The 69456-nt window shown below is 51.7% G+C and overlaps 3 protein-coding genes and 1 long non-coding RNA gene across 12 annotated transcripts; 3 read left to right on the top strand and 1 right to left on the bottom strand.

Moving 5' to 3' along the window:
* Window positions 1-21731: 21731 nt before the first annotated feature.
* Window positions 21732-23000, bottom strand: LOC130681665 (uncharacterized). Its single transcript, XR_008994870.1, has 2 exons — window positions 22863-23000; window positions 21732-21925 (listed from the first exon to the last, which is right to left on the bottom strand). It is a non-coding gene; the product is annotated as an uncharacterized LOC130681665 (long non-coding RNA).
* Window positions 22539-24309, top strand: DUSP23 (dual specificity phosphatase 23). Its single transcript, XM_036922674.2, has 2 exons — window positions 22539-23039; window positions 23893-24309. Exons 1-2 carry the CDS (start codon window positions 22773-22775, stop codon window positions 24115-24117), a joined length of 492 nt encoding a protein of 163 aa, XP_036778569.1. The 5' UTR covers window positions 22539-22772; the 3' UTR covers window positions 24118-24309.
* A 12756-nt stretch (window positions 24310-37065) lies between these two features.
* Window positions 37066-52604, top strand: FCRL6 (Fc receptor like 6). 7 transcript variants are annotated; one of them, XM_057494905.1, is made up of 11 exons: window positions 37066-37379; window positions 38802-38938; window positions 43378-43398; window positions 44826-45092; window positions 45598-45747; window positions 45885-46172; window positions 46580-46705; window positions 48802-48936; window positions 49574-49645; window positions 51391-51422; window positions 52060-52604. In XM_057494905.1, exons 2-11 carry the CDS (start codon window positions 38908-38910, stop codon window positions 52105-52107), a joined length of 1170 nt encoding a protein of 389 aa, XP_057350888.1. In that variant the 5' UTR covers window positions 37066-37379; window positions 38802-38907; the 3' UTR covers window positions 52108-52604. The 7 variants fall into 7 exon arrangements, with proteins under 7 accessions (XP_057350888.1, XP_057350887.1, XP_057350885.1 ...); XM_057494902.1 differs by having other exon boundaries at window positions 37087-37379; window positions 45463-45747; window positions 45891-46172; XM_036922676.2 differs by having other exon boundaries at window positions 37088-37379; window positions 45463-45747.
* A 5821-nt stretch (window positions 52605-58425) lies between these two features.
* Window positions 58426-66044, top strand: SLAMF8 (SLAM family member 8). Of its 3 annotated transcripts, XM_036922688.2 has the most exons (6): window positions 58426-58639; window positions 60045-60119; window positions 60251-60577; window positions 63292-63597; window positions 63683-63784; window positions 65508-66044. In XM_036922688.2, exons 1-6 carry the CDS (start codon window positions 58606-58608, stop codon window positions 65570-65572), a joined length of 909 nt encoding a protein of 302 aa, XP_036778583.2. In that variant the 5' UTR covers window positions 58426-58605; the 3' UTR covers window positions 65573-66044. The 3 variants fall into 3 exon arrangements, with proteins under 3 accessions (XP_036778583.2, XP_057351056.1, XP_036778586.2); XM_057495073.1 differs by lacking the exon at window positions 60045-60119 and having other exon boundaries at window positions 58428-58639; window positions 60380-60577; XM_036922691.2 differs by lacking the exon at window positions 60045-60119 and having other exon boundaries at window positions 58431-58639.
* Window positions 66045-69456: the final 3412 nt, after the last annotated feature.

Raw genomic sequence — 69456 nt, 5'->3', positions numbered from 1 at the left:
TCCAAATACACTTGACCCTTGAACAACATGGGGGTTAGGGGCACCAATCCCATGCACCAAGCCAAAAATCCACTATAACTTTTGACTCCCCAAAAACTTATCTGCTAAAAGCCTGGGGTTGACCAGAAGCTGTATGGATAACATAAACAGTCAATTAACACATATTTTGTATGTTACATGTATTATATATTATATTCTTATCAGAAAGTAAGCTAGAGAAAAGAAAATATTTTTCCAAATTGATACAAGTCTTCCAATATATTTATTGAAAAAGATCCACATATGAGAGGAACGCATTCAGTTCAAACCCATCTTGTTCAAGGGCCAGGTGTACAGCTCTTTGGGAAGTAGAGTGAGTGTGACTCAGTTTTTACTAGAAAATCATGAAATTCGCTCCTGAGGACCCCACCCCCGCCTTCTAAATGCAGATGTAACACTATGGCAGGATTTGGTTCTGACCGAGAGAAGGAAGAACCACTGATCTCAAATGCCTCTGTCCCCCTAACTATTTGTATCAACTGTGTTGTACTAACTACATTAACATTTATAGAATGTACCTCAGAGAGTCTGGTACATTCTGTTTTATGCTACTGGATAAATCAAAAGGAAAGTACAGAGACCCAGAATAAAAACAAGACAGTTTTTCCATTTATACAATGTCATGGTCAGATTATAACATACACAGTACATACTGGCCAAGGGGATAGTAAGTGTACTCACAGTCAGTGTGAGCTCAGGAGGTGAGGATTGTGCCGGTAAGAATCACATTCAGCCACAGTAACAGAGACCCAAATACAGAGGCTTAAGCAAAACTAAGGGTTCATTATGTCACATAAAAGAAATCAAAAGACAGAAGGCCCAGGGGGTGGTACTGGAGTTCCATAAATTCATCAAAAACTCAAGAACTTACGAACCAACGATTCTTTAAGTCACAAGATGACTGATGAGAACTGGCCATCATATCTATTTTCTGGGGGAAAACTATAAAGATTAAGGGCAAAAGATCACACCCCAGCATTCTGTCCCCTTTCAAGGAACCGTCCCAGAAGTCCCACCTGACTACTTTTGTTTATATCTTATTGGCCAAACTTAGTTGTATCACCAAATTTAATTGCAATGGAAGCTGGGAAACATAGTCTCTAAACCATGCATTGCACCACCTTTGCTATTGCTAGGAAGAGTGGGGAAACATACTGAGTGAGCAAAAGGCAAGTGCTTTCAGAGCAGTGTATAAGCTGTGTGGAGCCAGTGAGCTGGGCTGTGTGATCTCAGCTGGACTTAATGCAAAGTGGAAGGAGAAACGTTGAAATGGTAAAGAGCTTGTGTCACTGGTGTGAGCTTAGTAGGACAGAGAAATGTACAGAGTCAGCTGTGAGATTAACAAGGTGATGAGGGGCATATAATCTGGGTGGGCTCAGTGGTGTAACCAGTGAGATGGTGAGGGATGTGCACAGTTGCCGTAGTTCAGGGAGTTAGTGTCCACTGGGCCTCTACTGATAAACATTCCCTAAAGCCTTTATACCCATTTTGCAGCTTTCTGAGGGTGTCAGTGTGTAAGAACTACTCAGCAAGGTCAGGGAAAGGCAGGAAACGCCCTGCTCTCCTGCGCGGAGGTCATGCCTGCCCATCTGCCTCTGTCAATGGGTTGCGATCAGGGTCTGCCTTCCCTGGGACCAGGTACAGGTGGCCCAACTTGTCAGTTCCCAGCAGGCTCCACTTTGCTGTTCTTCATCTATGGCCAAGCTTCCTCAGGTGAGCAGGCTTCATACATCACACCAGGCAGGTTTATACACCTCGAACCAAAGCCAGAACTGCTAACAAATCACCTTGACATGTTGACTGCTTCTCTTATCTCACCCTGGAGATCTCCTGAGTCTTCCTTCACATCACCAGAAACACTTCCAATTACTGTACTGGTTTATCAGGGACCGTTGTCTGGGTGTTCCTATTCTGCTCCCTAGGACCCTCACTGCCTGAGTGATAGATCCTGTGAACTGTTGCTGCGTCCCTCGTAGACGTGCCCCTGCTCATCTCCACCTCTGTTCCTCTAGGACTTGGCCTGTGGCCTCTATTGCATCACCCAGCACTGTCACTCAAGCACTCCAGAACACCAACAACAGGCAGCTTCAGCAAGAGAGGTTTCCAGAAACAGAATGCCAAACACGATTCCTTATCAAACATCTTGAGTTACACAATGAGAGGAAATCTTTACTCAGGATTTCGAAGGACAACATAGAATTTCAACATAAACCGGGAATAGTGCTCTGTTGTGGATCTAGTCTATGCCAGGTTGATGACGGGAAAGACCTGACGTGTCATGGGATTGCCAAGCCAGGTCCCAAATCCTTCCTGAGGTCATCATTCCCAACCCCACCAAGCTGCGCAGCCCAAGGCAGCTAGAAGTGCAGCATAAATTGTGACATTGTGGAAATCAGCTACTTGAGATGCCACACCAGAAACTCCTTGGTTTGGGTTAGAATTGTGGTTGATAACATTCCCTCTATTAAATCATCATGAACTCTAAGAGATGACATTGACTCAACTTATCTCCCTTAACAATTTCAGTGTGGATTCTTAAGAACAATGGTCTGAAAAAACTGGTATGTGAGAACACACCCTATTTTAATTTGCAGACTGTTCAATATATTCCCAGAAAATGGTGAGAAATTAATCTTGGGTGGGTTCACCCAAGAAATTGCTCATGGTTATACACTCTCAATAAACCTGCAAGACAACGTCCCAGAGCTTTCCTGAGATCAGATACTGCATTTTGTTTTCCCAACCAAGGATCTCGATTTAGGTTAGTCATCTCAGATGGGAAATTCTTCTTCCTTTAATAATATCCTATTGAGATAAGTTGGGATTTCACACAGTTAAAGTTACTTCAAAAATCTAGGCTCTGTGGGGAAACTGACTTTTGTTTGCTTTTAGAAAGAGGAGGAAGCAGTAGAAATTATCACCCACGAACCTTCTATCAAATGTCCTGCATCCCAGGAACATGTGTGGTTTACTTTGGGGAAGTGGACTGACCCCAATTTCAGGACACCTCAGGAACTCAATATAAATTTGGAACTCTGTGTTACAATTTATAGAGGCCTAGCTAACTCAACAACTGGAAGGAACAATTATAGCTCCTTGATTACAAAACATTTCTTCTGTTCAAGAAACTCATTCCTTGATCTCTTATTCTATCTAAAAGCACCTCCATGATCAAAAAGACCATAAGAATCATGCCAGATACTAGATGATGGTGTGTGATTGTCAACTCCTTCCATAGTCCTCTTTTTCACTGGCTGTTCAGTGAGACTCCATCTCCCTATTGGGTCAGGACTCAGAGCCAGTATGGGAAGTCAGGCAGAAAAATAAAGCAAATTTAGGAATTACAGGTAGCGGCTGGGAATGGGAAAAGCCCCGGTGGGGCTCAGAAGTTAAATGAACAGTCAGGAATCAGATGCATCTAGTCAAGATTAAATATATAGATTATAAACCAAGCCAGCAAGTAGAAACCAGGAAACGCACAGGTTCTAGAGTCAGGCGATTACAAGTCAAAGGGCCAGAAATCAAGTAAAACGTCAAGACAACAGATTAAGAGGCTTCATCACGATGGCCTTGAAGCTGAGGTACCCGCTGTTTCAGGAGAAAAAGCTCTTACCCCAGTTCTGGGGGAGCAATCTGGGATGTGACCATTCTGCATGGCTTCTACAGGTAGCAGCGGAGGAAAAGGGATGGAGTCAAATGACAGAGTCACACTGTTTGGAATCCTACTGAAAGACACTCATGACGCCCCTAGGCAGGGCCTGATGAAGGTCAGAATTTTAAGCCAGTCATAAGCTGCCTATGTCATATCAGGATTTGGGGCACACTGACCAGGAATTGCCATTAGGGGCCAGGGAAAAAATGGAAATTGAGAACTCTCGCTCTGACAGTTGCCCAACTCCCCATCAGTTCCATTTTCACACCTTCTGGCATCCTTCCTTGTTCGTTCTTGAGTGCCAAGCAATTCCATGCTGTCCATCTGTGGTCCAAATCCTTCCTCGGAGGCATGGCACTCAAACGTCCCCATTCCTCAGTTTTTCAATTTTAAAAATAATGCTCTCTCTTTTAAATTTTGAAGGCAAGGCATATCACAGATGCTAACAGGGCAGCAGAGATGTCAAAGTAACTCTGAGATATAAATGATGAACATGCTTAGCTGTCCTACAGGTATTAGAATTTGAAGAACCAATTAATACAGAAGGATCCCTGGAGCTCTACCCCAGCACTCTAGATGAATAGGGGTTTTAAAAAAAAAAGCCCTGTCTCTCTTCTAAAAATTACTTAAGCATATGACTTGAATTTCAGTTTTTGAAAAAATTGTTGGTTTTCCTTCACAGTAAAAAAATACTTACTAATCAAGACTTCTAAGGACTCTGTTTAAAAGCAGTAACTGATTCATCTCCCTTACCTTCCTTTTCAATCAGATATAGTTTTCGGAATAAACATGGACAATTTGAATTTTAATGATTTCCCCCAAATGATACTTGACCATAGGAAAAAATTCAGACATTTCCATTTTCTAGGACAAGAGATTAATTATTACAGAGGCCACACTGCACAGTGGAAAAAGATGAATTCAGTATTGTCTTGGCAAATCCCTCCTCACCCCTGGCCCCAGCCTCCTCGCAGAGATAATAACGTGTACTTTGCACAGGTCGTGCAAACATTAAAATTAATGCATGTGAAGCATCGAGCACAGCACCTGGCATGTTGCAGGTGTTCAATGAATAGCAAGAATTGTTAATATTAGCTTTCTATCTAAGGAATGTTCAATCATCTTTCATTGTAAACACATTTTCTACCTATTCAAAAGGAGAGACAGTATAGCAGGAAGAGCATTCAGGCGTAACAGTAGAAATTCCTGGGTAAGATCCAGAAAACCGGGTAACAATCCCAGTTTTGTCACCAGTGAGCCATGCAAGTCTTTATGACATTTAACCTCATCTGAAAAACGAGGGATCTGAACTACATGATCACTTCCGTCACTTCTAGGGAAGACTTCTGGGGAGTTTCTGCCACCAATTTCCTTCCTCCAGGCAGAGAGAAGGCTGGTGGGAAGCTGTCCCTGCCTGGGGATGGCATATCCCCGGATGATCCGATGTCAGCCCGGTGTCCTCTGCCTTCACCTCTCCACATTTCCCCACCTTGCCCCTCATCTTTGGCCTTTGCTCCAAAGTCCAAAAACAGATTTTTCTCCAATCCAAAGATGGATTTAGACCCCTCAAGACCAAACGGAAACCCCTCCATTGATACGCAGTGGCCCTGAGATTTTGGATAATTTGTGTAAATGACTTGGGTCTGTTTTCTCCTCTGCATACGTAGAAGAGTAATATTCACTTCATTGAGTTTTTATTAGGATTGGATGAGATTCTGTATATGGAAATGATCTGTAGGCTGTAGGGCATTCTGCGAAGTAGACCTAGCAACTGAGAGTGCTGCTGGTTTAACGCCTTTAGGAGCATTCTGTGGAAAGCACCCCAGGAAATTTTGTGAGTCAAGACATTTGAGGATGTGGGTCATCCCCCCGGGCTGCTGCCCTTTTTGGATTCTGTGCCCAGAAGAATCCAGCAGAATGACAATGAATTTTGCGGTAATCCGGTATTGACTTTGGTTGTCCTAACCAAAAGAGGAGGTTTGTTTAAACTTTCACTTAAAAGCAAGTGGAAAGATCTTGTTTTAATTGCCCGGAAAAGTTTTCACACCGTTAGCAATTTCCTATCCATGGGACCTGGGGTTTTCCTATTTCAAAAGACAATGGTGGAATTTCAGGAGAGCCACTGACTAACTGTGACAAACAAGCCCTGGAAAGAACTCCGGGTCTGTCCCTACGAGCCCCTCTCTTAAGCTTTGCTGGGCTTCCTGCCCACTGAACACCAGGCTCCTACAGACACAAGAGGCCTGAAAGAAATGTAGGAGAGCAAGGAGCCGCGAACATGGCTGGGTTCCACAAAAGGATCCTCAAATGCCCCATTTGCAGAGCTGCCCAAAGCCTTAGAATCTCTTCCAGCATTTCCTCCATACAGAAGTCTAAAAGCTATTTGTCGATGCAAGATTTTAGTTACCTCAGAATGCAGTCCCAGGTGTTGGGTTTTCTGAGCAGTCAGCTCTGTGGAAGCTTTAATCAGCATCTGTCTCTCTCCGGGAGTCCACCCCACCCACATGTGAGGGTGACATGCCCTTGGACAGGGCTGGTCCCCCAAAGAGAAGAGTAAGCACGCGCTCACCTGATAAGACCTGAGATGCATCACAATCTCCACTTCCCAAAATATCGTCCCTACCAAACGCCACAGCGCCCAGAAGTCCCAGAATGAAACTGACTGACCTTCTCCATCCTTCACCCCGCCCTCTCCACGTGTGAATCACAGCCCTCCTTCCAGGCCGACCTCTTTTGTGAAGCTTCCATGACCCTCCTCTCGGAAGTGGTGTCTCCTTCCTCTGAACGAAGCTTGATTTGTACCTTTTTTACGATACATATCACTTTATGCTTGAACGCTTGTACTACCCTCCACCAGGCATAATCTTGAGAGCCAGTCCCTCAGCAAGGTCCTGTTTGTCTTTGGACCGCCCTCCCGTCCCAAGCTGGCCCTTTTTGTGAGAACCAGTATCTAACCGATGGGCGCCGCGCAGGTGGATGGATGGGGAGACGCAGCTTCACCGTGCCGGCGTTTTGCCACACACTGGCTCTGTGCCCCTCAGCAGTCACTTGACTTCTCAGCATCTATTTTCTTCCTGTAAAATAAGGCCATTTGAGAATTATAAAATGCCAGGACTCTCCCAGCCATCATTACTAATCCACTGGATGAGCTCACAGCCCACGTTGGTTCAGCGAAGGCCCAGCATTGCTTGCGTTCATTTTCTGTACACACTGCAATGAGGGTCTTAAAAAGAAAAAAGGCAAAGGGAATAGTAAGATAAGGGCAAAGGAAAAGTAAACACACAGAAATAAATTCTCCGTAGTCCTATTTAGTTACAAAGGTGGGGCCGTTGAATTCAGCTTTGAGCTTTCTAACAACCAAAGCAAAAAGATATTAAAATATATTAGTTGCTCAAAATATATTCATAGCTCTTCCTGACATTAAGGCCTAAGAGAAATTTATGTAGTATACTTTGTCCTCAAAACAACCCCAAAATACACCAGGGAATTTAATAGAACTGTTTTCTGCTTCATCCTTTCATGCAAGAATGTTCCAGTTACCTACTGCTGTGGGACAAGCCCCAAACACTGGCTTAAAATGATAGCAATCATTTATTATCTCACTGGGGACGGACTGGGCTCAGCTAAGCCGTTCTCAGCGTCTCCTCCAGGGCTGCAGTCAGACTGCAGCTGGGCCTGAGCTGGGGAGATACCAGCTGGTCTTCAGACGTCTCTGGGAGGTCTCTCCGCGTGACTCGTCAGCATGGTCGCATCAGAGCAGCCAGAATTCTTACACGGAGGCTGAGGCAGAGAGGCAGAGAGCCAGGCAGGCTTGACCACCTCCCATGAGTTAGCCTACAAGTCACATGACATCACTTCTTCCCCATTCTATCTGCCAGAAGCAAGTCACTAAGGCCAACCCACGTTCAAGGGAAGCGTAAGTCGTCTCCATATTTTGATGTAAGAGTGCCCAAGAATATGACATGTTTTAAAACCACCATAAGTGACAAAATAGAAATTTGCAAGTCAATGAATGCTATTCCTTTGAAAGCCAAAGAAGGGGTAGTCTGACTTGATCCACAATATCTAGATATGATTGCCACTGGCATAAGTAGCTATTTAAATGTAAGTTAATTAAAATCAAATAAAGAAATGAAATGGCATTCTTCAGTCTTAATAGCCACGTTTTAAAGGCTTAACAGCCACATGGGGCTAGTGGCTATCACATTGTGCAACACAATTATAGAACATTTCCATCACTGTGGAAAGTTTGACTGGACGGCACTGAGGGAGAAAAAAATGAAAGAACTTTAGCTGTCAATCAGAATTGCTCACCCTTCTAATTAAGCTCCTGGTAGGCACCAGGCAGCAGAAATGTCCAGACTTTAACATTTGACAAGAGTAGAACTGTATGAAACCTGTATTGCTAATGAGGGAGAGTCCCATACGCCTTAAAAATCAATGGGCAGGAGATAGTTTCACTTCCTTTGAAGTAAATGTAGGCTCCTGACCAAGACCCGAATAGCTGGTCACCCCGCCCCCATGTGGGGTTTTGTGGTGGAGGACCTGCCAGCAAGACCAAAATTTTCCTCCAGATGGTTTCCAAAAACTATCTCCTAAAAATAGTTGGGGGAAAGAAAGAGAAAAATCAAGGCTACAAAGTTAATCCCCTCATTCTTTTATTCAACCAGCATTTACTGAGCAGGCACAGATGCTACACTTTGTACCTAGAACATTTTCAAAAGAGATTCACCAATCTCCCGGCCCTGGAAGCAAACCAATGTCCACAATGCACCCAAGAAATACCTACTTTAAAGAAGTATAATTTTTGAGTGAAACCACCAGAGAAAAATGGCTGCAAAATGTACCCCTAAATAGCTGAGAGGCTTGGCACATATAATCATTAGATAGAAATCAATTACATTAAAAATACTATCTGCCAAAAATGATGATTTTGGATTTAGAAAAGTTGAATTCAACCCTCTCTTTTCCAGTAACATAGTGAGATTAGTGGTTAGTGGCAATAACATTTTATCACCAGCATTAAGAAGAGGTATTTTTTACTTTTCCTAACAAGGGTACCTGCAGCTAAATCACGCACAAATTCCTTCAAATCACTGAGAAACAAATTAGAAAGAAGGGGTGGCGGAAGCAGAGGCAGAACATAGTCCCACTTTCTAAAGGCTGAAATTACTGTCTAATCTGTTAGGAGGCCCTTCTCACGAAGGCTGGCATGGTCTAAGGTTCAGGTTGGACATAAGCATTAGTCGCCAGATCCTGCATCCCAGATGTGCTGCATGTGTTCTCGTTCTGCTTGGCCTTCCCCATCCCCTCCTCATATTTCTCCCCACTGCCCTGGACCCAGGAGGCCGACCTGTGTGCGCTGGAACACCGGGCATCGCGCCCTCCCACTTCCGGAGGAGTGCAGCTACTGAGAGGCACTGGCAGGAGATGAGAAGATGGGAAGAGAGAAAGGTTAGACCACCTGTCCCCACAGCTCCCTGCCTACCAGGCCACTGTGGGTTGGCCACATTCCTGAATCAGAGGCGACAGTTCATGGAGGCAGCCCTCTTCGCATATACGCACTCTTCAAATTCTAGGGCCTTCCCTCCTGTGAGCGTGTGAGCCTATGGTTTGTATTGGCTCCCAACCTACCACACCTACCCTTGTAGGTTTTCCTCAGCCTTGCTTATATCTTTGTATATAGTTCCTTTTATTAACCTCTCTTCGGTTATTCAGTTTGTGTGGGCCGTTTCCTGACAAGCCCTGACCAAAACACTAGGCCATTATGAGTTGCATGCACAAAGACCACAGCAAGATCAACTGCATTATACTTATTTGTATATTAAATTGCAATTTAAGATTGCAAGATCAATTGCAATCCTAAAAATGTTTCTGACAGATTTTTCCAGCACATAATAGTGTGATTAATAATGAAATATTATACCTAAATCCAACCTGTTCCTCAGATAAAATATTAGGAAAAAAAACAGAATTATAATTTCCAAAAGAGAAAACCAGCACAATATTTAAATGAAAAGTTCACCAAAATATGGCTCTAAGATTTGATACTGTCCTTAAAAATTTTTTTTAAAAAAGGTCATCAAGAGAACAAGGTTGACCCGAGAGCAGAACCGCGGCAATCAGAATCCTCATTATGTCCGACACCCGTCCCTTCACCACCTCCCCGTCTTTGGGATGTGGGTTCCACCTGCTCTTCCTGCACCCAGAGGCTGCCCCAAGGACATAGCCCTGAGCCGGCGATGTGGCGTTGAGACCATCCGGATGGTATACATGCCTGAACCCCACTGAGGCCTCCACATAAATTTTTATGTTAAGGCCTATATAAAACGTGTAAGATTTGACAGGCAGGTGTGGAGGTCTACCTGCCTGCAGCTGCACATGACGAGCCTCCCAAGCCCCTTGCTATTCAACCCGCCACCAGCCAGTCTGGAGGGGTCTGCCTCCTTCTCCGGTGTCCCCCTCCCCTCTTTGTACAGAGCCCACATTTCAGATTAGCCCTGCCATGGGCCAGGCGTAGCACACCATGTTTTTATACGTGTTATCTGGTTACTCCTGAGAGTAATCTCATAAAACAGACAATGTCATCCCTATTTCACATGTACAGAAACAAAGGCTCTGGGAAGTTAGGTAACTTGCCCAAAGTTGAGCTGCAGAATCACAGTTGCACCAGGTCTCCCTGTGTCACAGCCTGTTCCCATTCCTGCCGCACACTTATCAAGGACTTCACCCATCTTTACAGGCAGGCAGGAGACCCCGCCACACGCACTTCACCCCATCATCAGGTCTTCCTCTTGAACACTGAGCTGTCGAGGGAGCAGCAACGACTTTCAGTCCAAATAACCCAAGTGTGCAGCTCCTCCCATTCTACAGTTTACTATGCGTAACTGGATGCCTAACAACGGACACAGCCCTCTATTGCTGCATAATAAACCATCCCAAAATTAGTGGATTAAAACAACAATTTATTATATCTTATGATTCTGTGAGTCATTTGGGCCATTCTCCATTGGTTTCACCTGGCCCATTCATGCAAGCTACAGTCAGCCGCTGGGGTAGCTGGGTGCAGGGTTAGACTGAGACATTTTGAGGGGACGGGGCCTCTCCCTCCACGTGGTCTGTCATCAGACTTCTTCCCAGCATGCAGCTCTCAGGGAAGCTTCTAAGAGGACAAGGCCCAGTGTGAGAGCACTTTCCAAGCCTCTGCTTGCATCACATGTACTGACCACCTATTGACCAAAGAAATCATAGACAAGCCCCGGGTCATTGTGGGGGGCCATCCAGGAGCCTGGAGACTGCAGGCATAATTCACTGAGGGTATGACTACAGTAATGCACCACAAGTCTTTCCTCTGGCCCCAGTGATTCACACTCCTCCCATTTGAAATATGTACTATCCCTTCCCAAACCACCAAAGATCTCAACCTTGTAAGTCCAGGATCTCTCTGATTGTCTCAGGTCCACATACCACTGAGGCCCCTCAGGTACAACTCCTCCTGCAGCAACTCAGGAGTGGCTTCTCATGATCCAGGAACCCATGGACTAAAAAACAAGTGAGCTGCTCCACGCATACAAAGAACACAACTGTGAGAATGGAACACCCAACAGGCAATCCCGTTGAAAGCAGGGAGGAATGAGGAGCCGCAGAGCAGCCACTGGTCCAAAGCACTTCTGAAATCCAGCCAGGCAGATGCAGCAGGGCCATCTACTCTGAGAATAGGAAAGAGCTCTTGAGTAGAACCCAGTTCTGCTCCATAGAAGTGGTTGGTGCTGCCCTCTGAAATGGTCTTCCTTTTCAATAAGAAGTAGCCTGTGTTTGCAGCTAAGTAATTTTCTCAGCTTTCTTCCTGCCTTATTTGGTCTAAACTGGCCCAGTTCCCTTATAAACATTGAGCATTTTATATATACCAGGCTATAGTCCATTTTGTTAGACAAAAGCTATACCAACAGTTATTTTTGAGACAGGCCTCTACATTGGTCAGCAAGTACAGGCGCTGTGGAAAAAAATGCCCTTAAAATTCTTAGAAGCCCTTTTGTCTAGCTAAAAGAGTCCAGTAGACACCATTTTAAACTCTCTGCCTTCACAAAGTCTTATAGCCACACTCTTGATTTGATCTGTATCCTGAAGTCATTTCTTACCTTGAGACTCTTTTGCCAATTGAAGAGACTGGAAATGTGAAATGGTTGTATTTCCCAGCCCAGCATATCCCAGACCCTCCATATTTAGTTTAAATTCTGCTTACGAATGGAGCTGTTCTTTCTTTAGTTCATCTCTCTCTTCTCATACCCTATTATATATAACTTTAAAAAAGTTAATAGACCCCTTTCAGCATTGTAAATGGAAATCTTAAGCCAAATCCATATCTTCATTAAGTACATTTTCCATCTCCCAAGTTCCTGGAGGTGCCAGGGCTGCCCCCTGCCCCTGGTGTCACGCCTACCCTGTAACAGCCTCCATGAGCAGTTTCCTCTCAGGTTTCTGGGCACCACTCTCTCCTTGCTGCCCCTACAGCCTCTGCCAACCACTCAGCCCCAAAACCAATGCCACAGAGTTTAGGTTGTTATTACGGCAGCACACCACGTCTGGGTTTGAATAGTACATCAGTGTTCCATCTCTGTGTAGCAAGCCACCCCAAAACTGAGTGAGCTGGTGATTTATTACGTGCCACAGTCCTGTGCGTTAGCTGGGTCCTTATTCCGCTGGTCCTGACTCAGGACATTCACGCGGCTGCATTCAGCCAGGGGGCCCTCAGGGACTGGACGCAGGGCTGGCCCCTCCTGCCGCATGGTATTTCACTCTGGGCTTCTGCATAGCATGGTGGTTCTAGGAAGACAAGCCTCAATGTGCAAGTGCTTATCAAACCTCTGCTTCCATCACATTTGTTTATAACCTGTGGCCACGGCTAGTCACACGGCTGAACTTGGTATCAACGGGGTAGGAGAATACACATAAGGGTATGGTTACCGGTAGTTGTGATTCACTGGGGCTGGGGCTGTGACAATCTTCCACAGCACTAAAATGTAAGTTTTCTGATTTTCTCTGTATCGTCATTCACCAATATTGTCCAATAGCTTGTTCATTTTGGCATACTTAGTCTATATTTGTTTAACTGAATTAAAGAGGCACAGTTTTGGAAACACCAGGACCAGAAAGGCTAAGCATACTATACCCTTGGAGATCCAAAAATACTGTAAAACAAAGCCAACCGTTAAAAAAAAAAAACCTTTTTTCCCACCATCTTTCCACATTGTTGAGAATCAAATCTCTTTTCTGGCCAGAGATCTCTAGGGTATCATGAATTTCAAATAACTCATCAACCTTGTTTCTGTTATGGTCATAAGTAAGCCTAGAAATAAATTCTATATCAATTTAAATTTTTTCTGATCCTGAATAACAATTTGACCATCTAAATGATCATGCAATGTATATTCCTCAGTATTTGCACAAGAGAAAGGGAACTGAACAGAATTACTGGCATTTCAAACCCAGTATTTGAATTTTGCTAAGATCAGGCATGAGACTTGATTTGTCTTTCTCATCTGAGGATATAGATATATTTAGTTTTTCACTGAAATGAAGAGGATCATGAGCGTGTTTTAATGGCCTCAAAGGTTCTCATCCCATCCATCATTTTCTCAGAAGAGGTTGGAGTTTTCCATCAACAGGAGTGGGTAATGACGAACACATTTTGAAACTGTCTCTGATTAATGATGTCTTGCCTTCAAGGATTGATAAGCCATAAAACTCTGTGCTAAAGACACATTCTTCCCTTGTTGTCAATTGTGATTCTAAGAATCCAGGTATGTTTGCACTCTTTGTCCCCAGGAAGCAGAATATCCCTTCAAAGTGTGACAAAGGGATTCACTGAAAACTCAATTTGCATGTTAGTGGTTTTCAGTTCTGTTTTGTTTGTTTGCCTGCTTGTTATACAATTAACTCTGTGCCTAAATTTCCAATCCTAGCACTGAAAGTGATGTTTCTATCCCAATCTAGGAAGGGTTCTTGAATCTATCCTTTGGGACCAGACAGGGTCACTAGAGCACTGCAAGCTGAGGGCGGAGGCGAGGGGATATCGCTGGTACTCTCTAATTGAAACACCTACTGCTCATTAGTCCTGATAAGTGTAGAGCCTACTGTGACTATGATGATAACAACAGCCAGTATTCATTGATCTCTCACTGAGGCAAGAATTGTTCAAAGCACTTTATGTGGATTAACTCATTTAATCGTCACATCACACCTCTGTGAGGTAGGTGTTATGATTATTTCCACTTTCTAGAGAGCGTTGAGACGTAAAGTAATTTATTCAAGGTTCTATAGCTTTAATGGCAGAGCCAGGATTTGAACCCATCATTGACTCTTTCGCTTCAAAGATACTGGTCTTATGCAGAATTCCTAATTCGTTCCTGCACCTATGACCTTTGGACTGTGCCTTCAGAAGCAAGCCCCTGAATTTGTACACTGACACTCGTGCATATGATGTTAGCTGGCCTATATAATATTCAAATGATATGCACAAATCATTAACAGAATGGCAATTACAGAAGTCTCTAGCCAGTCACATAAGGCCAGAGAATCTCAGAATAGGTCCTTTTCTCTTTAACCATGTGGTCATCTACATTCTCCTGGAACTTAAATGGGCTTATCACCCAGACCATTTTCTCTGCAGATTTCTCATGGCCTCCAATCCCACAGAGCTGGAACTCCCATGTGCTGTGCCCCTCCTTGGCCACCATCACTATGCCCCCACCAAGAGGCAGTCAATCAAAATATGTTTCCTAAGCACCTACTATATGCCAGGCCCCTGATAGGCATGGAAGATAGACCTGCATACTGGGAATGTTTAGCCCCCACAACCCTGACTCCCAATTTGAGAAACATGACTCTTTTGGAGAAATACCAACATGGAAGTAGTTAGAGGGGATGTTTTAGAAAGATTCCAACTAAACCAACTTTATGGCCCCTTCCACCCCCACCCCCATCCTCATGATTTCTCTCTAAGGCAAGCATTATTAGTTTGATTTCAACACACACACTTGTACCTGTAATTGCTATATAATGTCTGTTTACTTTTTAAATAAAATGAATTTAAATTAATCTTGTGAATTGCAAGGCACCCCCCTGAGATAAATGAAGACACTCCAGGGTGTCATCAAACCAGTGCTAGGAATCCTTGTTCTAAAAAGTAGGGAAGCAAGCTCATTAAACCTTCAAGGAGCCAGAGGGGGAGACATGTATACTGATATACAGATAGAGCACAGGAAATAGAGAGTTTATAGGTATATTATTCACTTATATACACACACACACACAAATACCTAGGCAACATGGTGTACCAAAATGTGGTTATCTGTAGGGGAACTGTCTGCTGTAACCTCAGGACCAACGCTCCTCATTATCAAGGCCTCTGTACCACAGGGGAGATGCTGGAAACCACATTTCCAAAAGAGAGAGGAGGCTGTTATTTTCCAGAGCTGGGCAAATGTACAGGCAGATAAGAGGTTTGAAACAGCGTCCCAGTGAATCTCTTGAGACACCCCACATAGTGCAGCAGAGATCATTGGTGGGAATTTTCCAGAAGTTCTTGCACTTTATAGTGGAGTGGCTTCCAGGCAAGGTCTTTGCAAGCCTCTCGCTTAGATGTCACAGGCTAAGATCATCTGGGACCTTTGCTACCAGAGCCCACCCAGGAGGTATATAAACCTCTAATTCCTTGTATTGCCTCCTTTCATATTTGGAAAACAAAGAGTGGCTTCTCTTTGAATACCAACTCATATAAATAGGTAATAGAAAATCATTGTTTTCTTTTTTGTGTGTATATATATATATATTTTTTTTAATGCTTTAACAATAAAAATATGTTGTTTGTATAATAAAGCCAAAAGTGCTTTAAAGTGTTTTAAATATATGATGTAATAAATATTTTGACAGAGATGCTATAGTAGTTCAGCAGAAGATGACAGAACATGGATTGTAAGGGCACAGGGACGCTTCCTAAAGAGAATCCTGAACTCCAACCTGAAGCCTGAGGGAGGTGAGGAGTTGCTGCAGGCTACGGGGAAGAACTGGACAGGTAAAGGGACAGTGTGGGCAAGGCATCTGCAAGCTCTGCTCCTCTGCCCACCGATACACTCTTCAGCATTTCATGACCTGCATGGTTGCAAAGGAATGAGGTAAGTTGAGGCTGCAGAGAGAAGCAAGAGGGCCCAGCTGGCGGGCTTTCTCTGCCAGGCAATAAATGTTGGAGTTTGCTCTTGAAGGCAAGAAGGAGTTACTGAAGAAGAACCAGGAAAGTAAGATCTATGTTCTGTGAAAGCCACCATAGCTGCAGAAGGGGGAAATGTATAGAGGCTGGAATCGGGGGGCCAGTCAGAGAGCCATGGAGGTGAGGGGTCCTAGGGCGGTCCCTCTTCCTTTTTCCCCAACCGCAGGGAGGTTGGGGACACTTAGATGGAAAGATGATCAGTAGGCAATTTCTGCCATGCCTGGAATGTGCTTTAGAGGTGGGGAGAATAGAAAGTGATGTTTCAAGAATTCCTCCAGAAAGGAAGTCTGGGAGCCAAGCCCTTCCTTGGAACAAAACAGGAAAAAAGCCACAATGTGCATCTAAGCATGCTGTTCTTGGACATCTTCCTGACCTGTAGACAAGGTTATAGACTGTTCCAGTCAGGGGCTGTTAGCTGCTTCTAACTGACCTTGGGCTTTGCCCAAGGCTGGTCAGGCCTCTCTGAGACCCTTCCCTGCACTGACCAGCTCCTAAGTCCACAGCCCTGCCTTGCCAAAGCCCCTTAGCTCCCGAGAGGAGACACCTGGAGATGTCCAGGGCGCCACCTCCTATGACCAGGCCATGCATTAGGTGCTACTGAGGTCTGTCAAGCAGAAGGGGAAGCAGAGCAGCAGGACAACCTGGTCTTAGAGCAGAGCTTCTGGGGTACAGGTGTGCAGGTGAACCACCCAGGGATCCTGCAGGTCTGGAGTGGGGCCTGGGGTTCTGCATGTCCCACAAGCTCCCAAGTGACGTCAGTGCTGCTCAACTGTGGCTCCCACTTAGATGGGCACTAAAGGTGTCTGGAGGGATGGCCGGGAGGATGAGAAGGTGCCCAGAGGGAATCCGGAATTCCTGAGCTCCACTGATTCATTGCATTCGTTGCATCTGCACTCAAAATGGACCTATGTGGTCTATAGTTTTGGAGATTCAAGACTTAAAGGGGAAAGAGACAAGAAATAAGACAGCAGCTTAGAAGCTCAAAAGTCTAGTATTCCAACAAGTATATTAAAGGTAAGAAACTAAAGTAAGTAAATAGTGCATCTTTATTAGTTTTCTATTGCTATATGACACACTGACACAAATTTAGGGGCTAAAAAAACACCCATTTATTATCTCACAGTTCTGTAGGTCAGAAGTCCCATTATGGATTAGCTGGATTCTCTGCTCAGGGTCTCATCAGGCTGAAACTAAGATGCCAGCCAGGCGGCAACTCTCACCTGAGGCTTGGGGTCCTCTCCCAGGCTCATCTAGAACAGCAGAATTCGCTTCCTTGCAGTGTAAACAGTTAAGATTTCAAGTCCCTGCTTTCTTAGTAGCTGTTCATGAGCTGGGACCGTTCTCTGTTTCTGGAGGCCACCTTGCCATGTGACCCCATTTTGCTGTGTAATACAGTCATGGCAGTGATACCCTCCCATCAAAGTTTGTGGGTCATTAGGAACCACCTTAGAATTCCACCAACCGCAGTATCCTGCGATAGCACACTTCCCATCAGAGAGACTTTAATTTAGGTGTCATTTCTTCATGTAATCTATCACTGGGCTCTAAATCACGCAGCGATCATAGTGGCTATAGCAGCGGATTCCAACTTTTGAGCACCAATTATGAGCCAGCACTTTGCAAGGCACTTCACATACTCCACTTATTTAATCCTATCAAGAATGCTCAATCATCTATATCATCATAGACATCTTTATTTTGCAGATGAGGAAACTGAGCCTTAGAAATTTTAAGTAACTTGATTTAGGTTGGACAGTTTAGTGACCCAGTGACATTTGATAGAACGGATTGAGTTCTAGTCTGCACCACTTGAGTGCCCATTAGCTTCCTCACCTAGAAATGGAGAGGTAAAACCAGGAGACTCTGGGTTCCTTCCAGTTTTGACATTTATGCTGTGAAAACTGCAATGCAAAGATTTTCAGAATTCCTTCCTTTCAGATCCAAAGCAGCCCAAAAGTGGTAGCGGCATGAAGAGCAGACGTGAACGTGTCCACCAAAGCACTTTTCATCACCGAGGTTTCCACCTCACCTGACTGAGCGCTCCCTCTTCTCTGATGTTGGATAGCTTTGCAAAGACCAAAGCCTGGCCCCCAACTCCTTCCACCTCTCCCCCTCCCCTAATCTTAGCTTCAGGTATAAGGCACCACCCCGAACATCCCAACATGAAGACTCCATGTGCTCCAGGAATGGTCAAAAGGAAAAGCATCATTTGAAGTACCATGAAGCTGATAGAATTGTCAGAAGCACAAGAAACCAACTAGTAAACTGTGAGATTTCAGTCAGGGCGTGTTCTGTAACAGTACACAAATCACCAATTTCCCAACAAGGCAAAAAAAAGAGAGAAGGAAAGCTATCAGTGCCATCTTGTGGAAAGACTGGCATTAAAATGCCCAAGGTAATGTGGCCACACCCCAGAGCCTGTCAAAGCCTCTGCTCAACACTCATGTGCATCCAACAGACAGCAGGACAGCTTCACTGTTTATTTGTAGGCAATGGTGCTGATTGGCAGAGGGTCAATTCTGACTGCTTGCTTCCTGGGCCATGGCCAGTGACTAAATAATTTGTGTATCACCCCTAGTTCTGTGAATACCACTAAAACCCCATACCTCCAACACTGTGCACACAAAACCCACACCCAAGCCTCTCATAGCCTGGTTCTCCAAATGTCGAAAATTTGCACTGATCTGTCACAACATCCCATCCCCAGCAAGTACTCACTTAGACCACAAGAGCTTGTTGTGTAATTTTTTCTTTTAAAAATAAACTTGATTTGATTATCCCGCAGTTGGTGTGGGTAAGGAATTCCAGAATGGCTTAGCTGGGTGGGAAGATGCATGAGGTTAGGGTCAAGATGTTGGGCAGGCCATCGAAGTCTTGATGCGGCTGGGAAACCCCTCCCAAAATAGCTGGCTCCACGATGCTGGTTTGAAGCCTCAGTTCCTCCCCACATGTATTCCTCCATAAGCCTCCTTGAGTGTCCTCACAACATGGAGCTGGCTTCTCCCAAGAAACAGCAAGGCAGACACCACATAGGTCTTTTATGACTTAACCTAAGAAGTCACATACCATCATTCCCACAATATCCTGCTAGTTACAAAAACTGGCCCGATCCGTGTGGAAAGGACTACACAAGGCATGAGATGGTTCACGGGGGTCATCTTGGAGGTTGACTAACCACACCATCCTTTCTTAAATCCAGTTTCTAGATCATTGGGGTGTAGGTGTGAAATGTGTTCACACAAAGGGAAATCAGAACATTTAAGACACTGAGAATTCTGCCTGCAGAACAAGGGTCTCAGGAACCCAAACCCAAGGAGTCCTCTGCCTTGGTGGGATACAAGGATAGAGGAAGGAGTTCTCTGACTCGAGTTTCACATCTAACTGCCACTGGCATCGCCAGTCAGGGAACTGGGGCCTCAACATGAACGAGAGCTAGGTCAGAACATCCTTGTCGGCTTTAGGAGGGAGAGGCGGGAGCCCTAAAACTGTTCTGTTGAGCTTTTCAGTGAAAGTTACTTCCGTTAGGTCCCAATGAACAGAGAACAAAATGGAAGGGAGATCCCTTTTCTGGTGGTTCTAACCCCAGCATATCTTTCCCCCACTGACTTCTTTTGCACTTATTTTTCCTGCACACTTCACTTTTTAATATATGTTATCTGATTATCTTTGATAAGTAATTTAGCACTTTATTATGTGTTAGGGGAACAATGACATTTGAGTCTAAATCTGCTCAAGTGTGCTGTAAACTCCTTCACGTCAGGGAAATTAAGCTTATTACTCATCCCACCATCATGTCACCAGATTGTTTTCCAGGACTATGTTCCCCTCAACACAGCCACGTACATGCACAATCATACACGCGATCACACATGTACCCCAACAGGAGCAGAGCTCTATAAAGATCAAGGCTGCTTTGTCCCTTTTTTACAGAGACAGTAATCAGACTTGGCCAGAAGCACACTGACACAATCATTCTTTCCTAGAAAGCACAGACACAGAAAAAGTACACCTCGAGAAGGTGCTACACCACACCCAAACGGTCCTTGAATTCATGCTGTTAAAAAGAGACACAAACACACATTGTCCCTTAGTCCTGGAGACTCACATGCACCCCCAGAAATGTACACTCCAGTCTTGCCTACGCATTCCACTTCTTTTTTTTTCACTTGGTGGTTCATTTAATATATTTGAGCATAGCGTATCAGACTCCATATCAGATTTGTGGGACTCAACGATGGAGCGATCCGCTCTTGGCTCCTACGCAAACAGGTAACCCTACCCAATAAAGCAAATGCCATGTGGGAGTATATATTGATACAAGGTGAGATGTGAGCACAGAAAGAGCCTAAATCTTCCTGATGGTCAGAGAAGAAAGGACAAGATCAGTACAGTATACAGAGAAGTGGGGGGCTGGTAGCATGGGCAGGTCACTGGCACTGTTAAGTTGCAGGAGTCCTAGCCAGGAAACCATCATTGAGTCTGAGATTCCCTGGGTCCAAGACAGAAAATTAAATAGCACCTTGACACTGGGACACAGCCCCAGGCAGGGGCCCTGGGCTCTTTCTGCCCGGGGTCTGTCGGAAGGGAGGAGCAGTGCCCTGGGGAAGGATGGAATTCCTGCAAAGCGAGCCAACAGGCCTTTTCCTAAAGACTCTGGAGGGCACTTCTACACCTGCAGATCCGCCCAACAGGGAGAATTGCTATTAGGGGCTCAGGGGAGAAGAGAATCTGTCTCCCCCAGGAATGTCTTCCATCTGGAGAAGATGGGTTTTGAGCTGATCTCAAGAAAGCGAGGAAGGGATGTAGGGTGACAGGGAGAGATGCAGGAAGTTTCTCCCTGATGAGAGGAGGCAGCAAAGAAGGAGAACAAGGCAAAGGGACTGGGAAAGCTCAACTTGAGAGGAGCAAGTGCTGGAGCCAGTCTCCTGAGGCCATAGGACCAGACACCCTGGCGAGCAACTGGATTGGGAGAAGGGGATGGGGGTCGGCTGTGGGAGGGGGTGACCAGCAGCAGAGAGGTCACAGCAGGGATGGAGGCAAAGGAATGAATGGGATGGGCTAGGAAGGTTGATAGGGAGTTGTGTAGGAAATGGGAGTGCAGACAGGAAGGGCTTAATCAAGGCTGTGCCTGCGTGGAAGGGGAGGAAAGGGCGACCCGGCAGCTCCCAGAACCTGGGGACTGGGCAGACGCAGGGCTTCAGGGCTCCCTGGGTAAGTGGTAAATGCATTTTTCACAAGCTCAGAGCAGGCGTTGCACTTTAAAAGAAGAGAAATTCCTTCCATTCTGCTAGAACCAGAGCTTTATATGGTCAAATGTGTGTGTCACGGGTGATTGGGGACAGAGAAGGGAAGTAGGTCTCCGTGGCTAAGTGCCCTGGGCTTAGAATCAGAGAGACCTCGGCGCAGCCCAGGTACATACTGGTTCTGTGTACTGGGCCAAGTTAACCAACTTCCCTAAGCCTCAGGTTACTCATTTACAAAAGGAAGATGAAAATACCTTCCACATGTTGTTCTTCCAGAAAGCACTTGGCACAGGGCCTGGTACAGAAGCAAATTCAATAAAGGTTAACTATTTTCATAATTATAACTAGCCTGCCTCACTGGAAACCCATTGTTCAAATGAGGACCTGGAGCAGTCAGATCACAGTTAAGACACTGTGTTCAGATCGAGGTTCCTAACTTCTATGAACACCACTGATAAACTCCCAACTCCCCAGTGGAGCGTGACTAACAGAGCCTGGAAATCATGAAATATAAAGAGAAATTAAGAAATCCTCCAATTGTTTAACCCAGATGATATTTGGGAGCATGAGGACGGTTACGTAAAGAGGAAGGAAACTTCTTTTCACTTTAGGAAACGATACTATGGTGCTACAGACTCTGGAGACAGGCTGCCTGTTTCAGGTCCCCAGTCCATCAGTCACATCTTGGCCAATTCCTGAACGTCTCCCGGGCCTCAGTTTTCTCATCTGTAAAGCAGAGTTAAATAGATTACCTACCTCATAGGATTATTGTGGCAATTAAATGAGTTAATAAATGCAAAATGCTTAGAATAGTACCTGACTTATAGTAAATGCTCAATAAATATCAATTCTTATGTTGTTGGTTCTTATTATTAGTATACCATAGTTAACATCCCAGGTAAGATTTCGGGGCACCAGATGGCAACCTAGTATTTGTTTCCAGCAATGGAAAAATGAGAATAGTCCCTGTCTGGTAGTGATTCCGCCTTACTGGACGAGTTCAGCATGTCACTGACAATGAGTTATTGTAGAGATTCTCTCCCCACAGCTGAAGCAGATCCGCCATCTCTTAAACCCTTGGGCATCCATTCCTAAGAAAGTAAGACGGAACAAAGGCAGCCCTTGCGCAGACGGGGCAGTTGGCAAGAGATGTAATAACCCCCACCGACCGCTAGGGAGCAGCAGAGCCCGACCCCCGGGCTGCTTGGTCCACAGAAAACAATTGTGAATTCTCTCCAGGTTTTCCTTCTTGGCAGTTTGGGTTGCTCAGCCAATCTCCGTGCGCACCGCTGCAATGCTCCCGCCCACTATTGACCATCCAACCAATCAACGAGCGCCCTTTTCGTGGCCGGAACGCGGTGCTCCTCCTGTCACTCAAAGCCTCCTAGCCCCGCCCCCAGGCGGCTCGGCCAATCCCCTGCGATGAAGCAGCCGGTCACCTAGGGCGGTGTCCCGGAGACCACGTGATTCCAGGAAGCGCTCGTGCCGGGAAGGTGGCTGTTTGCCCGACCCGGGACAGGCGGGGGGAGTAGTGGGCGGATCGGAGCGGGCTGTCCCGTGCCCTCCCCGAGCCATGGGCGTGCAGCCCCCCAACTTCTCGTGGGTGCTTCCAGGCCGGCTGGCTGGGCTGGCACTGCCCCGGCTCCCCGCCCACTACCAGTACCTGCTGGACCTGGGCGTGCGGCACCTGGTGTCCCTGACGGAGCGCGGGCCCCCGCACAGCGGCGGCTGCCCGGGCCTCACGCTGCACCGACTGCGCATCCCAGACTTCTGCCCCCCGGCCCCCGAGCAGATCGACCGCTTTGTGCAGATCGTGGACGAGGCCAACGCCCGGGGAGAGGTCAGCGGGCGGAGTCAGTGCAGGGAGGGAGGGACCGGGAGGGGTCTGCGGGGACGGACGGCGCTGGGAAGTCCGGCCGGGAACAGCTTGGCTGCGCTGCGGCAGAGACTCAGGGGAGGCCGTCGGGCCAGGAGACCGGGCAACCCGGACCTGAAGCCCAGGGCAGGGGAGGGGCGGCCAAAGGGCGGAGCGCAGAGAGGGCCCCGCATCCAGAACCAGCCTGCTGTGAGTAGAGAGGAGGAAGGGTGCACAGGCCTGGGAGAGACGGAGCTTGACGTCAGAGGTCGTTGAGCAGCAGCGCTCTGACCAAATTTAAGGGAGCCACATACGTTACTTTAAAATTTCTAGCAGCATAGCACTTTTAAAAGGTAAAAAAGCAGCAGGAGAAATTCATTCTAATAATATAGTTTAACCCAGTGAGCCAAAAATATTATTTCAACATATGATCAATATAAAATAAATTCTTAATGACTTATTTTCATTCCATTTTTGTACAACATCCTCAAACCTTGGTTGTGTTTACATCACATCCCCGTTTGGGCTGGCAGCATTTCAGGTACTCAGTGGCCCTGCGTGGCCAGTGGCTTCTGCACCAGGCAGCCAGGTGGATGGTTGTGGAGAGGCAGGCCAGGAGCCGGGCACTTGAACCAACCACTTTGGGGGTGATGAGTGGGCCCTAAGCCACAGGTACAGGACAGCCCTCCATGACTTTAATGTCACTTCTTGGCCTGGCTGGGTGCAGGGTCCCAGCCTGACCCAGAAGCAGCAGCTGTGGGGAGAGGGAGACCCCCAGCGAGGGCCAGGAGAGTGTCAGGGATGTCAGGCTGCGCCGCATCAAGCTCCCCCTCTGCAGGCCGTTGCAGTGCACTGTGCCCTGGGCTTTGGCCGCACTGGCACCATGCTGGCCTGTTACCTGGTGAAGGAGCAGGGCCTGGCTGCTGGAGACGCCATCGCTGAAATCCGGCGCCTTCGACCCGGCTCCATCGAGACCTATGAGCAGGAGAAAGCAGTCTTCCAGTTCTACCAGCGAACTAAATCAGGGCCCCAGCACCCTTCTGCCAAGCCCCTTCTCTCCTGACCTGTGTGCCATACAGGGCCAGAGAGGTGGATGTGGACTTAAAGTGTTAAGCCCGCCAGCCGCCGGATGGCTCAAGGACTGAAATGGCCCTTTCCTGCCGGCAGGTCCTGATTGAAAGGGTGGCTGGAGCTGCATTGATGTTGGGGAGACCCTCTGCTGCTTCCTTGAATAAATAACTTACAAGAACCAGCTCACATTGCATAGCACTTTACAGTTTACAGAGCATTCCTGCACATCAACCTCTTTGAGCCTCACAAGAGCCCCGTGATGCAGGAATGGCAGGAGGCCCTTCTGGCCTTTGGGTGAGGTGGCTAAGGCTCAGAGAGGCCCAGGGTCCCGCTTCATGCAAGTGGAGGGATGGGCCAGGACGGCAGCACACATCATCAGCCTCTGAAAGCTACTGTATCTTTATTGGATCTATGTATCAAATACTGTATCTATGATAATATTTGATGTGTCTTCTGAGGAGCTGGCCAATGAAAAGGACACAAGTTCCCTGAAGCCCAGGGTCTCTGATGCTCGCAGGCCAGTGAGGGCCCCTGTGGATACAGCCCCTCAGTCTAGGTCCTCATGCCCCATGTGTGTTACCCCCTTAACCCTCTCAAGACAGAGAAGTCCTGCAGGGGCTCACAGATATCCCCCATCTCCATCTCCCAAGGGCTGGGTGCCTCTCACCAGCTGCTCAGCTCCCCCACCCACCCCGGGACCTCCAGCCCTTATGCATCCCCACAGCCTCAGGCCAAGGAATGCTGCCACTGAGCCCGCCTTATGCAGAGAGCCTTATGCAGAGAGGCTATTTGATGATCAGATGACAAGATTCAGGGCTGTGAATCTCCGCCATGCTCTTCTGGTCCTTCCCTTCCCGCTTGGCTCCATCCAAAAAGAACTAAATGGGTTCTTTTCAGTAGCTCCCACCTGAGTTCCTGTCCTCTCTTCTGCTGGGGCAGGCCAGGCTGGATGTGGTAGAAATTCATCGTGGAATTTGTGCGAAGTGCCTGTGTGTGCCAGGCTCTGTTGGATGTGGGAGCCGCCCGGCGGAATGGGACAGGCTTCACAACCTCCCTGAGGAGGTAGGTACAGAGCCCAGCCCCATCCAGTGGGCACTGGCACAGACGCGCGTTACCGATGCAGTGGGGACATAGAGGGAGGAAACGGGTTCCCCTGTAGACCCCATCCTCTGTATCCTGGACCCGAGCCAGGCCTAAACCTTCTGCTCCCTTCCACCACCACCCACCCAGCTGAACCCCCGTCCAGTCTCTCTTACACAAAATGTGTAAGACCAATCTAGGAACGAGACAGGCTCTCAGATGCCCCCCGCTTTCCTTTGTGTGCCAAATCTGAGTAATTTGTCCCTTCATTCTATTCCCTTGGCTGCTGCCCAGTTTACCCAAGTGAGATTTCCCAAAGAGAAGAACTCATACAGTGTCAGGTATTCAGGCTGCGACAAGGAGTAAGAAATAGCACAAAAAGAGGATGCCCTAAACGTCCACACCCCTCTCATCAGCATTTCCTCCACCCTGCCCACCCCTCTGGGCCTCCCCCAACAGCACTGCCCGTTCTGTTTCCTGAAGCAACGCAGCTGCGTCTTCCGTCTTCCGTAGAGGTGTGTGAGTGTGTGTGTGTTTCAAACAGAGGTAGAAACGGGGGTGAATGGCCCACTTCCTGGATCCCTTCCCCCTGGTTTCCAGGATGGGGAGAGAGGGGAGCTCTGGAAGCTGTACCCCAGAGCTCGTGTCTGCCCTGGTCCTGACCTGCTGGGGTTGCACAGCCAGTTCTCGGGCTTCCCACACCCTCTGCACTGCACAGAGGAATCTGCCCTCCCTTCCCTCCCAAGGCTCCTTCACAGGAGACAGAAAATTTTTCTAACCCCATTAAAGCCCCGTGTGCAGCCTCCATCCCCATAATTTAAGCAGGTCTCCTCTGCCTGAAGAGTTCCTCAGGGAAATAAACATGTAATTATGTGCTTAAGGAAATTGGTTTTTAAATAAGTAAGAGTTGACTTGAAATGAAAAACTCTGCCCTTATCCTTCCATCTACCTGAGCCTGAGGCTGCCTTTGGGCTCATTCCTGGCCCCCCCGCATTTTTTGACTTCCCACCCCCGCTTCTGCATGCAGCCTGCAGTGAGGGATTACAGACTGGCCGCGACCCTCCCCGATTCCCCTCTGCCCTGAGACAACAGGCATGAGGACCCAGACTCCCCCCTTGGCAAAGAGCCTCCACCTCGGCATCAGACAAGCACCGGACCTCAGCACCACTGACCTGTGGGGTGGGGATGTCTCCGGGGTCTGTCCTGGGTGCTGTACAGTGGTCTGCAGCATCCTGACCTCTGCCCACTAGATGCCAGTAGCGTGCCCTCCCCCAGAAGTGTGACAACCAAAAATGTCTCCAGACATGGCCAAATGTCCCCCTGGGAGGGCACATCGGGAGAACCCCTGTATCAGGCCAACAAGCACCAGATGCCACCATAGGCTTTGGGAGTAGAGGTGGGAATATGTGAGAATTTCTCCTGGGGATGCACACGTTTTAATGGGGGAGAAAGGGCCCACCGAACACCCTCACACACCGCCACCTTCTGAGTCTGACGCTCCCCCCAAGTCCTTCCCCTTTTCCCAGGCTGGCTTTGCACAGTGGTGACAGACATCATTAATTTTCTACATTCAGGAGGTTTTCATTCTCCGTGACCGGCTGGTGGGCACAGCTGCAGCCACATAGACTCCCGCTCCCGTGTTTTTAAAGTTCCATTCGTGGAACTGGCATGTGCTTGGAGCTCCCGACTAAGTGGAAGCTTCTCTGTGTGGAAAACTCCCCTCCAGACCAGTCAGGTTCTGCACACATCACGCTTGGGTTCCTCTCCTGGAAAACTGTTGTGACGCAGAGGCGACTGCCACCAGACAGGAGGGGCACTGGCCGCCCTCTGCCGTGCGACTGTACCTCCCAGGCCTGGTTCTCCCACCTCCGTGTCATCGGCAGCCCAGACTGGGGTCCTTCTGCTCTCTGGGTTCTAGGTTCCATGACTACTTCCCAGGCCATGTGTCCCACACCCAGCTTCCTGCCACAGAGGTAGGCGTGCAGCCTGCATATCACTGTGGCTCTGTTGGAGCTGTGATTATCATCCCCCTGACATTAGGGACCCTATCCCGTAGGGCGGCTCATCACTGATCCCTTCGCACTGACTAAGGAAGTCTGCTTCTCATGCACACCCGCTCCGCCTGCCCCCCATCATCCCACAGACCTGGTCTTCCCAGGCCAAAGATGAACGTGTCAGCTGGGGCAGGGATTTGGTCCGAACCATAGACCATTTCCCAGAATGAACTGCATTCATCTGTCAAGCCCAAATCAAACCTTCTGCTGTCTATATCTTGCCATTCTTTCTAAGAGGGAGACTGATGTGGTCTCACAGGATTGTTTCATCATAATATCAGTTACCACTAATGCATTTCACACTTTGCTTATATGATTATAGTTGTCGTACTTATGAAGCACCCTACTACACAGCAAGTATTCTGCATACATTACATTACATCACTTTATCCTCACAACCTCTCTGCAAAAACCAGGTAGTTTCCCTTTTGGCAGATGGGGGAACTGAGGCTTAGGGAGCCGATGAACCAGCCCAGAACCTTACATTTGTAGTAACAAGGCTGGGATCAAACCCCAGTCAAGGCTCCAAGCTCATGCTCCTTCAACCACACACCCCTCCCTGGTTCCACCTACACGGTGCAGGGGCCTGTCTCATGATCAGAGCTTGGCCTCCAGGGCCATCTTATGGAGAGCCTCCACCCTCCTCATCCTGGGAGGCCAGAGAACAGCGGGCACCAGACCCTGAAGCCCACGGCATCTGAGTAGAGGGTGCTCTTTAAAGCACAGCGCTGGCATTTAAGTCCTCAAAAGTGAAGCTGATTCCTCAGGCCACATCTGTCACATCCACTATTACATAACTCAGAGCCTGTGGATGTCCCCACCCAACATGACAGTCCAGAGGAACGTGTGACTGGCATTGAGCCCTTGAAAATGGCTCTGTCTGATGATTTATTAAAAACCCTAAAATCCTCTCTGGTTTGGGTGTTATAATATGAGCCCCAAATACAGGCAAGGACTATGCCAAGTGCTTTCTAGACATTATCTCATTTAATCTTAAAAAATCCCTATGAACCAGGTCTTATTATAATGACCAGTGTGCAGACGAGTAAACTGAGGCTCAAAGAGTTTAAGGAACACACCCAAAATCACATAGCTAGAACAGGGTTCAAACTACCCCCAAGCTGGCTTGTCTGACTAAACTGCCTGCCCTCTTGGGGGCAGAGAGAAGAGACTTCATTGTAATAAGAAGATTATAACAGCATCTTGTGTTCCCCAAAATCGAGGCTCTTGGACTCGGGGGGCCATCCGTCGAGCTCTGTTATCATACCTCCTGGTGCCCCAGGCTTCGGCCGCACAGCCCTGACTTGGCTGCCAGCACAGCCTCCCCCTAGCAGGCTTCTGTCTCAAGTCTCCTGCACCATTAAAAATATAGTCCCCTGATGACTCAGAAATGAGTTTCGTAAATGCTTCTTCCATTACTTTAAAATTTTTCCCCAACTATTATGGATTCAAAGCATACTCTTGAGAAGGCAGCCTACTTGTTCAAGCAAGCAGGAATCTGAGAACCACTTTGGTGCACATCCGTGCCTGAAGTTGATGACTTATTTGCAACCTTGATAACCGAATCCTTTATGCCAATAAATTGCTTAAATTGGCTCCACCACTCTCTCTCCCTATTTTTCCCTTGACTTAGTCCGTTGCCATGGATATGTGATCATGAGACAAATGGGCGATGTCACTTCTGAGTTCTCAACATGGGAGACTCAGTATGGCAAACAGTTCCAGGACTGTCCTCCCCTGGCTTTGACAATAAACACACTAGTGTTTCCTCCTTACCAACACCTACTAAGCAGCAACTGTGCTCCAAACCCTAGGTGGGCCGCATGAGAATAATTGCTGTAGGTGTTCTCTCAGCTCCTTGGAGGTTTTACGTGCCCTTGGGCTTCCCACAAGCACACCTCCAGGAAATTCACTGATTCACCTGTTTTCTGTAGGTACCTTTTGTGAGAACCACTTGGGGCTGGGTGCAGAATTAAATGAAGTAGCCACACTGGGATCCAGGCAACAGGCAGAACTGTGCCAGTCTTGACCTTGACCAGGAGGCCCTGAGGAATCCGGTTCCTTCCTCCTTCTCCTCCCTCACCTCACCCTCTCCCTGTGTCTGTGTTCTCTCCGCTTTACCTGTGTTGGGATCCCCAAGACCACCCTCAGGTTTGCTGACTAACAGAAAAGCCATTAATAATCTCAATTTCATTTTATTGCAGTGAAAGGATACCAATTAAAATCAGCGAAGGAGAAGGCACATGAGGGCCGAGTCCAGAAGAGACCAGGCTGCGTTACACTCTCCCAGTGGCGTCGCGTGGGGAGCTCAATTCTCCCAGCAGCAGTGTGACAGCACATTAGGGATACTGCCCACCAGCCAAGCCCACCTGAGCCATGGTGTCGGGTTTTTCTTGGGGGCCAGTCACATGGGCATGCAACACGTGCATGACTGACCTTAGCCACTCAGCCTCCAGCTTGCACAGCATGGCCCCAGACAGCCTGGACACATTAAAGCAGGCATTCCCCACAATCCCACTGGTCGCATAGACTGCCGGGCCTGGCCCAAGGTCTCAGATATATGAAGACTCTCCCATCAGGCAGGATATTCCAAGGGCTCAGAGAGTATCTTGCAGGGCTGTCAGGAAGTCTTGAAGGCCAGCCAGGCCCATGAGTTCAGCCTTTCCTGCACACTCCAGACAACTTTGTGCTCTGTCCGCGTGGCAGTCTGGGCACATGCTATTCCCTTTGCCTGGAATGATCTGTTCCCACCTCTGCCTAGTCCCCCAACTCCTCCCCCTGTTAGTCTCTGTTTGACATCTTTTCCTTGGGCGAGGTTTCCAGACACCCCCTCATACACTCACACACATTCCCAAAGCATCTGTCCTACTTTTCGGCCCTTTGCTCACCTACAATGATTCATTTAGCTGTCTGATGTCTCCCTGTCCTGCTGGAATCTAAGGACCATGCCCATGCCAGTCACACCCAGCACCATGCCTGGCACAGGGGTGCTCAGTAAACATGTGACAACTGGCTAACTGACATGCTGACACCCTCCTAGGTATCTGCACATAGATGCAGAAATGGGGAGAAAAAAATCAAGCTAGGAGATGTGTACTAGTGGGAGATACAGGACACATGTACACCACTAAGTGTATGTGCAAAGATGGATACATAAAGTAGAAAAGGTGCAGTGCTTGAACACTCAGACAATGATGGAGTGACTGAAGAGCTAAGGGGAGTGTGTCTGGTAAAATTCAAAAATTTCAGTTTCAGCCTTCAATGAGGTGTGCAGGGCATGTCGGATAGCCTAAAGGGACATACAAATGTGGGTGTTATTAAAAACACCAACGTTATATGCCAGAGGCAGAGCCCACTGAGGGCAGCTTAGAAAGAGGGGTAGGCAAGACGAATGGGGGGCAGGAGGCGGGGGGGAGATGCAGGGAACTGAGTGGCATGGACAGCAGAAAGCACACGGCTAGATGAAGGTGCAGAAAGGGCAGCAGCATCTCATGCCAAAGGGTTAGTTTAGGATCGTATCTGATGAGCAGTGTGGACTCACCGCGGGCTTCTGAGCAGAGGACGTGTGACGAGGTTCCATTTTTCTCAAGGCACACTGACAGAATGGCCCATTACTTAGCAGCAGTACAGTGCTTCATGATTTAACAGGGCCAAAGAGAGACAGGGTCTCTCCGCTGCTGATTTTTAAGACTTTTCAGAAAATAAGAGTTAAGTAAGACCCGCTTTCCTTGCTTGCTGGAAGTTAATGAATTTAATGCTTTGCAAAAGAAAGTCAGGGGGTTGTTAAGTCAGAGCGCTCACCCTCTGGGCTTGCAAGGTATGATTTTTTAATGCTTCTCAAATGGGAAAAGATCTCAAGTGAGTGTCGTCCCCACGTGCTAGAAATGTATGTCTATCAGATGGCAGCTGCTTCGGCTCCGTCACACCCGCTGCTCTGGCCAACTCACTGGTGTCCCATTTTAACCCTTGGGCCCTTGCCGTATCCCAGTTGGCCCGACTCAGAGGTCCACAGGGGTGGTGACCCCTGGTGCTGCATTCAGTCCAGCACCCCGGTAATCTCCCTGCTGTCCCTAGGCCAGGGGGTGCCCTGTGAGTTCAAATGTTCTACCTCAGTTGCACCTCCACTCCGCCCCACCCATTATGTCTGTCCCTTTACCTCCAAACTTGTCTTCTTTTCTCCAAATAGTGGTCAGTTTGTCGAGTAACAAGGAGCTGAACAAACCAGATGGTATGTTCTCCTGGAACTGGAGGGCACGGTGTGTGCCAAGGAGGGGCAGGGCCCGGGACCCCAGAGACAGCTCTTTCCACGGGAACACGCAGGGTCCTCACAGGAGTGGAGGCAATGCCTGCGCCAGACTCTCCCGGCTGGCACTCTCCTGCTGGACACCCAGCGAATAACAGAGCGGCGTGGGCGCCCAGGGACCTCCCACCCCTCACAGCAGCCTTCAGAGCTCAAGCTGGCACTGGGCAGGGAGGGTGGCCCTGGGCCTCCACTTTGCTCTTGTGTCCTGAGGGTCCTGGATCTGGCCTGGCACATGTGCTCAGAACCCTCCAGGAAGGGAAGGAGGCTGGGAATTGGCGGAGAGCTCCAGGCCCGTGCAGGAGTCAGGCCGCACCCTCAACCCACCCTGACCCACTTCTGCCCCCTTGATAACCTAGAAGCCACAAAGAAAGTCCACGGCGGGGAGGGAGTTCAGAAAGGAATTAGGGAAGTGTAAACTAAATCAACAGTAAGATATGGTTTCACATATGTCAGACTGTGGACACACGCACACACCGAACCTCAGAATGCGGAAGCTGGCAAGGCAGGGGAAACGGGAACCCTCAAACTGCTGGGGGATATGTAAACCAGGACAGTCGCTCTGAGAGAGTAGTAGGGCCAGCTCGCCAGAAGAATCCAGCCACTTCATTTCTATGTATATTCTGGACAGATTCTGCCCGTGAGCAACCGAGACACACGGATGAGGCTGTTCATTAATTCACTAACAGTACAAACTTACTGGGTGGCTACTGTATGCCAGACACACTTCTAGGGGCTCAAAAGTACACATGGACAACACAGTCTCCACCCTCAGGAAGTATATAGACAGCATTGTTTTAAATCCACCCCAAACTGTAAACAAATCTAAAAAGATACACAGGCAGCAACATTGCTATATCTTGGAAACAGTGTCCCGTGCGTAGAAAAGAAACTTGCAGGATATTAGATACAGAATACTATTTGTGTGGGGAAAAAAAATAGCAGTATTATACATTGTTTATGGACACATGCATATGTTATAAAATTAATGTTTGGGCCTCTCATCAAACTTCAGGGTTTTAGTTGCCTCCTGGAAGGGAAGTGGGTGAAAGAATAGGAGAGCTAAAGGCATAACTAGAATGTTTTATTTCTTAAAAAAGAAAACATCCATAGCAAAATGTACATTAAAACATTAGCATTGTGTATTCTGGATATTAGGCCCATCCATGTTTGTTTCAGCAGTCTGGGTCCTTTTTAGGTTTAGTTCAAGAGGGGGGAGTTTTTGTTTGATTTTGCTTTTAAATTAGAAAAGAGTTGGTGGAGAGGAGGATTAATGCCCCGTCTCCCAGTACCCAGAGGCTGGGGATCTCGTCCTCGATGCCCACCGGCCTGGCCAGTGCCCTGGAAACTGGGAGGCCGGAGAGCTTGCAGCGAGCTGCATGGCGCCCCCCGCGGCCCGGCCGGTGCAGTGAGGAGGTGAGGACGCTGGGGTCCAGACGTTAGCCGGCACTGCGAGTGGAAACCCGGCGCCCCGCTTTTGAAGAGCAATCTGGCACGATCTAGGGGAGCTGAAGAGGCACGTAAGCTATTATTCAGAACTTCTGTTTTTAAGGTCTTACCCTAGAGAAACTCAATTATGTGTCCAAGGACTTCGACAAAGCTGGTCAGTGTTGGGGTGCGGGGTGCTGAAGCCAGAGCATCCGGGACCGGGGACTGGGAGGGCGTTGCAGGAGAGGAGACGTGGTGAATGGCGGCGACTCTCCGGGGAGACTTGGCTGTGAAGGGAGGACAAACCTGGGATGGAAGCTGAAAGGGAGGAGTACCGCTGCGGGCGGGGCGTGTCTGGCTTTGGATGACATTTGCGCTTGTCTGTAGGCAGATGGAAAGAATCCAGCCAGAGAGGAGCTGGTGGGAGGAGCGGAGGAAATGAATTCAGGGAAAGTACTTTGACCAGAGGAACCAGGATGACGTCCAGGCCGCACAGTGAGAGCTGCCGAGTCAGGCGCCAACTCGGGTCTGTCCGAATCCCAACGCCATGCTCTTTCCCGAATGCCTCGTCGCCTCTCTTGAGTCTGTACTTGCTCGTGGCCATCCGGCTCCCGGGCCCGGTGCCCCAAATCCTTTGCCACCACCTCCTCTAAATACAGGAGTCTTACAGTCTTTCCGTTTCCATGTGGGTTCAGTGTCTACCCAGGGAACTGGAGGAGAAAATAAGCAAACAGAAGAAAATTAAATCTGACACATTTTGTGCATTCTGCATAAATGCATGGAATATATTCTGTTTGACACCGGTAAACAGAGAACCCCAAAAGTCCAATTTATCACTTTAATTATATAGGTTTTTCTCCCTCCATCTCCAGGAAAGAATGCACCTCCATCCATTTGCAGTCCCTTGCCCGGAGCCATTCTCTGATCTCTAGGGCTGCTTTTGGTGACCACAGGCTTCTTCTGGTCAAGGCCATCCTACCTGAAGCACAATGGAAAAAATTTTCTTGCTACCTTGGGTGATACATGTAAGGAAGACTGTAATGAGTATGTGTAAAATGAAAAGAGATGGGGAATGGAGTTTTAATTCAAAGGAGTGGCATAGATTGGCAGCCCACCAAATTAACCATATCCCACAGCCGCAAAGGAAATCATAATGGTACTGAATTATCTGGGTACTAGGCTAACTCAAAGTCAACCGAGCACCAGAGGTGATTAATGCCTTGTGGATGTGCTAAGTGTCAAGACAGGATGTGTGTGTCCCTGACCCAGCCTGGATTTGGGGATCGTCAGGAATGAGTTTCCCCAGGAGTGATTATATAAATTAACTTCTAAGACACGACTAGGATTTAGCACACTGGCCATGGTGGCACACACACACACAATACCTGTTATCCAAAAAAGTCATACCGAGCTAATTTCCACTTTGAGGCAAATCACAGCCGGGTCACCCAGGTTTCCAGCTTGCCCAGCAGAGTGGGGAGAGGTGTCACCGACCACCACGGGCAGCACCCGCGGAGGACCGGGCTGGCGGGCAGAGGCTGGGTCAGTCTTGATGCGTGAGTTGAAGGAGCGTCTGAGACCCCCCCGCAGACCTCCCAGGTCATATCCACAATACAGGGGGGTGACCTGTGCTACAAAGACAGACTGGGGACTGGTTGCCTTAGAGGCGATCCTTCCAACCATATTACAGAGGAGAACAGGGGGTGACAGGAGGAAAGGGCGTGGGACCAGGTGCTGAAGAACTTCTTCAAAGCTGCTAGAGGAGGTAGGCTGAGCCCACAGAGGGTCGGAAGGGGTGGCCGGAGGGTACGGAACCCAGGGGAGGGTCTCTGAGTCCCTCGAGGAAGGAGGGAGTAATCTGCAGTGACAATATGAGCAGCGGGTTCTGAGCAGCCAGGAACCTGCTCGCTGGCTGTGCCGGGGGCCTAAGGAGGCTGAGGCCAGCCTGGCCTGGGGGTGGTGAGGGATGAGTGAGGGGCGCGAACATGCCAGCACTTCCTGAACCCTTTCACTGCTGGTGAAATTTATATTTAAATGGAACATTGGGCAATTGAGCAAGGCTGCTCCCAGCAGGCCGTGCGGCCCCCCCCCCAGCTGCCCTGAGGACCGAGAAGATATTTTACAACACCTGTAGCCCTTCGAGGCATGCCTGTGCGTCTCAGAACGCCAGCTGGTGAGGGCTGTAAAGACCACTCTTGCCAGTAGAGTATCTGTTTGTGGGGCTCGAAGTGAAGGTGGGGCCAAGAAAAGGGCTGCTGGGTTGGTCTGGTTTGGTTTTAAGAAGGAAAAGACTAGAGCATCTATGGATGAGATCCCGTTGACGATGGCAGGACTGAATTCACGGGACAGGTGAGTACAGCCCTAGGAGTATATAGGCTCCTACACAGACATAAAGATAGGATCCAGTCTCAGGTGGAGGGGTGAGTATACAAGCGAGCGTGTGTGCAAACATGTGCTCCCCTCCACAATGCTAGAAATGAGATGTTGTTAGTACCATGGAACAGATTTAAAACTTGAGGGTTGTGAGATGAACCTGCTTCCCTAGGTGGTCCACCTAGCAAGCAGCAGACCCAGGATTAGAACCCAGATCTTTCTGACTCCAGAATTCCTGACAAGCATACTTTGGTGTATCTTGAATCTCATACTGTGCTACACCTGGAGGCACAAAGATAAATTAGACAGGGCCTTTGAGAAGATTACACACTGAAAAGTAGAGAAAGACAATCGAACAAAATTCAACACAGTGGGATAAAACAGAATAACGGAGGCATGAAAAAAATGTTTTAAGAAGCACAAAGACTTAGACTAAGTAATATGCCTGTGTCTTGCTGAGCCCAAGGAGGCAGGGCTGGACTGGGCACTGAGCAGGAGCTAAAAAAAGAAACTGCTCAGTGCATGGGGGGGTGAGTGGGTGGTGGAGAATGACCTTTTCCGCGTTAACAGTCCCTCCTTAGGGCAATTGTCCACGTAGCCACAAGGAGTCACTGTAGACCCGACACAAACATTCTCCAAAGGCCCTTCCACGCTCTCTCCCTGGTTCTCAAGAAGGAAAGAGGGTGGCAACCAGATGCCCCTCCAGGCCGGGCCCAGAGCTTCATTCATTCAGTCTGGCTCCACCTGCCCTGACTCCTGGACCTTCCAGCTTCCGTCCTAAGTTCTAGGCCTCTGAGACATTTCCCTGGTTTGTTCTCTCCTTCAGACCTAACTCAGAGAAATGGCCTCAGGCCTTTCCTTGGGCCTCCAGTCCCAGCAGGCTGGCTGAGTACCTTTGCACAGATCGCTTCACCTCTCTGGGGCCTACTAGTAAAAGCTAAGGTGGAAGACAGGCTGGGGGGGGTGGGGCGGGGGGGGGGCCCCAAGGCTCTTCCGCCCTCTTCCTCAGGACAATATCTCACCCTCATCAGGCACTTCCGGGGGTGTTGTTCCAAGCCTGCAAGATCCACTAAGTCAGCCTCCAGCCACATGCGGCTATTCAAATTGAAATTCAGTAAAATTTAAAACACTGAGAGTTTTTGCTGCAGTCTCACTAGCCAATTTCAGGTGCTCAGTAGCCGTACGTGCCTAGTAGCTCCTGCACTGGGCAGCCCAGAGAATGTTTCCATCACTGAGAATGTTCTCTCAGACAACACTAAGCACAGCTCATGGTTTTATCTCATTTCTCCTTTATCACAACCCTATGATGCAGGTGTGATCATGTACCTACTTTAGAGATAAGGATCTGGGGTGCAGAGGGTTAGAAACGTAGCGAAACTTACAGCAGATTAGTATCCGGGGAGAGGATTTAAGCTCAGGTAGGGTGGCTCTGGAGCCCACCATGCTGTTTCTTTGCCCAGAGCTGCCCCTAGCCCCAGCTGCTCTGCTCTCCCTTCTTACCTTCTAGGAATGGGACGGACTCTTCCCCGTCCCCAAAAGCTGTTGTCCCTCACAGCTGGTCCCCTGCCAGCTGTCCCTAAGTAATGAGGGCAAGTCAGCCCAGGTCCTGGAAGATTCCCAAACTGGCAGCAACCCCACTCCCGTAGGGTCACTCTCATCCCAAGGGAACTGGGTGCAGCCAGTTCAGCTCAGAGAGCCAATTTCACTATCACCTTTGAAGATGCAGCAACAGCTCGCTCTGCAGGGGGGAGAGTGAGAAGTCACACACTCCAGGTGCTGGAACCCAGTGAAAGTGGAAGCAAGGGACAAAGGCTTCAACTGTCCTGCATGCAAAGCCCCACAAGTGCATGCAAGCAAGAATGTTTGCAGTGGCCCTGACTCCTACTTGAGCTACAGCCCTGCAGGGCTGCAGCCCTACGCCCTGGACCTGTAGCTGAACAAAGCTGGAAATAGCTCAAGCTGGGAGATCTGTTAGGATGAGAACGATAGAGGAAAGTGTATAAACATTAACATCTTCAGGTGAGTGGACAACATCCAATTCCTACTTTATTTCCTCGCTACTTCTATCCCTCTCCCAATCAACAGTCATAGGAGAATTGCCTGCTGGATCAGGCCGGTTTCCTACTTCCAGTGAGCAAGAGAAGCTCGGAAATTCACCCTCTCCATTCCTGCCTTTGGCAATAAGCACATCAAATTATTTCCAGTCTGTATGGGATTTCTCACCTAAAGGAAAAAAATCTCTCTTCCAGGAAAATGCTTACTGTCAGAAACTTCTCCCCGGTATTTTATCCAGCTCTCCAAGCTTTACCTTTAACTCCCACGTTCTGTCCTTGGAGGAGATGGGAGTATGGCTTCCTTCTCTGTTGAGGGACCATTGAGTAATTTCCAGTTTTTATCTCTTACAAGTGATACTGCTGTGAACATTCTTGTATATGTCTTTTGGTGCCCATGAATATGCATATTTCTGTTTAGTGTATATCTAGGAGTGAAAATGCCGGATCATCGGTATCCACATGTTTGGTTTTAGATTTTGCCACACAGTTTGTTCCAAAGTGGCTGGTAGTACCAATCTATATGCCCATTGGAGGTGTACAAAAGTTCTAGTTGCTTCACGTCCTAGCCAGCATTTGATTACCGTTCTTATAGTTTGGGCCTTTCTTATAAGGAATGTAGTGGTGTCTCATGGTAGCTTAAATTTGCATCTCCACAGTAATTGATGAAGTCAAGCTCCTTAATCTGTGTCTATTTGGCACTTGGCTATCTGCTTTTGTAAATTACCTATCCAGTTATTTTGCCCATTTTTCTAGTGGGTTCTTTTTCTTACTGACTTGTAGAAATTCTTATATTCTGCATACGAGTCCTCTGTCAGCCATATGTACTGAAAATGTCTTACCCGGTGCTTGCCTATTCACTCTCATAATGGTGTCTTTTAATGAACCATTCTTCTCAAAATAATAACCTGACCGTCTTAGGGCCTCAGGCCTGAGCCTCCAGCCTCATTCCACTCCATCATCCTCACCAATCCTGGTTCCCTCCTAAACCGATGGTCTTGCGGACTGTCCTCCAGATGCCGCTTCCCCTCAGGGCAGTCAGTGTTCAGCCACGTTCTCTCTGGAGGGACAGACTCTGAAAGAACTGAGGTCACTCAGGGTGGGGGGCAGACGATCTCTGCGTTTCCAGCACTGTGCTACCTTCCAAGCTCACTGATGCTGAGACCAAGCAAATTCTGGCAGTCTCTGGATCTTTCTATGTCTGTGTCCCAACTTGACTCCCTAGCATGAGCTTTTTGAAGCCACACAGTGTCCAAAAGTGCTTGCTAGTGATTTGCCTGACTGCCTCATGCTTACGGGCCAAGGAGATTCATTCACGTAATACTCCTTCAGCCAGAGAGGAAATATCATTTTGAGCTTCTAAAGTTTCTTCTCCACTTCCTCTCTGTAGAGCACCACCCACATCACAGGGGTCACCAACCGACCCCAGGCTGTGGACTAGATGCTCTGCCCGTCACTTCGCTCTGCCCAGTCTGCTTCGCGTCCCGCTCGGCACCATGATGCTCTGGGTGGCAGTGCTGCTGTCCGGTAAGTGGTGGCGTCTGGGCATCCTCTCCTGGGCACCAAAGGCTATAAGTCGTTCCCGGGACACAAAGTTCCTCGTTCCACCTTCCCAGTTCAAGTGGGTTTAGGCTGCAATTCAGGACAAGGTGGAAGCACGTGGGCGTGCCTGAGAGAGTTGGGGTGAGGGTCTGGGGAGCCCTGGATGTTTCCTCCCCCATTTTCCTGGGTCCTTGGAAGCGTGGCCCTTTCGTGTATCATGACTAAATTAGGGAGGCAGAAAATCACATTCTGAGGCCCAGTGACATGTTAGCCCTGTGAAATCAGGTTAAAATACTCACCAGGGCTATCTTGAAAGGAAAAGTAAGTTACAGAAAGAAAGGAGGCTTCTGGCAGGTGTGCGGGGTGCTGGGCCGGGAACAGGGACACGGGCAAGAGCAATTCCATGCATTTTGCCCAACAGCGGGACATGGGTTTTACAGGGAGAAATATTTATATGAACCTTCAGTGCAAACTCAGGACCAGACAACAATGACTGGCGTCTCCTCTGGCCACAAGGCTTTGCTCGGCCGGAACCCCTTCCAAATTGACCGTCTGTCCTCTGCCTACATCCGTGCTCTGTTGGGTGGCGTGGGGGTCTGTGTCCGGTCTGGCTGGTCCTTGGGGCAGTTTGGGAGGATCACTTTCTCTCTCCTTATCCTCTTCCCCCAGGGCCAGGCACCTGTGCCAGCAGCTGACGGGCCTGGTCTAAGGATAGATGGGTGGGGGGATCACCGGGCTCGCTCGGACTCAGCTCGGCGTCAGCCACTATCACCTGCTACACTTCAAAGCAACAAGTCTCCGCATAGGTTTCCCTTTGCTTTACGGTTTCTGAGTTGACTTTGCTTCTTGTTTGAAAACTGGTCCCAGTAGTTGGTGTGTGTATGTTCTCACAGAACCAGAAGAACACCACCATGCTTAAATATGATCACTTCCTGGACAGAGTTGGTCAGGATTGGACCCCTGTGAGGAAAGGAGGAAAGTGCCTGTTCCGCCCAGAGCTCTTCCTTCCTGACATCACTGTGTGTCTCTGTGTCCCATGACTGGCCGTTTGGACAAGTGCAAAGGTCTCATGCTCATAGTAAGGGCAGGAACAGGGCGGCCTAGTGCCGGCTTACAGAGAAGAAAGGTTTCCAAGGGTAAGTCACTACCTTGTAAAAGGAACAGCCCTTGGGCTTGACTAGATTAAATCTAAGAGCTTCCCAGTTTGGAACCCAGGATCTGGATGGGAGAGCAAAGAAAGAGGAGGGAGACAGTCATGCCTGGCTGCAGAGCAGAGAACTTAACGGAAAACCCAGGGGCAGCTCGGCCACACTTGGTGCTTGGGGACCCCAGAAAACCAGCCTAAGATGCAGACCACACGGCCAGACGTCCAGGAAGAGAGTTACCGTTAAGTGCAGAGCTGCTATTTCCTCTTAGATGTGGATGGAGGGACAGAAAAAAAAAAAGCACTGAATGCCTCCTTTGTAGTGTGTACATTATCTCACCTAACCTTCACAACCTTAGAGGGCAGGCATTTTTTTTTATTCTTATTAAGCACTTGAGGAAACTGAGTTTCAAGAAGGTTAAGAAAAGTATCTGGAACGACTCTGCCATGAAGAGCAAAACAGAGGTGCAGACCCAAGTCCATTTGATGTCAGACTGATGGCTACTCTATTCCACCTCACCACCTCTAGTAGGGATGTAGTTGGACTGTAATCAGGTAAAACGGGAAAATTAAATTCACCTGAAGTGCCCGGCAGGGCATGCTCACACAATCCGTGTGCCTATTTACTATGATTGGCCATCAAGGAGTCAAGAGGCCAGGCGCCCTGCACTGAGCCTGCTGGTATGTGGCTGGGCAACAAAGATGTGTTTGCAGCTTAGGAAATGAACCTGAATTTTCTTCTGAGCTGAGTATCAGCCAAATTCAGCCCCTGTTCAGACAGGTGACCTGGGGCCTCCACATAACCCTCCCAGCAACATGGCAGCTTGTCCCAAAGTGGCCGAGCTCAGTTGTGAGATAGTTCTTCCTGTTCAGCTGAAACCTGCCCCCCGATCTCTCTGATTTCCATGTATTAGTGTATTAGTCCCCCTTCTGCCACAGGAAGTAGCTCAGAATATGTCTCTCCCCTCTTTGAGCCCATCAGAGTATTTGAAGACTATTCTGTGCCTTATTCTGTCACATCTTTCTCAGATAAATACCTCCCAATTCCCCTGGTAGAAACTGCTTTCCAGAGCCTGTTCATTTGCCTGCTCTGCTTGGTCTTGATGCACTTTGTCGGTGGGTCAGGAGCTGGGCCTTGTCCCTCCCGTAGCGGCCTGGCTGGTGAGGAGTTCACTGGGGCTGCTGCCTCCATCATTCGGGACTCTGCTGTGCAGCTCCATTTGACAGTGGTCTTGGCTACCTCATAGCACTGTCACCTCATCGTCAGACTCTAGTTCACGGAGGCCCCAGGTCCTTTTCATAGCAACTGTTGTAAGCAGGTGTCACCCTCTGTATGTCCCCAGTTGACTGCTGCCTTGATTATAGACAGGGGTCCTTCAGCCACAACTCCCAGGTCTTGCACTGCCCTGGACAGTAAGTCGTGGGATCTGGGGACCTGGGCTCATTGGAGGCGACTCTGTGGTCTCCAGATGCCTTCTCTCCTCTTATAGGCTTCAGTACCCTCAACCCTGTTTGTTTCTCACTTTGTAGCTGCAAAATTGTTTTCCGGTGGAGAGGGGAAAGGGAGGGAGGCATCACTGATCAGGGAGGTCTTAGTCACTCTGAGGTCAGGCTCTCTGCTTTCAGTTAACAAAGGAACCACTCTCCCAGGCAGCGAGCTAATACAATCTACGCAACTACTCTGTAAAGCAAAATGGCTCTCACCGTACCCATTGCACAGCCAGAACTAGGAACTAGAGGCTCTTGGAATTCAAACTTGTTCAAGTTCACAAGGAAAGACAAGGATTAACGAGGCTTGTCCAGGTCATCTGATGGCGAATCCTGCATGGCTTCCCCTGCTCCAAGCTCAGAGGAGAAGGTGTGTTTAGATGGGGGCCAGGGAGAGACGGAGGGATGGGAAGAAAGAGACTCCTAATTCTGCACACCCTGAGAACCTGTGGCTGAGCTAAGCCAGGGCTGAGTAGAGAATGAAGCTGGAAAGCCTCCACTGTGACCCAGGGAGTGTGGGCAGCGAGGATGACGGATGAGGACAAATCTGCCGAACATCTGCACCTCAAACGTCTGATAAGAAAGTCTTCCCCCACCCGCCCGGGGCCATTCCTATACTTCCCGTGTTCTGCACAGCACATAGGACGTGCCCGCAGTGAAGGACGCCAAGTCGGTGTCTGAGGACTGGTTGGACTGACTACACTCAGCCCTGTACCATTCACTGTTTCGCCCCTTGTTGCAAAGTCCGGAATATTCTCCACTGCCTCATCTCCAACTGTGCCCCTCAGTTTCCAGCCCTCCATCCCTTGGGCCCTTCACACCTGTCTAACCTATCAGTCATCGTTTTGTGGCTCAGCCTCCCTTCCCAGATCCCCTGTTCTCCTCAAACGTTCTTTCATCTAGAAGCCTCAGTGCAGTGTGTGCAAAGGGCACACGCAGCCCGTCATACACTGTGTAGTCCTCAGCGATCCAAGGTGCCTCCCCGTATCTCAATCCTTAGTGACCACTTCTCCAGGGAAGCCTCATGTCCTCCATCTGACCACCTCCATACTCTAGTGTGCAGAGCTCCGCAAACAGACGGGACCACAGGAATCAGGCCCTGCCTTTGCTTCGGGAGTTCCTGAGTAGGTGTAGATAGGGCCCTGTGGCACATTAATGCGAGAGGCCAGTCCTATGTCTTCTACTTTTCATTCCCTGCCCTGCATGACTGCGTACAAAGGACAGACAGCATTTGTGGGTTCATTCAGCAGGTGCTTACTGAAAACAGACTGTGCCGCAGGCACAGGTGATAGACAAAGGGAATATGGCAGCAAACAGGACAGGCAGAGTCCTGCTCTTACGGAGCCTACAATCCAGGCAGAGGGAAAGAAGATAACAAATAGGCAATTCAAGGAATAAAATCATTTCAGATAGTGGTAAGTGCTCTGATGATCATACAGTGGGCCACTGTGATAGTGACGGGGGAACTTCTTTCGATTGGGGTTCCCGGGAAGACCTAAGGAGGCAACACTTGAACTGAGATAGGGCAGAGGATTCCAGGCAGGGGTCCACCATAAAAGCTGAGTGGTTGGGTGCTGGGAGTGGGGAGCGGCCGGGTGTTTGGGTTCCTGGGTAGCTGGGCGGTTGAGTGGCTGGGTGGCCGAGTGGTTGGCTGCTTAGATGACTAGGTGCCTAGGGGGCTGGGTGGTTGGTTGTGGAGTGGCTGTTAGCACCCACTCCTAGGTGACAGGCCCTCTCGGCAGGCAGTTCCTTCTGCTGCTTAACCTCATTCTGTCACTTTGCTCTCTTGCAGCTCCCTGTGTTGGGAACAGAGGTGAGTCCTAGCTCTTTGTTCCATCTCCAAACATATCTCTGGGCTGCAGCTTAATAGATAAGGACAAGACAGGGCCACTGGGTCCCCCAGAGACATCTTCACACCAGCACAAGACTAGAACCCTTCCTCGGGACTCCTGGCTAATGCCCAGGGAGAGCAGGAACCCAGGAGTCCACAGGTCTCGGGCTGGGGATAATTCGAGGGTGCCCCAATTCCCAGCAGAATGGCTCCGGCCTCTGTCCTGTCCCCTTGCGAGTAGCACCGGCTTCTGTGTCCCCCTCTCACTGTGGCTCTGGAGCCCCTGGGCCCCTTCCTGCCCTTTTATGTCCAGAGAAGTGGCCACCTTTGTCTGCAGGACAGCCTTCTTCCTCTCTCTGCTCCCTCTGCACCCCCAGCCCATCCTGTTACACTGAGCTCCACGGCACTTCCTGCCAGGTAGGAAGAAACCCTGGGCTCTGAGCATCTTGACCTTCAAGGCATGTGCTGTGATGCCAGGGAGGGAGAATTCAAAGCAACACAGCCCTGCTAGAGAAAGTGCAGCCATGGAAGCCAGCCTGGCCCCCGCTCGCCCTGTGAGCTGCACCCCCTCCAGGCTGAGGGGAGCACGTGCCAGGGGCCCAGGACATGTGGGCGAAGCAGGATACACTGGGCTCCCCTGCCACTCTCGGGTTACTCATCACCACGCTCAGGTCATCCATCCTGGCTCCCGAGGCTGTAGGGAACGCGGGGGTCTGGCGCGGGGGCAGATGCACCCTGAGGCTGCCTGCGGGTGACACTGGGTCCTTGGGAACAGTGCTCCGTCACTGTGACTGCGTAGCTGCATTTCAGGATTGAGGACAGAGATGACAGAGCCTCGCCATCACTGTGGCGGAAATGAAACTCCTGCTGGGGGTGGGGACGGGGGCTGGGCCGAGGAACCTGACCAGGAAGCAGGAGGGAGCCGACCCCAGCGTGGCACGTCAGCACCCACCTCTGCGGCTTCTCTCCTCTGCGGCCGGGCGCAGCTGTCCCTGGGAGTGGAGGCTGCAGGCAGAGTTGCGCTGGGGTGGCCAGGATGTGGGCAGCCAGTCTAGGGAAGTGAGAACTGGGTCAGGAGGACAAGACAGAACAATGGATGGAAGGGATCCCACCTGCCCCACGCTGGGCAAGGTGGGAGAGAATAAAAGGAGCCAAGTAGGGTGGCAGGGATGAAGGCCAGAGAGAAGGCACAGGGAGAGGAGGGGAGGGTACAGGAGAGGGAGGGAAAAGGAAGGAGGGGGGACGGTGGGGGAGGGAGCAGAGGCCCGGTGGCCTGGCCTGGGGGGTGGGGCACGGTGGCCGCTGTGCAGGGGCCTCCATCCCCAGGGGGAGGCCTTAGGTGGGGACCGAGGAGGACGAGGACCCACGGCAGCTGCAGCCCCGCGGGACCCCGGCCCTGTGTCCCACAGCCTTGCTGACCCTCCAAGCCCGGCCGCACCTGGTGTTTGAAGGAGATGCCCTGACCCTGCGATGCCAGGGAAGGAAGCATGCGGTCCTGTCCCACGTGAGGTTTTACAAAGACGGAAGTTACCTCCCATCTTCTGAGGAACGCCCTTCTCTGACCCTGGGGACAGCCACAGCAGCAAGCAGTGGCCGGTACAGCTGCACAGCACAGGTGACCTATGTCCTGTACGTGGGCACACAAACCTCAGAGACTATCATGGTTCAAGTCCGAGGTGAGTCACCAGCTTAGGGGGGTGGGGGGTTGGCCTCTAGAGGTCGCCTGCCCTCTGGCTGCGCTGGATGCTGGGCCGACCCACCAGGCCCTGAGATGCCCACGAAGCCACCCTAACACCCTGCTCCACCATGGGGCACATCTGGAGCCAGGCAGCCAGGGAGATGCCCTGGGGAGGCTGGGCAGAGCCCTGAACCAGCCCTGCTGCCCCACCCCTGGCGACCCTGGGAGGCCCTGGGACAAAGTGATGGTGTGTCCTACAGGGCACAAGGCTATGCCTGGGCCGTGCCCAGCTCAGACCTCAGCCTCAGGGTGGGGAGCTAGCTATCCGGGTCTCCCCTCCTGAGTGAGTCCTGATGGCCTCTCCACAGCGCTGTTCCCCCCTCCTGTGCTGAGCACCATCCCCTTTTCTGGACCCCGTGTGGGGAGCCCGCTGACCCTGAGATGCCGGACACAGCTGCTCGCCCAGAGACCGGCCTCCTCGCTCCTCTTCTCCTTCTACAAAGGTGGTCAGGCCTTGACGGGCTGGGGCCCCCACCCAGAACTCTATATCCCAGAAGTCCGGGCGGAACACTCTGGGTGTTACAGGTGTAAGGCCGCCCTTAGGGCTGGGCTGTTCCAGAAGGACAGCCCCCTGCTGGAGATCAGGGTGTGGGGTAAGTGCGGGAAGGAGGGGAGTCACTCCCCCAGGGTCCGGGCTTTGGGCGATGGGACCCCTGGGGTGTGGAAGGGGCCCTGAGGGAGGAGGTGCCTGAGCCTGGGTGGGCTGGGTGACCCTCCCCGTGGTGTGCAGGCCCAGATCCTGTGTCCCGCCCTGTGCTCACCCTGAGACCGCCGCATGCCAGCCTCACTGTGGGGCACATGGTGGAGCTCCGCTGTGAGGCCAAGAGGGGCACCCCTCCAATCCTGTACACGTTCTACCTGGACGGGAGGATCCTGGGGAACCGCTCCGCTCCCCGTGGAGGTGCCATCTCCTTCCTCTTCCCAATGATGTCGGAGCAGGATGCGGGGAACTACTCCTGCCAGGCAGAGAACAGCATCTCCAAAGAGTCAAGCAAGCCAGAGACACTCTGCCTGGATGGTTGGTCTTGCTCCCCTACTGGGCCCTGAACCCCGCAGGCTGGCAGGGGTCAGAGCTCACTCCCCTGGGTGCTTCCCTCCATGCTCGGCACGGTGTTGGACCCTGGGCAGGCATTGCATGACTGGGCATGGACCCTGCTTGGAGCATCTGTCCACTGACCCTGGCAGGGAAACAATGAAGGCCAAAGCGAGTGGGGGGCACCACGGGAGGAGGGGCACACAGTCACCCATGGCCTTACCCGTGCACGCTGGCATCCTCTGAGCCATCCTCACTCCCAGGCTGCAGGTTCCTCCAGGGCACGTGTTTCTCCCTACTGCCAGCCATTACACCCTCCCTGTGCACGTCTTGGGTGGGTGCATTTCTGAATTGTACCCGCAGTGCTCATGGTCACGCCTACTCAACCCCAGGTCCTCAGGTCCCGTCTGCACCCCCAAGCAGCAACAGGCTGGCTCCTTGGCTGTCTGCAGTCCTGCTGGGCGTGGCGGTCACCGCCGCTGCACTTCTGCGCTATTTCACACCGTGGAGAAAAAACGGTCAGTAACTCTCTTTGTCTTCTCGGTTACTGAACCCGTATGCCAGGCACTGCCCGGCCTTTGAAAAGCCAGAGTCTGACAGGACCAGGGGATTTCTTGCCCTGGGTGTTGGGTGAGAGGAGGGGCTCCTCATCACAGGTCACACACAAGAGGCCCTTGGGGAGGACACTTGCAGCTTCCCAAACAAACACGTACAGACACACTGTCTCACACACCCACTGTCACCCAGAGAGGCACACAAACACACTTCTGCACCCTGGGCATGGATAGAGACACAAAGAGAGGAATTCTCACAAGCCCAGCAGGATGTAGATCAGTGTCCTTCACACTCAAAAGACAAGGCTACAAATGTCACTGAGAAAACCCACGGCCTCCGTCTCTCTCGTTGAACTCAGCCAAGCTCTTGTCTGCACAGCAAACGAGAAAGCTGGAGGGAGAACTCCAGGGCATGCACACATGCTCACGCGTACACACTCATTTCGTCCACGCTGTGGACGGAGCTCCTGGTACCAGTTTATTCCTGGGCCTTCACATCCACCTACAGAGGCCCGGATCAATGCCACTTCATCCTTCCCTGGGGGCAGCCTTCATATTTTCCACTTGCCAAGGTAAAGTGGTTGCTCCCACAGACCTCCGCAGCTAGATCTCCTGATTCAGGTTCGCAGCCCCCTCCGGGAGGGGATTGGTGGTGAGCTTTCCGGGAGCAGGGCCGGACTACTCTTAGAGGAAGACCGCTAGTCATGCGAGAGTGAGCATCAGCCAGATTACCTGCAAAGGTCTCTCCCGGCCCTTGAGCCTTGAGCCTGTGCCCTGCTTCTCCAGGCACCCCAGTTAGGGCTCAGGCCAGCCTCCACCACCCTCTCTTTTTTAGCTTAGCGGTGTTTGTCCAGCCAACTTCCCATCCCCCCTTCCCTCCAGCCTTGAGTCTACATTCCAGGCCGGCCAGTCTTGCTTTTAGGAGGAAGATGCAGGCAGGTCCAGAGCTAGATGGGGAGGCCGCTGGGCAGTGAACTCTGAGTCCCACCATCCCCGCAGCTGTAATAAAGCCTCCTTCTAATGGCCCAGCCCGGCCTCCGTGACCCAGGGGTTTCTGTGTCTGTCCACTCACCTCGGGGGCAGAGCATTTAAGGAAAAGCAGCAGAACACAGCTGGCTCCCTCCCAGCCTCCCGCTGAGGTCCTCCGAGGGCCACGCCTTTCACGTGGAGTGAAAGACCCTCCCTCTTCCTGGGAGAGCCTGCCTCCCAGCTCCCACACTCCCCTCCCCGGCCCCCCACCCCTGCCTGGGAGTAGCCTGGCTCCATCTCCCTAAGGAACCTGTCTTCACGACGCTAGGACTCAGGAAGAGGTGGCCATCCTCTTATCTCAGAATCGAAGGGGCACGAAACCTTCTTTAGAATGCCACCTTCAGGCCCAATTCCATAGCCACGCAGGAAAAACAATAGCTCAACAACTTCATTCTCCACACCAGCCCTGGAAGACCCTTCACACTGCAGACAGCATAGCCACTTCTTCAGCGGCACAAACGTGCCAGCACCTGAGGTATTCTGCAGACTGGATCTCCGAAGGCAATTTTTGAAACATTTTGACGCATGATAGCGTCACCAGAACTAGGATGTACTCAGGCAACGCACCCCTTTCAACGTGGCATTCACCTAGGTGTATAATTCTGCTTTGTTTGTTTAAAAGCATCAAACCTTTCCAAGATGGTTACAAACAATGTAAGACACTAAAGGCAGCAGGGAAGGTGTTTGGCATCCAGCTACGTGCAGGTCACCGGGTTAGGTGCTTGGCCGTGAAGTATTTGACTCTCCTGGCCCACTGTCCGGCACATAGTGTGTGGTCAAAGTTATTAGCCTTTCCTCCTTCTGAAAAGCAGCCTGACTGGTGGGTCAGGGCCCTTTCCATGCCAGGGTGTGACCTCTCTTCTGACCCTGCTTCCTCCCAGTCTGTGATTCCCATGGAGCCATCCTACCCTCTAGGGTATATTTCAAAGAAAACATCCCATAAAAATGAACCATGTCCAGACCTGTGAGTTAGCCCTCACTCACAAACCAGCCTCAGACCTCCAGCAGCCTCCACTGACATCCTTTCTCAGCCTCTCGGTCCCCACCATCCAGCCTGCTCTCCAAGGGACCTCAGCAAATTGTGCCTTCGCATCTCCTAGGGCCCCTGCCAGCCCAGAATCTGCCCCCAGCCCCAGGTGAAGAGCAGGACGCACTGTATGTCAACGGTAAGGACCTTCAGCAAGACTGTGGTCTGTGGATGAAGGCAGAGAAGGGCCTCTCAAGGGGAGTAAGACGGAGGCAGCCTTTGTGAGTCCCAGGTCTCTGGAATCAGTCACCGGGGAAAGGAGCAGATGTCTCTGGGGAGAGCTTCAAGAGCGAGTCCTGGGGAGCTGGTGGTGCGACAGGGAAGCTGGAAGGGAGCCTGGCCTCCAGGGAGAGGGCAGGGAGGGTTTACACCAAGGGTTGGCAATCTATGGCCCGTGGGCTAAATCTGGCCCACCAGCTATTTCTGTAAGGACCCCTGTGTATGCACAGTGCGTGGCCGCTCTCACGCCACAGAGCCAAGCGGCTGCAAGAGAGATCGTATGGCCCACAAAGACTGAAATATTTACTACCTTTTCTCAGAACCTATAGTCTAAACAATATACAGTAGGGCTGGGGAGGCTTCTAGAATCTGCTCTTGGGTGCAGGCACCTCCTGCCAAAATGGATATCCCACATTAACGACCGCCTCCCTCTGCCAGTCACCACCCTGACTGAGCCCTTGACTGGCTTCCCTCTGTAAGTGTCTGCAGGGCCCCGGTGTCGTGCGGTGGGAGGGCAGGCGGGTCTTTCCCAGTCCAGGCCTCTTTCCTTCCTTCAGTTTGTTACCAGAATGAGAAGGATGAAGGCATTATCTACTCGGAGGTGTGTGTAGTCCAAAATAACAACAGAGGTGAGTGATCTCGGGCCAAAACATGGCATCTTTGTTAATTCAAAGGGGGAGTTAAGGGTCTCGGCAGAGAGGCAGGTATCACTGCTGCTACCGTGAGCATCAGCATTTCACCACGACCATGATCACCACCACCACCACCATCTCCTCCCTCACCGCCACCCTCACCACCACCACCCCGGCCACCGTGAGCACCGTCCTCTTGTCATCTCCTTGCACCATGGCTGTCACCGTGCTAACTAGAGACAGTTTTTGGCCCTTGTCTGCGCACTATGGAGGAACAAAGGAAAGAGAAAAAATGTGATGCGAACTGACTTTCCCCTGGAGTGTAACTGAGAACAGGGCAGTCTCAGATCTCAGAGGGAGTCAGGAAGACTGAACTCCAGCCACAGATGCCAGGCAGGCAGGCAGGGGCGGGGGCGGGGAAAGACCCGTCCTCTCCCTGCCAGAGAGGCCCTATGGCGTCTTGGGGACAGGAGGTTTCTGAGTCAGTCAGAGCTGAGTTCAAAACCTGAGTCTAGGCACTTCTGTGTGACCGAGTAAGTTTTGTGAGCTCTCTGAGCTCATCTTCAAAGTGGTGTAATGCCTACTTTGAAAGACTATTATAAGTCACTAAGAATAGAACCTGAGTTCTAGAAATCTTAAAGATTGTCTGGTGTGTAATAGGTGTTCAAAAACAGGGAGCTGTTTTATTTTTAATGTCTCACCTTCTCTTTGATTCCTGGTCTGTAAAATGGGTCTGAATCAGTCTAGGGTTTCTGCTCCCTGCCATCAGGGGCACCAGGACAGTGGACAGACAAGGAGTCTCCCGGGCTCAGGGCAGCTCCCCCAGGGACTGACTGTTCCTACCTGCAGCACGGCCAGGGCAGGTAGGAAAGCACACGTGGGCACGGTTCTTTCCACAGAAGAGTTACAGGGAGAACAGAAACAAAAGACAAAGAATCCAGGCTCAGAATATAGAGTTTTCATTGGCAAAAGAAGAGACGGTGACTATTGTATTCCGAGCAGACCACCAAGGTGAAGCCATGCTTTGGGGTGGGGGTGAGGGTGGGGGTGACGTGCTCCCAGCACAAGCCTGCTCTGAGCAGGCTTTCCCTGGTGTGCGGGTGAAGGGATCTGAAGCCCAAAGGGAGGAAAGGCCACTATGCTCCTAGACACATAGGAAAGGGGACCCGGATCTTTCATCCCGGGGAGAATGCTCTGTTTCTGCAAAGATTCAGGATTTACCTTGAATTTCACCACTCATGGAAGTAACTATAGAGTGATTGGCCGCACCGCGCCTCGGTTTTCTCTCCCAAAAGGAGAAGAAATCAGTAATCCCTGCTTTGGGGGACTGACGTGAGATTCGTATAAAAAATCGAATCCTCACTCCTAAAAGAGTGCCTGGTGCAGAGAAGCTGACGTAGTAATTTCAAAAGCATCTTTGGCAAGTTCATCCCCCTTGATTCTCACGGGAACCCTCGTGAGGTAGTCACTGCTGCCACTGCCACCCCTTCAGTGGCTGAGGAAGCGGGGGCTCAGAGGCTGGTACCGGGCAACGGCCACACAGCTGGTGTGCGGTTGGACGAGGACCAGACCCAGGCCACCTGCTCTCAGGCTGCAGAGGAGTGAGACGGGGAACAGCGCTCCCTGGGCCGGGCCGGGCCCTCTGGGAGGAGCAGCTGTCACCAGGGCGAGGGAAGGGGCTGCACCCGGCCCCGGGGCCAAGTCCCCACCCAGCCTGAGCCTGCCTCTCTTTCCCCCCACAGCCTGGCCTTCAGAGTCAACTTCTGAGGCAGAGGTGAGTAGGGTCCCCTGCTCTTTTCTCATCTGCTTCAGCCCGACCCGACTCTCCCACAGGACATTTCTGTCACCTACACTGAGGTGAGTCCAGATAGCGTCCCCCCAACACGTGTACCCACCCACACCATCCCGTGCTGCCAGGAGGCCAGCGGGGACCTCAGCCCCTTCTGTGGGCCCAGTTCCCTGTGCTGGGTCATAGAAGACCCCACCCACCTCTCCGAGAAAGCAGCCCAGGTCGTCAGGGAGCTCCTGGCACCATGGAGCTTCAACCATCCAGCATTTACCCTTGAGATTATTAGAAATGCAGGGACTCAGACCCAACCCCAGATCTGCTCAGTCAGGATCTGCATTTCAATAAGACCTCCAGGTGATTTGTGTGCGCAGGAAAGCTTAAAACGCCTGGCCTGCCTCCCAAATACACACACTTACACACTTCCTGGAAGTACATTTGCCTGCCCATCTTCGAGAGCCTCCTTCCCTGTGGCTCTGCTCTGGGTGAAGACGGGTAGGTAAGACAGAGGGGCCCAGAGCTGGCACACCGACCCAAGCTGGCACTTTCTCTCCCTTCTCTTCTATGCCCTTGTCTTCCTTCCCCAACCCTTCCTTGTTGCCTACTCCCATCTCTCTCACCACAGGTCCAGTCCATGTCCACAATATACCAGGACCCTCCCAGGAGCCTCTGACTCTGCCAGGCTCTCTGAGGAATGCACGCCAGGCCATCTAGGAGCACAGGGTCGGCACCAGTCAATCAGGAAGCACCCACCAAGCCCAAGCCCTCACGCCCTCTATAAACAAGGGCCCCCCTCCCCATGAACAGTGCAGACCCAGAGGTTGCAGGAGACACCGGTGATGGGGAGCAGGAAGGAGCTGGCCCAACCTGAGGGCACCCATCTCCCCTGCCCCTACGGCAGAGTTGGCCAACCCTCGGTCCCGGCACCGGGGCCCATCTGTGAATTGTCTTTACCCATCCAGGATAAGTAGAACAATTGAAAGCAAGACCTTAGCAACTTTCATAGAAATCGGACAGAGTAATTGTTTGTTTGCTTAACATAATCATAAAAAATTAGGGTTTGTATTTTGTATGCCTCTTTTAACTTCAAATCTTCTTAGTAATTTGCTTGTATCGTATTTTACAAACATATAGGTCCCCAATGCATTGGAAATAAAAAAGGAAAGCAGGTGTTTGAATACAGTTGGTGAGAAGCCCTACCCTGAACCAGACACACACACACCCCCGGCCTTCCTTAACCCGCACCTCGCCCTCCTCAGAACCTCTCCCTGCTCTCAGCTCTGTTTGCACAGCTGAAAATATCCTTTTCGCTTAGTTTAGAAAAAAATGAGCTGGGATTTTTTCAAAAGGAGCAATTACTAAGAAAACTGAAGAAAAAGGAAAGCCCCCAAAAGAACACAGAGAAAGTAGGACCTTCAGAGGAGACTCACGTCCTTCGGCCCAGACCCACTGGGTTGCCCGAGATCAGCACAGCCCGCCCCAAAGTCCCGCGGCCCTGCAGCAGGAACGTACTCCTGCTCCCAGGAGACACTGGTGGGCAGGCGCAGAGGGGTCATCTCCAAGGGGGATGGGACTTCCACAGCTCCCCAGGGACAGGCCCCGCAGACACCACAGAGGGATGCCACGGCCCCCAGCCTCCCACTGCAAAACCGCGGAGGGACGCCACGGCCCCCAGCCTCCCACTGTGACACTGCGGAGGGACGCCACGGCCCCCAGCCTTCCCACTGCAACACCACAGAGGGATGCCACGGCCCCCAGCCTCCCACTGCAACACCACAGAGGGATGCCACGGCCCCCAGCCTCCCACTGCAACACCGCGGAGGGACGCCACGGCCCCCAGCCTCCCACTGCAACACCGCGGAGGGACGCCACGGCCCCCAGCCTCCCACTGCACTGCTCCGCATGGGACTGACTGCCCACAGCAGCCTCCACACATTCTCAAGGCTCTGCCCTGTGAAATGGTGTTTTTCTCTCCAAGTCAGGAGCTAAGTGCAAATGCTTGACCAGCCAGACTGAGCTGGCTGGGCCTCTTCTGGGGACCTGGGCTCTGTGGGGTCACATCACCTCCAGGGTAAGAACTGCAGAAAGAACTCTGTAGCTGGGTTGAGGGTGGAGAGGGAGCTAGGAGCCCCCATCTTAAGGGACAGGGGGAGGAAGGGGCCAGCTGGGAGCCTCATGGCTGCCCTCTGGTGGCCCTCTTGGGTCACCCAGGACTTGAGTCCTGGCCAACACTGGTCTCCTTTCCTAGATGACTTCATTGTAAGATACCATTAGACACCCGGTCCTTGCTTCTTATGTTGCTAAACAATTTAAACACAAGCAACAAAAATGGAACTGGCCAGGCAGGCTGCACGTGTTGGGATTTTTTTCATTGCAGGTTTGTTAGTTTACATTTGGCTAGGAAATAGGGTCTTCTCCATTTTTATTAAACAAGCACCAATTAAATCATTCTTTGTCCTTCATCTTTATATTGAACCGTAATGACAGTAACTACAGACAGGGTGCACGGGATGGGAAAGACCCAGACTGGGGTAAACACTCCCACACTGAACCCATGTGCACATCTCCCTCTGTGCAGCTGGAAGAAGCCGCAGCTGGCAAGACCAAGAGCCGTCAGCAGGTTGGCTTCCTTGACGTGCACGGCTCTGCCTGTGCTCAGACGGACCCAGCTTCCAAGCTCTCGGGAAGAACACTCGGTGTTGTACTTGTTTCCGGAATCCTCTCCCACGTGGGGAAAGATCCACAGTGACTGTCCCTCTTTTCATCCGTGCCATGATCACTCGTCATCAGCCTGAGTCCTGCCCCCTGGGGCTTACACACGTTAGAGGTTCTTTATGCGCTTGTTGAGCACATCCCTCTGCACACATGGGATTCCAACAACTGTTTGGTGAGTGAGTGAGTTTCCAGCTCCCCACCCCCCACCCATCTACAAGAATAAACACAAGTGGGGCTCCCTGCTTTTTGACGCAGCCTCTCCCCAGCCCTCTCAGACTAATTCACAGGCTCCCCCTTTGTCTTCTGCAGTTTCCCCTCTCTAGCTGGGTGCGTGAAGCCCCTAGTTCATCAGAGATCCCACTCCCTGTCCCCAGTCCCTGGATGCGGGTGAGGCAAGAGAAGTGCCTTGGGCACAAATATCAAATAGCCCTCATTCTCAGGCCATGCGCCCCTGCAAGTCGCAGGGGAATGCGGGTGCCTCCGTTTCATGAGTGCAGACACTGCCTTGAGCCCAGGCCTCCTGCCACACTGCAGTCCTGCTGCCTAAGTGAGGGGGCAGTGCCGTGGCTCCCCACCCAGGACAGCCTTTGGGGCCAGCCAGGGCTGGTGGCTGGTGTGGGCGGGCAGGTCATGCAGGCAGACGGCCCCATCTATGGGAAGCCCACAGGGGAAGGTAGGCACAAGACGGGGCTCCCGTAGGGTTCTCCCTGGCCCTCAGGCCCCTTCCTGCGCCAACCCTAAAACGGTGCCCAGAGGCCCACCCGCTTCCCACTGACATCTCTGCCTTCTGCCTGGGTCCCAAAAGCCTGCTGAGTGCCCCTCTCCCTGTCTGGGGCTCTGCCTCCTCCCTGCCTGGTCCCTTCTCTCCTCAAACACCCTGCCTTTTTCTCCTCTCCACCTCTCCCCTGGGGAAGAAGCACGGCCCCAGTCTTCCCTGAGGCCAGTCCAAAGAGCAAGGACAAGTGTGAGTGGGCAGGGACACAGCATGCAGGTGTGCACTTCACACCCCACCCAGTTCCTGGGCCCTGAATCTCTGTGCCAAGCGACAATCAGCGTTAATGGTGTTGCTCAGGCAGCTTGTCTGGCCCCATCCACACCTGCTCCCTGCCCCGAGCCTGCGGAGAAGGTGGGCTCACGGTGCCGGCCCTGCTCCTGGCAGATGGAGCTGCTGCGCCTCGGCCCGCCCGCTCCAGGCTTCCCAGAAGGGCCTCAGGGGGGTTAGCAGCAGCCCGGGCTGCCAGCTGCTCTCTGAATCAAGGAATGCGGGGAGTGGCCCCCTTGAACTCCAGAGCTCTCCCGTCCCCGCCCGCCCCGGCTGGGTGATCAGTGTGTCTGAATCAGTGATGAGCAGCGGGGAGAACCTGCCTGCGCAGACCTAACCCACAGTGCGCCTGCCTTCTCCCGTCCATCTTTCTCCAGTTGTTGCACCACCCAAAGATTCCCCGTTTGGGGAGGCGAGCTATTGTCTAGTCCTGGTCCAACTTCCTCCTCCTTCTTCCCCAGTTTCCCTGAAATCCCCCGCAAGGAGAAGGGCCAGGGAGGTGGGCAGGGAAGATGGCAGCTCATTTCCTGCTCGGATGGACCGCCGTGCACGCAGATGCTGCTCAGAGGGGCCTGACTGCCCCGCGTCTCCTCCGACGGGATGCAGCATCGGAAGCCCAGCCTTCCCGTGGAGGCTGTCCTCCCGCTGCCCACGCCCTCCTGGCCTGGCCTCGCTACTTCAGAATCCTCTCGTTCCCTTCACCGCATGCTTGGAGAGCAGCGCCCCACGGGAAGCCGGCCCCTGGCTGTGTGCAGGATGCAGACATGAAGGGGGGCTGACGCCTCTCTCGCGGAGCTAGAGCACCTGAACACCCCTCCACCTGCACTCACCGGCTCTCCCCACTTCCTTCTCTCTGGCCGGCTGGTCGCCATCACCAGTATTTTTTGAAGGGTGACTATGTGCCAGACTTCACTGTGAACACTTACATGTGCCGCTCTTGCCACACGGGTCGTAATTATCGGGTTAGATAGCCCGTCTTCTCACCTAACCTGCGGACTCCCTGCGGGCAGGGGCTGTGCCTTTCATCTCTGTGCTCCGCCCACTGGGCTCATAAGTAGATGTTCACTGGATATCTGACGCAGGAGTGACAGCGCTGAGCACCAATCCGTGAAGGACCCCCGCCCTCGGCCTCTGCCCAGCAGCTTCCAGGTCCCCTGGGGACCGTAGCTCTGCGCTTCTCTCGTCTCTAGAGGTTTCCTTCCTGCTTAAGTCGGGACCTTCACAGCAGCAGCTACCCAGGCTTCCTGCCCCTTCTTTCTCTCCCCCCCTCCCTCCAGCAAGGTACCCCCAACCCGAAATGATTCCCTTTCTCCAGGCGGGGCCACTCTGTCCCCTCAGCCCCCCAGCTTCAGAGTCCCGGGGAGGGGAGCGCCGGCTAATGCTGCAGATTCCCGGGCCCCTTCGCAGCCCCAAGGAACCAGAGTCCCCAAGAATTCAAGTATTCATCAGGGCCGAGAGCCGCTGGTCTCCTGAATAAAAGCCTAATACTTACCCCTATGTTCAAGGTCCTGATCATCGGGCCCCAAACCACCTTCCATTCCTACCCACTTCAGCCCTAGAGGATTCCTCCCCACGGCCCTTCATTGTCCCTGGAGCCCACGTGGGACGCCCCACCACCAAGGCTGGCCCCTTGCCCTCAGAGCCTGTCCCCAGCCCCTGGCCCTCCCCTTTATTTCAGTATCATCAAGGTGCAGCTCCCCTTCCCCGTCTGAAGGAGGCGTCCTGTGCATAAAGTAAAGGTTCCTGTGGCCAGGACTCTCACCTGGCCCTGGTTGGCTAGCTCACTGCACACGTGTGGGCAATGCGTCCTTCTTGACTCTATATAAGGAGCCCCGCCCAGTGCCCTGGGCAACATGGTAGCACCACTGCAAGGCTGCAGGAGAGCAGCGCAGAGGCTGGAGTGGTGGCAGCGCCGAGGACAGAGGCCCAGAGGCAGAGACTGGCTTGCTGCATGCAGACTCGCTCTGAGTGAACGGGATTTTAGTGATTGACCCGCCACCGTGAAAATAAAGTTGGATATAACTGTTTCACCCCAAGAACATTCTACTGTCATTTTTTTGGTCACATTGAATCCACAGTGTACATGCCCAGGGCTGAAACCCATTGGCAAGACACGTCCCGTGCCCACATCCGCAGAGACCACATCCCCACGCCAGCTTCCTGCTTACAGACGGCATGCCTGCCTGCGCTCGGCCTTCACTTCCCAGTTGGGCTCTGAGTCCCGGGAGGGCAGGAGCCCTTTCCCAGAAGCCCTGCACACCTGCCACCGAGTCTGCCCCATCCCGGCTGGGTCCAGCTTGATGGACAGGTCAGAAGCTGTGCAGGACCGGACACTGCGAGCCACACTCAGGATGCTGGGGAATTATCCTCACCTTATAACAAAGCCTTCCCCTACTCGAGAAACCACGTAACGCAGAGTTTGGAGGGGCGGAGGGTGAGGAGGGACAGCTGGCAGAAAGGGCCACATCCCAAGGCTCCCCTCTCTCCACTGGGGCAAAGATAAAACCGTCTTGGAGAAGAGATGTAGGGCTTCCAGGAAGCAAAATGTGTAACCATGTCTAGAATCCAGCACTCTTTCAGCAAACATTCATTAACTACCCGGGATGTGCTGAGCCCCTGGGGGAACTCAGAAGGGGGCATGGGTACCATCCTGCCGGCAAATAGGTTGTGGAGGCGAGAAAACTGCACCACCACGTGCTGAGAGCAGTGACAGGAGAATGGACACTCGGGGGCACAGGAGAGGAGGTTCCCCACTCACTCTCTGCTCAGGAGGCCTGAACAGGCGCCTGGCTGCCTGTACAGCCGGGCCAAGGCAGAAGGATGAATGGGACAGCGTGGCTGGGGCAGCAAAGAGGACACAACGCGTGGAGTGTGAAACTGGTGGTTCTGAGAAGAGGTGTGTTGGACACAGGAGACTAGCTGGAGAAGCAGGCCGGAGGTGGACTTAGGAGACCCTGTGGGCTAAGCCCAGGGTTTAGTCTCTGTCCTGAGGGCAATGGGAGGCTGCAGAAGAATTGTAAGCAGAGACGTGAAGATGGGAACTGCAGTTAGAGGGCTCCTGGTGGCTGCAGGGGAAGGGCACACAGCAGTGCGGCAGGGTGGGATGCCCGGAGGCCTGTGGAGGACCGGCAAGCAGGGGGGTGCTGTGCAGGGCGCCTGCCACCTGCTATTGCATTGGCCACCCGTGGCACATGAAAAAGGCTGACTTACAAGAATCAGCTCCTGAGGGAGCCCAGCGAGGCCTGTGACAACTTCCACATTACTCGGGACATTTTCATTTTCAGGACCTCTCGTTCTGAGTCAGGATTCCTCCTTCTGAACACGGGACTTTCCAGAAGGACAACAGTTCCTTCCACATATCCACCTGACCTGGGATGTCCTGGAGTTGGCCGGCCTCTCTGGAGGAGGACAGCCATGTGGTCCCTGTGGAGTCTGCTTCTCTGGGAAGGTAAGGGGGGGGGGGAAGGTGGAGCCGATGCCCCTCGCCAGCTGCCCCTTGCCAGATGTCTGGGAAGGGACCCCATCCCGGGTGAGAACCCAGGATCTGAGGAGGGGTAGGGGCGCCTGAAGGAAGTTCTTGGCAACCTTGAAAGCGAGGCAGAGGAAAGAGGTGCAGAGTCCTGGGTGGTGGGAGGTGGCAGTGCAGGTGCTTTCATGTCCCTGAGACCTACACTGTCTGTGGCCCAGGGCCACTGAAACTAAGGCTGGTGGGACCAGTGGCTTCTAAAGAGGTGGTTGTGCAAATGGTGAGAGTCTGGCAGTATTGACACAGGAAAATACAAGACACAGCCTTGGGGGAGAAGGGGAGGGCAGGGCTCTTAAAATCTTGGGATGCTTCTCCAGCAGCCTGTGGGAAGGCTGAGGCTCCTCCCTGTAGGTCTGGGGAGGGGAGGTCCTGAGCAGGGGTGAGACAGGAGGAGAGCTGGGGAGGCGCAATACATGTGAGCTCAGCGTGTGATGTTGGAATGGCTGGCCTGCCGAGCTTCTCACCACTGGGTGACCCCTCGGCCTTGTGTAATGCCTGACTTCCCTCCTCGATTGACAAGTGGTCAATGTGACAGGCGTCAGCACCGCAAGGCCAGGGGATAGGAGTCAGGGCGTGTGGAAAAGACTAAGACACCATGGATTACATAAGAGATTCATAGGGACTTTGAGGTTATTGTCCCCTGTCTGGGTCCCTGGCCTTGAGGGCACCAAACGCCCTGCCAATGTCAACGTTTCCAAACACGTGAAGGAAATCCTTTAAAAAAAGGAAAGTTTCGTTCACAAATCTTTCAATTCCTTGGACATGGAAGGCAAAACTAACTTTTCTAAAGGGCTGTTAATGGAAAATGAAATGAGTTCAACGGGTTGGGCGCTCCCCCTTGCTGTGTGGGTGGCACAGCAGAAGCCCAGAGAGGGAGGGTGATGTGCAGAAGGTCACACAGCCCATGGGAGGCACAGCCAGGCATCTAATCACGTCACTCCCTTACTTTAAACCTCTTCTAGGCCCCCCACGGCCCTAAGGATAAAACTGACCTCCAGCACTGCTCTCAGGGCCCTGCGAGATCTGGCTCCTGCCAACCTGGGGTGCACTTTCTTATGCCCCCTGCGGGGCTCTACTTTCAGTTCCAGGCACCACACTCTCTCCTCCAAGCCAGTCCCTCTGCCTGTGACACTTCTGCATCCCACTCGAGGCAGCCCTTGCCTGGCCTGGCTGATCCCCATTCATCCTTCGAGAGTCAGTTTCACCACTAATCTAAGCCCTTCAAGGCCCAGCACGGTCACCCTCTCACCGTACCTGTGTCTTCGCAGGGCACCCCTTTTTCCCATCATAGTACTTGACTTAATATACACTTAATTGCTTGCTTAAGACTCCAGCTTCCTCTGGGAGCTCCGGGGACACAGCGGCCAGTTTCTCTTCCTCCCTGTGCGATTCCCAGGCCCTGGTAGGTTCGCCCTCCTCAGCTTGGGCGGACGTTGTGTGACCAAAAGGGCCCAGCTTGCTCCCCAGCAGCTTGGTGGAGGGCAGGGAGGCAGGAGCTGTGGGCAGGCAGCCTGACAGGCTGTGTCCTCCCAGCACTGCTTCCCGCTACAGTCACCGGGGTCCAAGTGCAGGGCCAGGTGGGGAGCTCAGCACTGCTGGTGGCCGCGCGCCCCCCTGGCTTCCAAGTCCGAGAGGCCATCTGGAGATCCCTCTGGCCCTCAGAGGAGCTCCTGGCCACGTTTTTCCGGGGCTCCCTGGAGACTCTGTACCGCTCCCGCTTCCTGGGCCGAGCCCAGCTGCACAGCAACCTCAGCCTGGAGCTCCAGCCGCTGGAGTCCGGAGACAGCGGCAACTTCTCCGTGCTTCTGGTGGACACAGGAGGGCGGGCCCGGACCCAGATCCTGCAGCTCACGGTGTATGGTGAGTGCAGCAGCTGCCCTGGCTCCCTGCCTGGCCACACGGCACCGGAAAGCGTCCCATTCCTGGGAACTGGGGAGACCTGGGTTCCAGAGACCTCTGGCCCCCGACCTCACGGCTGATGCAGGGAACAACTGCCCCCGCATCCTCAGGTTCTCCCAGGTGAGCTCCTCTCTGGGGCAGCCTGACTTGGCCGCCCCGCAGGTCTTGTCTGAACTCCAGCTAAGTCTTTCTCAGCTCACCGGCCTTGGACACAATACTCAGCCTCCCTGACACTGACCTTTCTCATCCGTAAACCAGGCACCATAATATTACCGTGCAGGTGCCTATAAAGGTGAGAGGTGGCATTTGGCCAATGCTTCTTTCATCCTGAGCTTGTAAGATGTGCCATTACTTTACGCACCACTAAAAAGAAAAACAAATATTGCCTACTAAAGTATGACGTGAGTTTTTTAATTAAAAAACTAAATGGTAGTTAACATATAGAATATTTATTGATATTTCTTTAAAGAGCTCTTTTAGATGTATTTAGAGATTTTAACTGCATAACATTCCTGAGTTCTCTCAGTTATTCGTCGTTGCAACACAAACCATCGCAAAACTTACTATTTTTATTTCTCACGATTCTGTGGGTTGGCAGGACTCAGCTGGGCAGACCTTCTACCCTGCGTGGGTTTGCCAGGGTCATTCCCGCAGCTGCATTCAGCGCCTCAGCTGGGGGGGCGGAATCCCCGGGGTCCTTTCTTTCTGGCACTCTGCCCCCAGCACCGCCGCTCCCTCTGCTTCCACACCTCTCCCCCCGCCCCCACCTCCCCCACCTCCCCCACCTCCACCTCCTCTCCAATCACCCCCACCTCCACCACCTCTCCCCCCGCCTCCACATCTCTCACCCCCACCTCCACCACCTCTCCCACCACCTGCACCCCTACCACCATTGCTACCCCCAGCTCCACTACCTCTATCACATTTCTGATGATCAAGAAAAGTATGGCCTTTAGCTCTCATTTATCTACCAAATGAACTGGAAAAGATATATGAGTGACCCCAAAACACTATTTCAGTAAAACATCAGAAATTTGGTAGAGCGTGGGGGAGAAAAATGTCCAAATTTAAGAGTAGAGAAGAAGAGTAACAGCTGGAAAGAGGGAACCAGAGAGGGAGAGAAAGGAAGTAGCCAACTGGGAAGGAGAGACACCCCCCAAGTCAGAGACAGCTAACTGGCTGTCCTCGGGCGAGCCACTCGGGGTGCCAGCATGCACGCAGGGGGGTGTCCTTCTGGACGCACCCAGCCCGGAACCAGGCTGCTGGATCTCAGCCCTCCAGCACTCACCTGTTATCTCTTAGCCCTGCGGACTTGTGCAGTGCATGACCTACACAACCACACAGGCAGCCCTGGGGCCTCTCCCTGTTCTGCATCTCAGCTGCCACACAGGTGAAATGAGGACACCGAGTGTGGTAATGCCTGCAGCACCCGCACCTCTAAGCTCTAAAACGTCTTGTTCTCAGCATCTGAATTACAGATTTCAAGGAAATTGCTGTTTTATTGCTTCCAAATGCACAGAGTGATTAGAACTAACTACACAAAGCTGCCAAGCAGCCTTCCTTAGGAGCTCTGCTTTGACAATAGATGAGAATGACTTGAATTAGCAGATGGGTCACCAGAAATGTCGATGGGTGTTTCCGCTGTGCCTGATCACGCTGGAAGCAGCCTGTCCTCTTACGTAGTGTAAGTACACCCCCTCCCCGCAATCTTTGTCTATACTTAGTGTGCCCAGCGAATCTTCTCTTTTTTCATATCACAAATCCCTCCAGACTGAGCCGGCACTGCTGAGGTTCCCTCCGCCTGCCTCTGGAGTACAGTCGGGGACGAGCCCTTCTGCGGGCACCGGAATGCTGTCCCACGGGCGCCCGTTGGCACAGAGACTCAGGATTTACTCACCGGCCTTTACAGGACAGGGCAGCCACGGCCTAGGACACCAGGGCACCGATTTGTTCAGTGGCCCAGGCAGTGGTGACCCAGGGAGCTAGGGTTATGGAGACAGGGCTGAGTCCCACCCCTTGGTCTCCTCCTTCACTGTCTTTTGTACCCGTGGAATTATTTTCTTAATTATTCATAATCACTTGTCAATATCTGTTCCTCACCAAACTGTAAGCTCCAAAAGTCAAGCACTCTGTTTGTTTCCTTGCCTGACTGAATAAATGCTTGTTTATCAGTCATGACGTACCATGACGGATATGTCATGAGGGAGCGCTGTGCCAGGGAGAGACAGAGTTCCTGCAGAGCTCAGAGCCAGCCCTGGTGTATCAGGGAAGGCTGCATGATTAGGGCAGTAAGCAGTGTTTCAAGCTGGGCCTTGAAGGGTGAATAGGAGTTTTCTAGGAGGAGAAGAAAAAGACACATGTGCATTGCTGAGCCGTATGAAAGACAGGGAAGAGCATGACATGTTCAGGAGAACTGGAGCTTAATTAGGGTAGGTAGGGAGGTCTGGAAGAAGGCACAGCTGTAGAGGTGACATCAACCAGTTCATGAAGGATTTTGAATATCAGACTAAGGAATTCAGCTTCTGTCCTGCAGTCAGCAGGGAGCCAGAGAGGGTTTGGGAGCAACAGCGGCCTGGTCAGCGGTGGCATCGACCCCTGCGTGGATCCCAGAGCCAGAGCTGTGGGCTCTGCCTGACGTCCCTAATACCCACACCTGCTCTCCTCTTCTTGCCCAGATGCAGCGCCCAGGCCCGTGGTTCAAGTGTTCGTCGCTGTCCCAGGGGAGGCTCAGCCCCCCAACACCTGCCAGGTGCTCCTGTTCTGCTGCGCTCCCAACAGCAGTGACATAACCTACAGCTGGCGAAGGGACCCCTCCACTGGCTCTGGTACCGAGCCACGTGGCCTCTTCACGGGTGGACAGGTGCTCAGGGTGTCACTGGGACCAGGAGACAGGGGTGTGGCCTATTCCTGCATTGTGTCCAACCCTGTCAGCTGGGACTTGGCCACAGTCACCCCCTGGGACAGCTGCCACCATGGTGCAGGTATGTCAAAGGCCGGGGACCCAGCGACTAAGGGTCGTGACGCATCAAGACCACCTCTGACCGTGCCCCTCCCTCCCGGCTCCAGGGCAGGCCACCTACAGAGATGCCCTGCTGGTGGTCGCGCCCATCTCGCTGCTCCTGCTCCTGGCCGGTCTCCTCTCGGCCTGGCACTGCGGACCCTGCGCAGGTGGGTGTCCCTCAGGGGCAGGAGGTGGGTGGTGCAGGAGGACCTACTGGGGAGGAGGGCAGGGCGGGCCGCCTCCTCTTCGGACCCCAGGTGGCCTGCCTTCTCCTCTCCCGGCTCATCCCCTGGGCCTGTCCCTCTGATGCTCTGATCTCCAGCCAGACACACCTATGCAGCTTCCTCCGTAGTTCTTCCGGTGAACTGTTCCCTCACTTACTCCTCAGGCCTTTGCACCTTCTGTTCTCCCTGTCTCCCACCCAGCTCCTCGTCTGGCTCTCTCCTCCACCATCTTCAAGGTGCGCCTCCGCCAGGAAGCCTTCCTGGCCTTGTCCCCCTCCCAGGCTGGGTTAGTGTCCTTCCTTTGTTCTCCAGTGCTCGCCGTGGCCACGCCACTTGCTGCGATCACTCTCCCACCCATTCTCAGCCCTTTCAAGGCAAAGGCTGAGTCACCACTGCCCACCTAGTTGTGGTTCCTGCAACGTAGCTGGTGTTGACAAGGTCTAGTGAGTGAAAGTCTAGATGAATCCCAACCCCTTCTTGCACACTGTTCCTAGGAAATGGTCCCTGAGAGAAGCAGTTTCCTGGCCAGGGGCTCATAGGGCCTTCTCCTGGGTGAGCAAAAGGAAGGGGAACTCAGAGCCAGGACCGGCTTCTGAGCACCACATCCCGCTCAGCCCCGTCTCTGCCCCTGAAAGAAACGCCCCAGCCGCCTGGCCTCACGGACCTGTCCATCCCAGGCCGCCTGGCGTGCTGGCCCCAGGGTGGCAGGAGGGGGTCAGCCGGGAGCGGAGCCAGGAGACCTCCCCATGGAGGGTCGTCCTAGAAGACAAGAGTCTCGCCCAGCTGCTCACGCTGGAGCTGGGGTGGATGGCTGGCTCCTGGGTATTCTTGCCTTGGGTGAGACAGGGAAGAGGGAGCCGCGGAGGCTTCACCCAATCTAGGGGCCCTGTCGACTTCGGAGAGGGTGTGGCCTTGGCCCTTGGCCCAGGATTCACGGTAAGAAGGTTGAAGCCTGGAAAAAGTGGCTTTTTGTTTGAACAGCTTTATCGGAATATAAATCACATACCACCTAATCTGCCCGTTTAAAGTGGACAATCCAGTGGCCTTTGTTATATTCACAGAGCTGTGCGTGCATCATCACATTCTCATTCCCCTAGGAAGAGAACACAAGGCACCTTAGCCACCACTTCCGGATCCCCCTTTCCTCTCCAGCCCTAAGAAGCCCCTAATGTTCCCTTCCCTATACTGTCTATTCTGGACATTTCACATAAATGGGATGATGCATTGTGTGGTCCTTTGGGACGGGCTTCTCTCACTTAGCTTAATGTTTTCCAGGCTCAGAAAAGAGCACCTTTAGCCCCTGGGAAGGGACAGAGAGAACCCAGCTCCCTGGGAGAGTGGGAAGGATCCTCCCAGGGAGCCCAGAGGCTGGCCCTGGCTCTGCTGTGTGCCCTCTGGCCAGCCATTGCACTGAACCCATCCCAGCGCTAACTTTCTACACCTCCTGCACCTAAATGTATGACAGAGCAGCAGATGAAGGTTAGACATTAGCAAGAACTGCCTGTCCTTGAAAGGTCTCCTCTTCTAGGGTCTTGGAAGAACAACAGAGATGTTCCTCTGCTGGAGGTGATCTTGGGCCAGGACAGTTAGGACACAGAGGCCAGGCCGAGGATGTTATGGTTCCTGACACTGGAGGGGGTAACCTTCTTTCTGATCTCTTTGCCAGGGAAAAAGAGGAAGGACGCCTGTACTGACAGAGTGGCTCCAGAGACAGAGAACCCCACTGTGTAGGGCCTGCCATGTGGGAGGCTCAGTACTGGTGCCCGGATGGACCATCAGGAACCCCACAACCCAGGCCCCCGATGCTCCGGGACACAGCCAGGGCCTCGAAACCACCACGGTCCCCCTGCCTCGGTGACAACCTTGTCCCGCCTCCTAGGAGCAGCCTGGGGCTGTCACACAGGAAGCGCCGGCACAGCCTTCCCATCGCCCTCCTCCGCTCCCTCTGCACGTCCTGGCTCTGCTCTGGGCAAGATGGGCCACACAGGGCATTCCCTCAAAGGCCCTGGAAGTGGGGGCGCCGATTGTCCAAGGCATTTGCTCCCCGCACGGTCCATGACATATTGTCACAGAGCACATTCGTCCTCTCAGAATTCATTTGTTGAAGTCCTGACACCCAATATCACAGAACGTGTCTGTATTTGGAGACAGGACCTTTAAAGAGATAATTAAGATTAAATGAGGTCGTTGGGATGGGACCTAATCCAATATGACCAGTGTCCTTATAAGAACAGAGAGAGACACCAGGGATGCAGGCACAGAGAAAGGGCATGTGAGGACCCAGAGAGAAGGCCCCCCTGCAAGCCGAGGGGAGAGGCCTCAGGACACAGCACGGCTGCGGGCACCTTGAACTTGGGCTCCCAGCCTCCAGGCTGTGGGAAAGTAAATTTCTGTCGTTAAGCCTCCCAGTCTGTGGTTTCTTGTTATGGCAGCCCTAGCAAACGATGCAAGTACTAACCAACTGGCACCAGAGCGCTGCCTCCAGCCTGGGTCCCAGGCTCTAAGAGACATGAGACGTGTGAACTAACACAGAACCTGAGTCACCCACTCCCAGCTCGCCCGCAGCCCCAGCCTCTGTAGTTTGAGGTCCTGACTCTGGCTGGTGACTGAGGCATCACCATAAGGAAAGATGCAGGAACAGGTGAGTGAGAGGTGGGGGACAGGGATTCTCCTTCTGGCCCGCAGGGCTTTATTTTGTCATCTGGGTCCCTAGTCCCCTAAAGGTCATGTGCGGTTAGAGACCATCCCTGGGTGGTTGGCATCCCATTTTTGGGGTGGATCCGTTTTTCAAGTAGCACTTTCACCTTCTCTGCTGTCCAGCAAGCCTAGGGAATCTCTCCTCATTCCCTAGCACGGTGACCAAGGAAAGAGAAAAGACTTTTTCTCCTGCCAACACAACTTGTGGAGTTCTTGTGGAACTTCAGGAAGAGCAGCTCCGCCTGAGTCCCTGCCTGAGCCTGAGAGAAAGGAGGCGGGACAAGCTCAGCAGGAGGAAGGTTATGGAGGGAGAGGGTTCTGGGGCTTCCGAGGATCTGCCGTGCTCATGTGCAGATGCAAGTGCAGAAGGTCCACCCAAGGACAAGGGGAGGGGACTAAGATCCCCCACACTCAGTGGGAAGATGGTCAAGGTCACCTTCCAAAAGGTCATGCAGTTTGGAAGCTATTACTGCAGCCATCTTTGGAAAATACAATCTGCCACTGAGTGAGTCTGTCCAGAGAAGCCCTGGATATTGACACTGGAGAGAAACGTGAGCTAAACTTACACCTGGGGATTAGCAGACGATACGGTAAATAGTTACTCCCTCCTGGGTGTTTGCAGTTGGATGTTTTTCTGGGGCCTCGCTCACGTCTTGATAACAGAAAGGCAGGAAGCACTGAAGAAACAGGGGCAGGATTTGAAGTACTTTCCCAGGGCAGCTCCTTCACTCCGCCAAGCATGCCAGTCCTACCCTGGGATCCTCCCTCTTCTCCCAGTTCCTGGGAAGTCACTTGAGCTTGGACAATGGTCACACAGCTGGCCTCCAGATGTGCATCTGGCATCCACAAGAACAGTCCTGGAACTGCCCCCACCTGCTGGCTCTGCTCAGAGGTCCCCTGCTGGTCCCCTGGCTTTCCTGGGCTTCGTGCCTTTCCTGCACCCACGTCTCCACCATCATGTCCCCCCAGGTGTACCCGAACACTGCACATGGCTCCCCACCTGCCTTCTGCTGCCCCACCTCCCACCTAGAGGCATTCCCTGTGCCTGATCACTGAATGTTGCAAAGCTGGCCTCAGTCCCGAAAAATTATGTGAATGGGAAGGCGCAGGATCTAGCTCAAATAAACTGATGGGGCCACCTCCTGATGATGACTCATGTGGCAGCTAGTGGACTGCTCAGCCCCCCACTGAGAAACTCAGAGCTCTTCTGTCAGGACAACAGTTGGGTTAACAAGCCTTGGGACTGATGCTTGAGGTTCACACAGGAAGGAATATTGCCTGAGGGCCCAGCGTGTGCTTGGTACCCTTTGAGGCTAAGAATTGGTAGCAAACAAACGCCCTTACTTCGTCACATTTATATTCTAGATAATATAAACAAGCAAGTGAGTATGTGTCAAGTAAGAAAGATAAGGCAGAGTCAAAATCCAGAGAACGACGTCCTGGGGAGAATGGGGTCCATCTTAGACAAGGGGGTCAGGGAACCCTTCTGGCGAGTTGGCATTTGAATGGAAACCCCGTGAAGAGGAGTCGGCCCTGCCGCGGCTGGGCCCAGAGTGATCCAGAGACCAGCAGACGCAGAGGGCCTGGCGTGGGAGCATGGTCAGTGGTTACCAGGAACAGAGTGGAGGCCAGAGAGACTGGGTCCCAGCAGGTGGGGCAAGGGAGGAAGGCGAGGGTCAGAGTGCTGTCCTGGGGCCACCGTACATGGGACCCGGTGGTCTTCAGAACGCCTGTCCCCGGGAGTAGGGTGGCCAGGAAAGCTCCCTTCTCTTTGGGTGCTGGGTTCCTCCTGTGACGAACTTCCACCATTACTTCCAATAGCTGTCAGACCAGAACCCTCTGCAAATCTGCTTTTTCTTCTCCTTGTTTCCATTACATTTTCCTCAAGCAAGAGCCTTTGTTCCTGTCCTGTGCAATGCTGCCGGGGCACAGGGGTCCTGGGACATGACGTCAGAGGGAATGGAGGGGTCGCAGCAAGAGAGAAAGGTTGGAGACACATTTTTTTCTTCAATAAAGACAGGAGCAGACAACGCCTCGTTTTTAAAAGGAAAGGACTGCGACCATTCATGTCATCTCTGGCGAATCCTCTCTCCAGGTTTATTAAGAAGTAGTACCTGCTGTGTGAATCAGCGCTTGCTTACTCACTGGACTTTGAGGGAAGCACCATCACCCGCTTCCAGATCTGACTCCATGCTGCCTGCAGCTTTCCTGCTTGCACCCTGAAGGAGGGCCTCTAAAATGGCTCAATACAACTATCCCCAGATCTGGATAAGTTTTGATGGGTGTCTCCCCTCAGGCTGTGCACCAGTCAACGTGGGTCTCGTCTGCCAGGAGGGGCAGGCTGAGCACGTGGGTAAGTAAGGGATATGCCCACTGCCTGACTAGCCCAGGGCTGGTCCTGGGAGCCACACATCCAGGGAGACACTGGAAAACTGAAGTGTCCAGAAGAAAATGACCAGAATGGCCAAACACCCAGAAGCTATTATGAGAAATCATTAAAGAAACTGGTTGTGTTCAGCACAGAACAAAAAACTCAGAAAGCTCTAAGTCATCACGAAGGGCTCCCACGTAAGCTGGATTGTGTAACTGAGGCCAACGAATCAGGTCACTGAGAGGCAGATACTGACTCATACGAGTAGTAGGATCTTAAAGCTGGAAGGAAACTTTGTGGCTGCTCAGCTGAAGCTCATCATTTCCCAGATGGAAAACCGAGGCCCAAAGAGATGGTTACTTCCAAGAATTACACAATTGTCAGTGGCAAAGTCAAAACTAGTTTTGGGAATCTCTAAATGAGGCCAGCCCCTCACCCTGCCCCATATTTCCAGGAGACAACGTTCTAACAAATGGAGAAGTCAGATAGGAAGTGAACCGTTTCCGTGAATGTGCTAAAGCAGAAACCATCTCACAGCGATATGACA

The sequence above is a fragment of the Manis pentadactyla genome, chromosome 19, assembly GCF_030020395.1.
Source record: "Manis pentadactyla isolate mManPen7 chromosome 19, mManPen7.hap1, whole genome shotgun sequence".
Classification (NCBI taxonomy): Eukaryota; Metazoa; Chordata; class Mammalia; order Pholidota; family Manidae; genus Manis; species Manis pentadactyla.
This window is presented reverse-complemented; position numbering and strand designations above follow the sequence as displayed.

Coding starts and splice junctions, on each gene's coding strand:
- FCRL6 (XM_036922676.2), top strand. CDS start 38,908: ATGATGCTCTGGGTGGCAGTGCTGCTGTCCG. Junction 45,093..45,462: donor TATCATGGTTCAAGTCCGAG/GTGAGTCACCAG, acceptor GCCTCTCCACAG/CGCTGTTCCCCCCTCCTGTG. Junction 48,937..49,573: donor GGACGCACTGTATGTCAACG/GTAAGGACCTTC, acceptor TCCTTCCTTCAG/TTTGTTACCAGAATGAGAAG.
- DUSP23 (XM_036922674.2), top strand. CDS start 22,773: ATGGGCGTGCAGCCCCCCAACTTCTCGTGGGTGCTTCCAGGCCGGCTG. Junction 23,040..23,892: donor AGGCCAACGCCCGGGGAGAG/GTCAGCGGGCGG, acceptor CCCCCTCTGCAG/GCCGTTGCAGTGCACTGTGC.
- SLAMF8 (XM_036922688.2), top strand. CDS start 58,606: ATGTGGTCCCTGTGGAGTCTGCTTCTCTGGGAAG. Junction 60,578..63,291: donor CCTGCAGCTCACGGTGTATG/GTGAGTGCAGCA, acceptor CTTCTTGCCCAG/ATGCAGCGCCCAGGCCCGTG. Junction 63,785..65,507: donor GCACTGCGGACCCTGCGCAG/GTGGGTGTCCCT, acceptor TCTCTTTGCCAG/GGAAAAAGAGGAAGGACGCC.